This window comes from Lygodium microphyllum, chromosome 28, assembly GCF_053477565.2.
Source record: "Lygodium microphyllum isolate KBCC chromosome 28, Lygodium_microphyllum_v1.1.10, whole genome shotgun sequence".
In the NCBI taxonomy this organism is placed as follows: Eukaryota; Viridiplantae; Streptophyta; class Polypodiopsida; order Schizaeales; family Lygodiaceae; genus Lygodium; species Lygodium microphyllum.
This window is the reverse complement of record NC_141162.1, coordinates 88219627-88291715: the sequence shown is the minus strand read 5'-3', so window position 1 is coordinate 88291715 and position 72089 is coordinate 88219627. Positions and strand designations below refer to the sequence as shown.

Genomic DNA, 72089 nt, shown 5'->3' with positions numbered 1-72089 from the left:
TGCGAGCAGCCGGAGCAGAGGGATGGAGGCGGGTGGGGGAGCAGGCAGCGGCGACACGAGGGGAGGAGGGAGGGAAAGGAGGGGAGGAGGGGAGGGGAGAAGAAGATGGAGGAGGGGAAGAGGGAGGTGGAGGATAGGCCCACGCAGAGAAGGAGAGGGAAAGAGTGGGGAGGCAGTTGGGATGGGGAAGGGGTCGGGAGAGGGGAAGGGGGATAGGGAAAGGTGGGGGTGGGAAGGGGCAATGGGCGGGAGGGGTAGGGGTTGGGGGTGCTCGGGGAAGGGTAGGGGTAGGGTGGGTTAGGGGAGCCCATAGGGGGGGTGCCCAGAAAGGAGGCGTACCCTCGTCCCGTGCGCGTGCGCGGGGCGGGGTAAAAAAATTTACCGTGAGAGGATTGAAAGGGCACCTAGATGCTGGGACGAGGCATGCGGATGTGACCGGGGCGCGTTAAGACGCGTAAAATGGAAAACGGGCGCATTCACGCGCGGGACGGGCACGCGAAAACACACAAAAAGAAATAAAAATTAACATCTCCCAATCCGATCTGCAAAACGAAATGGTGTAAAAACAAAAAGTGGGAAGAACGACAGGGGGAAGACAGTGAAAATGTGCAACGGGGGTTCTGGGGGAAAGACAGGGCGTTCACGTGTAAAAACACAAAAAACAGATCAAAAAACGCAATTAAAAATTAATATCGGAAGATCCGTGCATCGGAACGAGGTGTAGGAAAAAGGAAAAATGTGCAAAAAGACGTGCCCCACAATCCTATCACATCAAAACATAGGTCGGACTAAGATAAGACACATTCACATGAGAAAAACCCAAAAAACTGACCCGAAAATGGGATCGGAAATTAATATTGGACGAATCGTTCACCGGAATGACATGCAGTAAGAAGGAAAAATGTTTGCAAGAAGGGATGGCACAGGGTGGTTGTCATGTTAAAATGCAGTTCCGGTGGAAGTAGGAGGGGTTCACATGCAAAAAACACCAAAAATACAGCCGAAAACTCATTGAAAAATTAATAATTAAAAATCCAGAAGTCAAAAGAGGATGGAGGAAAAAGGAAAAAGGTAAGGGAAGGTGCGATCGACACGGTTGTCAAATCAAATTGGAATTCCGATGCAAACAGGGCAGGTTCACATGGAAAAATGTCAAAAAGACGCACGAAAAAGTCTTAAAAAACCGAAAAAGTAATATTGGACAAATGGTGCATCAAAATGACACGGAGTAAAAAGGAAAAATGTCAGGGAGAAAGTGGTTGTCAGGGCTATGACGTCAGATCACGGTTCCAAAGCAAGAAAAGCGTGTTCACATGGAAAACCGGCTAATTTACGCAAAATGTTTCAAAAATTAATAACTCAAAAACCGTGCACCGGAACAGGGGTAGGTAAAAAGGAAAAATGGTTAGTTAAGAGGAAGGAACCTGGCTATAGGGTTGGATGTGGACTTCAGTGAACGTAGGGTGCATTCACATGGCAGGACCGCAAAATCAGGGAATTAAGGAGAACTGCAATGGAACAGCCCCAAGGGTGGGTGGAAAATGAAAGAGTGGGGGGGAAGGGACCCCATCAAGGTAAAAACAAGTCATGGCATAGAGGCATTAGCAAGTTGAGGCATATGATGAAGGGTATGCAATATAGACGCGCAGGGACGTGTCCCCACACTTAAAACATGTACGTCACTGAGAAACAGAAGTTGTAGGGTTAGAAAAACTTGGCCCATGTTGTAGAGAATCAAGGTTGATTGTCGATGGCACGTCCTGTATTGTTGTCGACTGCTGGAGGTACCAAGGCATCTTCTCGGCACACGTCCTTCATGGCAGGGACCACGCAGCAGCACCCACGGAGGTAGCTGGTTGAAGGAATCACAGGAAATTCGATATTGAGGGATATTGCAATCAACTCACAGTCACTCAAATGGAATGAAAGAACTGTCACTCGCCCCATGACTAATATCATTCGAGGAATAAGGATTGAAACCCATATCACATACCCGATTTAGGAATCGACAAGGGGGAATGGTGCAGAAGGAGTATGCCAGGGTGCACAGTTGATGGTGCATTAGTGCGTCGAACCCATCTGGCATAAGTGCAAAGAGAAAGGCAAGGGAGCCTTGCAGTGCAGTGTACAGAACAGGGTGGCATGTCCTATGATGACGGCAGAGACCCATCCCGTGGGTGTATAGGAAAACGGAAACATACCTGACTCCAAGTGTCGTAACGTCCCTCAATCTCACCTCTCGGTAATTGATTGAAGAAACTCCAGTCACACTCAGCCCACCCTCTGTCTCATGCTCTGCTGATAGATACAGGAGGGCAACCATGTCCTGAAACCCATTAATGTAATCCTCACGGTCACTTGTGCAAAGGTTGTATGCCTTGTGTGCATTTAATGGTGCAACTGTGCATCCTACCCTATGCCGGCATACGATGCGAGAAGGAAGGCCAAGGAGCCTTATGGTGCAGTGCACAGAAACAAATTGTGATTTGTGCATTGAGAGGCCCATCCCGTGCGTGCAACACTCCATTCACACTTCGCACCTCTCATTTGATTTGAAGGGAAAAGATTGGTCACTCGGCCCACCCTCTATCTCACACTTTGTTGATAATTACAGAGGGCAACCATACTCACTTCCCCATCTGGTTAGGATGAAAGCTCGCGTCACTCAATTGTTTGTTGATGAAGATCGCGTCGTCAGTTGCTTAAAGAGGCGTACCCAGGGAGATAGCCATCAAATCGAATGTTGTGTTGGATAGGAACATGGCGTCTGCTAGAGGACAGTTAGACGCTCTGCAGAGAGACCCAAGACACAGCGTACCAAGGGAGGTAGCTTCAGAACTGGATCCTAGAAATATCAATTGATGAATCCACTTTCTCGACTGCTGGGTGTTGCCACCTTTTCCACAGCCAGCTTCTCGCCCAAGGGTGTTGACCACCTTTTCTTGGAACGAGGCCTGCTATGACAGGGAATTGCTTCCTTTTCTCCCATAACAGATTTGTTTTTCTTATCTTGTTTTTTTTCTTCGTTTTCCCCTATTCCGGAGGGTGTTTCCACCTTTTCTCGAAGAATAGGTCGGCATGACAGGGACCTAAGTCCTTTTCTCCCATGACCGATATGTATATTTTGTTTCTTCTTCTTTTTTTCCGAATTAAGCAAGGGAATGGTAGAAATACCATTTGTCAGAACCCACCTCGCAACTGTCGCTGGTGGAAAATAGAGGATAAGAGATCAAGGCTGGAAGGTAGGGTTGAGGGGACAGAGGGTTGCGTCCACCTCATCAGGAATAGCTGAAGAATGGCTATCAGAAGTAGCATCATAAGAGTGAGAGTGCCACGCCAACAAGGGAAAGGATCAGGTGACCGTGATTGTCAAGATCCCCAAGGAGGGAAATACTTCTTCAGGTGATATCCATTGATCAGAAAGGGATCATTAGAGGCATCAATGGTCTGCACTTGGACAGAGCCATTAGGGTTGATGGCAAGTACCTTATATGGCCCCATCCACCGCTGTTGAAGCTTGCCAAGAAACTTGCCAAATCGTGAATCATAGGCGAGGACCAAATCTCCTTCCTTGAACTCCTCGTGCTTGATGAAGCTGTCATGGTAAGCCTTGCGTCGAGCCTGCGTGGCTTCCATGCACTGTAGAGCCATCCTACGAGTTTCGTCCAAACATTCTAGGTGCAGGAGACGGCGTTGTAGTGAATCATCATCCCCCAAACGCTCTTTGATAGCCACTCTCAAAGAGGGCAATTCCAGTTCAACAGGAAAAATAGCTTCTGTACCATACACCAACTGGAAGGGTGTCTGTCCTGTTGCTGCTTTATGGGAGGTTTTGTACGCCCAGAGGGCCTCTGTAAGTCGATCGTCCCAATCACGATGATGTGCGGCAATTGTTCTTGTCAGAATCGAGCAAAGGATGCGATTGGTGACTTCGACTTGGCCGTTGGCTCTGGGGTAATAAGGAGTGGACTTGCGATGGCGGATCTTATACAACACTGTCAACTCTTCCATGACATTATTAATGAAATGAGTGCCTCTGTCACTTACCAGCTCTAGGGGATTGCCAAAATGGGTGATGATATTCTCGTACATGAACAAGGTCATGCTAATACCATCGTCCCGCTTTAGGGCTTTAGCTTCACACCACTTTGTGACATAATCCGTACATACGAGGATGTATCGGTTCTACTTCCTTCTGGTGGGAGGATCAATTGGGCGTACGAAGTCGATGCCCCACTTCTCAAAAGGCTTCAAAGGAAGGATAGGTTACAGTGGCATGGCACTTTTTTTGGTGGGTTTTCCCATTCTCTGACAAGCATCACATTGCTTACAGTAATCATAGGCATCCTTGTGGTGGATGGTAGGCCACCAGTATCCGGCTAGCAAAGCCTTCCTGGCTGTGGCTTCTCCTGCAAAGTGGCCTCCACATGGCTCATCATGGCAAGCCTTCAGAACAATCCCAATCTCATCTCCTGCAACACATCTTCTGAGCACTTCATCTTTGCCTTTCTTGTACAGTGCGCCGGCTAGCAGGGTATAGGGGGCTGATTCCAACATAAGCTTCTTCCTTTCCCGACTAGAAATACCAGGAGGGTACTGTTGGGTTGCCAGTAGATTGGCAATGTCTGCATACCAAGGGGTTACAGTTTCTACCAGGAATAGGGAAGCATTAGGGAGGTCTGGATCATCCTGCTCCTCGTCTACAGTCTATGGGATAGGCGACAGATGATCAGCCAGAACATGGGAACGACTAGGCTTAGTAATCACCTCAAAGTCGAACTCCTGGAATAGAAGGAGCCATCTCATCATTCGTTCTTTCACATCTACTTTGTTCATCAGGAAGGGCAGGGCCTTGTGATCCACATAAAATTCAAAGTGGGTAGATAGGAGATAGTGGCGAAACTTCTCTAAGGAAAACACCATTGCCAAGCACTCAAGCTCTGTCACTGTATAGTTCTATTCTCTTTCAGTGACTTTTCGGCTTGCATAATAGATGGGTTGATCTAGCTTTGAGGAGCCCTTCTGGCAGAGAACTGCGCCTAAGCCTTCAATGGATGCATCAGTGTGTACACGGAACTCCTTCGTCTAATCAGGAGGTTGCAGAATGGGTGCCTCAATCAGACACTGCTTCAGAGTGGTGAATGCTTTGTCACATTCTTCTGTCCAAACAAACTCTGCATCTTTCCTCAGAAGCTTGTGCAAGGAGGTTGCCTTTGTTGCAAAATGGGCTATGAACCTTCTGTAGTAACCCACATGGCCTAGGAATCCCCTCAACTGTTTGAGGTTGGTGGGTGCTGTTAGAGATGTGATCTTTTCAATCTTTGCAGGGTCTGTTGATATCCCTTGTGCAGAGACAATGTGAGCCAACAAAACTCCAGAAGAGACCCCAAAGATGCATTTGTCGGGGTTAAGGAAAATCCCATACTCCCGGCATCAAAGCATTGTTCCAAATGTCCCCAGTGTTCACGAATCAAACTATAGACACAGAAGTCATCCAAATATACCTCAATAAAGTCGTGTAGATGATTTTGGAATGCGGCCATCATGACTCGTTGGAAAGTAGCAGGGGCATTGCAGAGCCCAAATGGCATCACTCGGTAAGCATAGGTCCCCCATTCTGTGGTGAAGGTTGTTTTTGACTGGTCCTCTTCTACTATCTGCACTTGGTTGTATCCACTGAATCCATCCAAAAGGGAATAAAGCTCATGTCCTGCCACTGTGTCCAACAGTTGGTCTGTGAAAGGAATTGGAAAGCGATCCTTCTTCATCTTGGAATTCAACTTGCGGAAATCCACACATATACAAAGCTTGCCATTCTTCTTGGGAACCACCACGATGGGTGAAACCCATTCACTATTTGCCACTGGATAGATGAACTCGGCTTCCAGAAGCTTCAGCAGCTCTGCTTTCACCAATGTGGAATAATTCGGGTTCATTCGCCTCTGTCGTTGCCGTACTGGCTTGGCATCAAGCTCCAAGTCAATATGATGTTGACATATTGTGGGATCAATCCCCTTTAGGTCTTTGTAGGACCACACAAACACGTCCAAATTTTCTTTCAACAAGTTATACAAGGTTGACAACTCCTCTTCTGGTAGGTTGCTACCCACCTTCAAGTGGCGTTCAATGCCTTCTACATCCACAAAGGTTAACTGCCTTTCACCTTCTACTTCATGGATGAAGGTCCCACGGACTGCTTCTGGGTACAGATCCGACTCCTTCCAGGGAGTGGTGTCCTCTTCTGATGTCCCACTAGACCCAACTTCTTCTTTTGGTGGAGACTTAGGTTGCTTCTTGAGATGTTGGAATGGGATTAGAGCCGTTTCGGTTTTGGTTTCAAGATTAGTTACCTCTTGGCTTGAAGACTCATCTTCTGATGACGCATCCAGGAACTTCACATAACAGGGAACCTTTGCTTTTTGTTGGGTTTGTGGGACTGATGCTTGTTGGAATGGTGCATCATCATCATCTTTCTTTGGCAAGGATGGGTGAGGATGGCAAGAGCCACTGCTGAAAGACGGCTTGGTCTTCTTAATCCATTTCTTATAAAGATTTTACATATGAGAAGATCCATTTACCAGACCAAATGGTACAATCACCATTCTGTCCCACAGCATGAGCTCATCTGCTTCTGATTCTTCTAGACCTTCTTCTTCAAATGTATCCTCTGCAGGTGGGATAAACTCTTCTGGCTCACTTTCATAACCTTCTTCGTCCATATCATCTCCATCCTCTTCTGTCTTTGTCTCTATCTCTGTAGGAGCTCTGTAAGAGAAGAACAGGTTCTCTATTTCATCTTCTGCCTTTGTCTCTGGCTTTGCTATGGCCATGTAACAGGGAGAGCAGTACATCCATGCTTCTATCTCACTATCAGAAGTGATTTCGGAAATCGTTCCTGGTTCAGGCAGGAAGTATTCACCCATTGATAATGGCTTTGCATCTTTTGGAAGTTGGCTTACAGTATCCACTGTTAAGGAATATGCAATTGTTTTCTTGGGAAGGATCTGTTTGACAGCATCTTCGTTTGCTGATGTTCCATCTGTAGCCTCATTAGGAGAGTCAGAAGATAATTCCAAGGAGGTGGATCCATGTCCTTTTTGAGCACCATATAGCTTCAGCACCACTTTGTTGGGTCCTCTACCCAAGGTCAAGGTTCCTTTGAACCAATCCGTCCTTGCTCTGGCTTCAAAAAGCCATGGTCTGCCCAGTAACAGAGGGTAGGATGTACCATAAGAGTTTGGTTTCACCACCAGATAGGTTAGCCAATAATCTTTTCCAGCCACTATAGTCTTCACATATGGGAGAATGCCCAAAGGCTTGATTCTGCTCTGATCTACTAGTCTGATGAGCCATTGGGTTGGTTGCACACCTTGTAGACCTAGATCCTTCATTGTCACATCCGTCATAATGTTCACTAATGAACCACCATCAATCAGTGCATTTGCAATGAAGCAGCCTTCTATCCACATGCTAGTCTCTGGAGTAACCGAATCTAGGAAGGCGTTAGCTACGTCCACTTCTTTTACAGGATCTAAAGCTTTGTTGGACTTTGTTGCTATTGAGGGAGCAATCCTTAAGCCACATCTTCTTGTTAGTATACTTTTGAATCTTTTTCGGCAACTGGGAGACAACATCAATAATTGTCGAAATGTGAGGTTTTGTTTAAAGGTATCTAGATCTCTGACCAGATCATATTCCTTAATAGGATCCACTGGCTTTTCTAACCGGTTAGGGAATGGGACAACAACCATTTTCATTTTCCTTGTTTCTTCCAACAGAGGAATCATGGGAACTTCTTCTGCTCCTTGTGGCACTTCCTCTTCTTCTATCTCCTGGACCTTTGGTCCTGTCTCTGTAACTCTCTGTGGCATTGTAGTGCTCTGTACAGCACTGTCAGGCTCTGTTCTGTTCTGTTATTCTGATGGAATATTGAACTTCACTGTTCTGGTAGGATGATTATTTTCTTTCTTGATAGGTGGTTCCTTCTTCTTTGCACGCATGATGGCAGCAACTTCCAATTCCACTAAATTGGAGGTAGGCTGCCGGACTATCAATAGCACTGTTTTTTACTGGGGCTGGGCTTGGATAGTCCTTTGCAGTGTGGCCTTCTCCTTTGCATTGACTGCATAAGGGCTTGTAATCCACTGACCTTCTGGGATTTGGACAATTTGGGTGAAATGTGTCCTTTTTCTCCGCATCTGTAACACTCCACTTCTAATCTCTGACCATCGCCAGACTGTCTTCCTTTGTAACTTTGAGAAGGAAATCTTCTGGGTCTGAAATTAGGACCAAACTCCCTAGGCTTGGGTCCAATATCGTGTGTTGTAATTTTGGATTCCAACAAGTTGAATCTTGCATCTTCTTCCTTCCTTCTCCTATCATGCATCTCCTTCAAAGAGCAAATATCCTCTGTATGGTTCTTCCACAAATAGTAGGAACAGAAAGCTCCAGGGATTGTTGGCTTTCATGTACATTTAGTGGCTAAATGGCCTACTTGATGACACTTACCACACCAAGTATTTGACCGCATCACATCTCTTCCTGCTCCTGCAATGTTGGATATGCTAGCGGTATTCACTTTCAGTGTCTGTACTGCTCTGTAATCACATCCATCAACTCCTTTTGATATTTGCAACTGAGTTGGATAAATAATCCTTCAAGATTTCCCCTCCCAAGGCACTGGCAGTAGGGTTTTGACGAGTCTCAGTAATCACTGCATAAACAGGTTGGGCTGGTGTAGAGGGATCTTTGTTCTGGTTCTGATTCAGAGCTCCTGTTTGAACTGTTGTGGATGTTGGCACTAGTTGGTAGGATTCCACTGTTGCTGATGATTTAGCATTGAGGAAATTGGTTGGGACCATTGTTGTTGTGGTTGAACCATCATGTGAGGCATTGATTGTGGCCACTGTGGATTTGGTGCATTGTACTGTGATATTGGGGGCATCTGTTGGTAGGGGTAGGGGACTGTCCTTGGGACTGCATTTGGTGGGTACATCATTCCTGGCATCGTGGGAGGTAGGACTCCTCTTCCTGGATTCATCGCCAATCTAGCTTCCACTTCATCGTACAGTCTTGCACCTTCTGTTGCAGCTTGCAGTGTGGCTGGTCTTTGCAGCTCCACAAACTTACGGACTTCTGGTTGTAATCCTCTGAGAAACACCCCCTTCTAAATACCATCATCTGAATTACGGTTAGTCCATCTCTTCAGGATGGATTCCATTCGTGAGACATAAGCTTATACTCTTTCTCTAGAGGACTGACTTAGATTCATAAATTCCTCTCACATCCGCTCTTCAAAACCTTCACACCTAAATTTAGTGAGGAAGGCCAACTTCAGGTCATCCCATGTGCCAAAAGTTCCTGCTACTTGTCTCTCATACCACTGAAACACCGCGCCCTTGAATGAATATTGCTAGCCAATGCTTAGGGGTTCTGGCATTGTTAGCCACACATGCTACCATAAACTCTGCTACATGAAGATCGGGGTCTTCATTGTACTCTCCCTTAAAAACTGGCAATGGAACTACATTCGCTGGCCTGTCATCAATATTTCTTGGACGGGGATCTTGCTTGGAAGTGGACCTCCAGCAGGAGGAGGAAGGGCTTGATGTGCCATTGGGACTTTTGTAAATAGTTTCCAAGGGTGTCAAAGGTGGCTTCTCTGCAAGCTCGTTCTCAGCTCTGATTTTTGCTTTCTCTCTTCTCACGTACCTCTGGACTCGTTCTAACGCTTGCCTCTTTATTGCGTCATTCATCAGGGGGTTGGATCCACTATGTTGTTAGTGCTCCACAGAGGGTTAACAGAAGGCTTCAGTCTCTGGAGGACTGTCTTGCCAACATTTCTTCTACTTCTTCCTTTTCAACGTCTCTGAATTCTGCTTTCATGCCACTGCACAGAGGAAGGTATTCGGTCCTGAAGGTGTCAAAATGCATACGTCTAAGCATTGTGGTGGTGCCATCATCATAGTAATGCCAGCTTCTGATGGTTTCAATAGTGTATGTTGTAAAGAACACTCTATCTACCAACTTCCAGTGGGTTGCTAATTGAACAAACAGAAGATTATCAGTACACCAAGCATCCCTTGTATCTTGCTGTTGAGCATCCACGAACAAATTCCAACTCTTTTCCTTCTTGTCTCTGTGAACCTCCACAAACCAAGACTCGTGAAGCTTCTTCACAATCTCCCACTTGATGATGTCTGGAAACTTCTCAATGAATGCCAAATCTTCCATGGATGATCATTCTCTCTATTTCTGCTCTTCAGTTTGTCCCCAAACGGTTTGCCACCAAGATGCAAGTTTCTGCTGCTTCAACAGGAAGAGGAAACTGTCCACTACATAGAGCATGCATCATGATGGTGATGTGTTTCCGCCATTGTGGGATGAAATTATTGTGGAAAGTGGCTTTGATTATGAGAAATTCCAACTCTTCATTGGAAGAAGGAACTTTACAAACATCCATTGAATTCTTCTCTTCTTGGCAATGCCATTTCCTTCATTTTTAGCCTCTTCTGGTGCTTGTTGATGGCAAGATTCCCCGGGTGCGCACCAAAAACATGGAGTCCAAAGGGGAACACCAAGGAAAAGGGAATTCTCTTGCAATAAAATATATCTTGTAACATCAAAAAGCTTGTTTATTATGTTTTATATGATCACAATGAAGAAAAGAATACCATGCACAACAAATCTTCATGCAGCATCATGTAGATCTCCCACGGATTTGATAGAATCAACCATATTCTTCAATATTTTCACAAAATCCATCAATATAATAAAGAAAGCAAAGGAATACACCATCTTTTAATGGAAATACATCACATAGTATTCATCTTCACTATCTTCATAGTTCTCTCTCTTAATATCTCACATACAATCACTCTATTTTAGTAGAATTGGCTATCTCTGACTCTCTCTCTCTCTCTCTCTCTCTCCATCAATAATACATCATATCCTCACTAAAATCTCTCACAATCACTCTCAATAATCCTTCTTAGGTCGTGGATACCCCTCCCAAGAGGTATGTCTGATATGAAGAGTCACCAGAGCCACTACAATGTCCTTTCATAGCTCACTACTGTCACTTCACTTCAGTCTTCACTTGAGTCTTCAACAGCTACTTCTTTCACTTCTTTTAGCTCTTTTGCACTTGTATTCACCTCTTTCCAAGGCTAGAAAACTTTCCCAAGCTACACTCTTATCCATCAGAACACATACAAAAGCATATAGAACAATCACAATACAGTACCAGAACAGCTACAGTACAGAGCAGAATAGAGGTAGAAGCTCTACAGAAGACCTACAGAAGGTTATAGAAGGTCATCAAAACCTCATAACTCATACTCAAACCATTCCAAACTCTCACAAACTATTCAATAATCTTTCAAAAGATCTCAATCTTCATCAATCATCAATCCATCCCTCCTTACAGAAGACAATCAGAACAAAACAGAACAAAATAGAAGCTATACATAACCAATCAAAACCTATCAAAATATCACAGAACCTCATATCTCTACTGAAAATCATCATGAAATTCCAAAACTATTCCAACCTATCCAAAACACTCTCAAACCAATCAATCATCTCATAAAATCAACCATTTAGCTCTTAAAAACAACAAAAATCAGCCAAAAAAAAGTCATTTCAACACTCAACAGCATTCGACTCTCATTGGTTAGCCCCAACTCCAACCCACTAATGCTAAGCTCAAGCTATTTGTGAATCACACTCACTAATCAAAAGAGATGCACTTTTGATGCGCTTATTGATGGGGGAGCTAACTTCAATATCCTTACCCATGAGCATTGGACAGTAGAACGTACTTATTTATGAATCACACTCACTACTCAAAAGAGATGCATGATGCGCTTATTGATGGGGGAGCTGACTTCAATATCCTTACCCATGAGCATTGGACTCTCATTGGTTAGCCCCAACTCCAACCCACTAATTCTAAGCTCAAGCTATTTGGGGGATAGTCCTACCCTCTATTAGGGAAATGCAAAGTAGCAACCTCTATTGAGACTAAAAGTCTACCCATGATTTTCTATGTGCTACCTACCACCAAGGCCGAAGGTTAGGAATCGCTACTAGGACACGCTTTCAAGAAGCATGCACATTGCAATGTGGACTATGACTTGTAGTGCATTCACCTCACCATTGGCAATGTGAGGATAGTAACGGCCATCAACAAGGGCAATGTGGCACTATCCAAGTCTATAACACCATCGATAGCAATACCTAACACAAAGTCTAAGGAGGGGGGTCATGACTTGGCATGCCTTGCCAAGACCATGACCAATCAAAACCCAAGGGAAACACCACCAACACCATCGAACAACAGCTAAAAGGGGTACCTAAATGACAATTCCCACCATCTAGGAGCTGACTCGCATGGACCCATAACTCTCAAACATGACGTCATGAGCGTAAGAGATTGTTGGCATTCTAGAACCTGACGAACAGTCAAACCATGATGGGTGCCTTAGCCCTATTGGTCATAAAAGGTTACTACGAGGGCAACAACTAGATCTAGGTGCCTAAAACCAAGAGTAACACATGTGCCCCCCTCAGCCATATACTACCAGCCTATCTCAAAATATTGGTGAGCCACCTAAACCTACTAAACTGCTTGAGTCAAAAACCAAACATGTCGAACCTCAACAGGTCTATCAACCCAAACTACAATCGGTTGCCCCTCAACTAACTCAACTTGAAACTGCTAGTGCCCCAACCCCTTCACAACCTACAAGTAGTACAATATATGAGCCTCAAACCATGCCCCTTACACAATGGCTAATTGGCATCCTAAGGATCAGCCAAAGTAGTAGACACCACTTTGAGCTATCCAACCCCCCGTCAAACCCCAACCTCTTATGCAAGGCTTAAACCCTCTTGGCCTCTAATCTAGCTGAGAACATGGGATGACTTGATAATATGCATTAGATGCTTGGATGCTACCTTCACAATGCTTGCTTAAAGTTATGAAGAATGGTTGGCCTAGGACACCTAGACGAGCAATTAGCAACTGATGTATGCATGATGCCATATATGTGGGAAGAATCCAAGTTCATGTTCTCATTAAGGTCCCCATGGTAGCCAAGGAGTTGATTACCAATGAAATGTCTTGTGAGAAAGCTCATAAACAAAGGCTAATCACCTCCTATAGGAAGAGCAACCAAAAGCCAAGTGCTAGAAGAACTTAATAAGCTAGCCATCATTGACTCCTCCTTTCTATGTAAATGGTACACTCTCCATCTTCAATGGGAACAAGAGGGTTACCCAATCATGACCAATGCTGAGTAGAGATGTGCCATCAAAACCTCTAAGTACGACCCTACTTATGTAGCTCCTACCCCCTTTAGAATATTGGTCATCAGTTGTGCAATCGACCCTTAGAAGATCATAACATGGCCCACCCCTATTTAGATCAAGTTCTTACTAAGAGAAAGAGCTACATATTGCCAGTAGGATAAACTCTGGTGACTTCCTAATTGATGTCCTGTAGGATCAACTCTGGTGACTTCCTAATTGACTTCCTAATTGCCAATAGGATCAACTCTGGTGACTTCCTAATTGATGTCTTGACCTACATTATGCACGTAGTTATTAGACCTCACGATATGGACCATCATGCTCAGTTGGAGTATAACCCATACTTCTACAGCTAGCTAATGCAAAAGTGACACACTACAACATGCGCTTAATGCCCCTAGCCCTTCATTATCCAATCCTAGGAAGGATTCAAATCATTCCTGAGGGGGAGGGAATAAGGTGGAAAAGGAAACATGACTCAAACCTCAACCAACGTTTAAAGGACGGGTACAAATCAACTTATGTGAATGAGGAAAATTTGTCATAATTTCTTTTGGATTGTGTGGATTTCTTGAAGCAAAAGTTTTTACATTCATTATCTCTGCTGATTGTTTCACAAGAGTAATATCAAGAAACCTAACGGTAAGCTGTGGCATTCTAATAGGAATCTACCATGATAGGCCAAGAAAAAGGCAAGCTTTCATTCTTCATGGAAGAAGAATAGGCAAAGTACAGCCTAATGGCGGAAATAAGACCCTTCACCCGATTCAAGTTTAGGAACATCAGTCATGGAAGAATCGACCATGAAGCGGATTGTCAACCAATGCAATTTGGGAAAGTACCTAGATAAGGTTGGAGTTGTTGACTACAGCAAGTGCACAGAGTTCCTATGGACCTTCGATGCTAAGAGAAATTGTGGTATTGTAACACCTCAATGAGTAGAATTGGAGTGCCCTTGCTAGATGAAGTGAATTGGAATGGCTACATGTGAAAAACCATTGAAGCTTTGGTAAAGGCACTACTCATAGGTACAAGACCAATAGTAGGTGGGGAGTCTCCAGCTTCCACAATGGGGGTTGGCAAGGAAGAAATCATCATCAAAAGCATCCATTATAGGGTTTGGCGGGGTGAAAGGTGAAGAGGAACTGGGGGAGACACCTAAACAATCACCACCCTAGGAGCAAGATGTTAGATATGCTTAATGCCCCCCCCATTATAAGGTGTGACCAATGATCCATGGTGCTCAAAGTTGTAAGGCCCCCATTATGAGGAGAAGCCAAATGTGATTTCGGATATTGGTTGATTCCTGACTTTTATATCCAATGAGGTCTATGTGACCGGATGGCAAAAAGGTGACCATTGTGGGTCTAATATTTGGGTTGGACTGAGTAGTTAAGCTGGTAGCAACTCGAGGCAAATTGCATTGAGTTGCGGGGTAAGGGAGTTAAAAGGGGACCCTATTTTGGGGTCCACAGGCTGCGAAAGTGGCCCTTGGCTAGGGGGTCCTTGGAATATTTAGTGGCCCCCTAGTGGGGGTTCAGGGGCAGTACCCTTGGCTCGACGGTAAAGGAAATATTCCCTAGAATATTCCCTGGCCAACTAGTGGAGGCTCATATGATAGGTCGGTCATGCCGACCTAACCGCCTTCACGGCCTATAAAAGCTAAACCCCTTCACAGCCATGGATCATCTATCTTTCACCCAGTCAGATTTTTTCCAACTAGCCTTAAGCTCTTCACCTATCTTCTGTCTATATCGCCATCTAAGCTTCACTGTGAAAGCGCATGGGTGGACACAGCCATCTCTGTATCAGTTGTTTAGAGCTAAAGAAAATTTCTAATTCTCCATAGTGGATTAGGTGCATTATACTATGGCATTGTTTGCATCTGGGGATAGGGGTAGGGAACTGTCCCTAGAATTGCATTTAATGGGTATACCATTCCTGGCACGGGAGGAGGTAAGACTCCTCTTCCTTGAGTCATTGACAGCCTTGCTTCAACTTTATCATACAATCTTGCACCTTCCACTGCAGCTTGCAGATTGACTGGTCTTCTCAATTCAATGAACTTGCAAACTTCTAGTTGTAGGCCTCTGAGAAACACTCCTTTCTGAATGCTTTCATCCAAATGATGGTTAGTCCATCTCTTTAGGATGGATTCCATTCGCGAGACATAAGCTTCTACTCTTTCTCCAGAGGACTGACTTAGGTTCATGAACTCCTCTCGCATCCGCTCTTCAAAACCTTCACGCTTGAATTTAGTGAGGAATGCCAACTTCAAGTCGTCCCATGTGCCAAAGTTCCTGTTGCTTGTCTCTCATACCACTGAAATGCCGTGCCTTTGAAAGTGGTGGGGAATATTTCTAACCAAGGCTCAGGGGTTCTAGCATTGTTAGCCACACATGCTACCATAAATTTTGCTACATGAAGATCAAGGTTATCATTGTACTCTCCCTTAAAAACTGGAAATGGGACTACATTTTCTATGTTAGAAGATGGGCATAGAAACCCACTGTAAGCAAGGGAGTATAAGGTCAGATGAGTGTGAATAGCCTTAGGGGCAGGGGAAACCCTAACCCTAGCTAGCAAAGGGCTATATAAACAACCTATGGGTCACTATCAAAGTGTGCGAGAGTGTACCCAAGTTGTACTCTAAGCAACTTAGTAAGAAAGATTTCATTCTTGTACTTTGAGCTCTCTTCTCCCTCTTGTGCACACATTTTACTGCTGCAAACTATGATTCTCAACATGGTATCAGAACCATCTCTGATATTCTCAGCTTCCCTCAGCATCAGTCATCACTAAGTGCACATGAGCTGTCATTTTCTTCATCCTATCCTTCCTTCCTCCATAGCTGCTTGCAACCTACCTCCATTGGAGGACTTGGGGAGGACAAAGGAGGCCATATCTCCCTGTGATTTCTTCTAGGGATTTCTTGCCTAACTTAGGGAAAATCAGCCTGGCATGATAGACATCAAGGTTGGTTGATGGCGTGGGTAGCATTGTGCAAATCTCAAAAACGGTACAGTTTTCTGTCAGCGCAGAAGTCGGGCTGCTGTACACAAAGTAGGCGGTGCAAACCGTACTGTTATCTTGGGGCTTTGATAGCCCCCCAAGTGGGCTATCCTTAGCTAAAAGGGTTCCTGGAAATTCCTCTCATAGAGAGAGATCTCTGCCAAACCCTAACTATGGTTTTTTGGGCAGCCATAGCCAACAAGCTCCAAGCTTGACATTTTGGCATTTTTACACTCTGAGCTTCATTAACAGTGATTCTAATCACTGAAGCAGAGTCTCTGAATCCTATTCCAGAGTCTAAAGCTCTTGGGTATGCTCAACAGACATCACCAAGAATCGGGAAGCCGACTTCCAACTGAGTTCCATTCAAGCACTTCACTAAGCTTGACAATAGTGTTATTTTAACACTAATCATAAATCATCAGGTTAATAACTTGCTGGGAATTCACTAAAACCCAGTGAGTTTTTTTATTCCTCTTCATATATTGTTGTAAGGTTATGTGTAAAATGAACACATAAACCATTATGCACAAGAAGTGTATTGCATACTGTAAGTGACATTGTCTTAAGTACATTGGTGAGTGAAATCAATAGCATGAGTGTCATCATACTCTCCTCGGAATCTTCAGCAACAAGCATTGAGATCATAGACAAACCGTGTCCAACGCAAGCTTCATCCACTAAGCCGTACCAAGAAAGGACCACCAAAGTCATACTTTGAAATATTACACTTATATGATTTTCAGCCTTTCTCTTCATTGCAACTTTGACTTCACCTTGTCTAATTTGCTTCCGCATTCAATGAAAGGTTTGTAAGGGACTAGACATTGCCCTTTTCCTAACAAGTGGTAAGACCTTCCCAATGACCACAACATATGCTGATGTCCATCCTCAAATTCGAAAGTTTGATGGTAAGGATTTCCATCCATGGCAAGTACTTATAAGATACAAAATGATGGAGAGAGGGTATTGGCCTCTTATTCAAGGCAGTAGAGTTGTAAACTCTGCAAATATGATTGATATAGAGGATGAGCAACGTGCTCAAGCAATCATAATGCTACAATTAGATGAATCCCTGATTCATCATGTTGATTAACTAAACACTGCTAAAGAAAAATGGGATGAGCTTGAAAAGCTCTATGGAGCCACTGGCAAGAATACTAAAATCTTCCTTAAAATTGAATTCTTTAGCTTGGAATATCATTCAGGAGAAGATTTGGGAAAATTCATTTCTCATATGAAGGGACTTATGGCACATCTTGCTTTTGTACAAGCTCCAATACTTGAAGAAGATGCTATTGCTATTCTCCTAAAAGCTGTAAAACAGGTGTTTCCTACTCTTGTAACCACTCTCACCAACATTCCAGATCCTACTTTGGCACGTACCATTCAATCCTGTTCAGATGAAGAAAAGAGGAACCACAAAGAAAGCAACAACAGTCAGGCAACTTCAAATTCCCGTGAACAAGTATTGGTTCATACAGTTCTCACTAAATGTTCTTTCTGTAAGAGAAAAGGACATCTTGTAAACAACTGCTGGAAGAAGTATCCTGAAAATATAAAATGTAACAAATGCAAGAAGATAGGGCATATCACTAGTAAATGCCCCAACACTCCAAAAATACCCAAAGAATTGGTGGCTAACTATGTCTCCAATTCATCTGAAGATCGATTGTTTTGACTACTTAAATCATCTACCTAAAACAACCTTGTAAGCCTGATTTATAAAGGCATCCCAAAAAGGGGGGGGAATCTTTTACATGCCTTGTAATCCAATGCCACCTTGGCATTGAGGGGAGGTGTTAGAAGAGGGGCATAGAAACCCACTGTAAGCAAGGGAGTATAAGGGTAGATAAGTGTGAATAGCCTTAGGGGTAGGGGAAACCCTAACCCTAGCTGGCAAAGGGCTATATAAACAGCTTATGGGTCACTATCAAAGTGTGAGAGAGTGTACCCAAGTTGTACTCTAAGCAACTTAGTAAGAAAGATTTCATTCTTGTACTTTGAGCTCTCTTCTCCCTCTTGTGCACACATTCTATTGCTGCAAACTCTGATTCTCAACATGCTAGCTTGTCATCAATATTTCCAAGACAAATCTGACTAGGAAGGGGACCTTGAGTTGCCATGGGGACTTCTGTAAAGAGTGCTTTTAGGGCGTCAAAGGAGGCTTTTGTTGCAAACTTGTTCTCAGCCTTAATTTTTTCCTTCTCTCTTCTTACGTACCTCTGGACTCGTTCTAACGCTTGCCTCTTGATTGCGTCATTCATTAGGGGGTTGGCTCCAACCAGTTGTTCAGTACTCAAAAAAATAGTATCAGAGAGGGCTTCAGTCTCTCGGGGATTCTCTGGCCAACATCTCTTCTACTTCCTTCTTTTCAACATCTCTGAATTCAGCTTTCAAACCACTATAGAGAGGGAGATATTCCGTTCTGAAAGTATCAAAACTCATTCTTCTTAGGATCATTGTTGTGCCATTATAATAATGCTAGCTTCTGATGGTTTCAACAATGTATGTTGTGAAAAACACTCTGTCTACCAACTTCCAGTGGGCTGCTAATTGGACAAACAGAAGATTGTCAGTGCACCAAGCATCCCACGTATCTTGATGTTGAGCATCCACGAACAAATTCCAACTCTTTTCCTTCTTGTTTTCATGAACCTCCATAGACCACGACTCCTGAAGCTTCTTCACAATCTCCCACTTGATGATGTCTAGAAACTCCTCAATGAATACCAAATATTCCATGGATAGTCATTCTCTTAGCTTCTCTATTCTTCAGTTTGTTCCCAAACAATTTTCCACCAAGATGCAAGTTTCTGCTGCCTCAACAGAAAGAGGAAATAGTCCACCACATAGAGCATGCATCATGATGGTAATATGTTTCTACCATTGTGGGATGAACTTCTTGTGGAAAGTGGCTTTGGCAATAAGAATCTCCAATTCTTCAGTGGAATAAGGAACTTTGCAAGCATCCATTGAATTCTTCTCTTTTGGCAATGCCATTTCCTTCATTTTCAGCCTCTTCTGATGCTTGTTGATGGCAAGTTTCCTCAGCTGTGCACAAAAAACATGGAGCCCCAAGAGGAACACCAAGGAAAAGGGGATTCTACTACAAGAAAATCTATCTTGTAACATTAACAAGCTTTTATTTCATTCTTTTGATGACCAAAACAAAGAAAATAGCAAATCTTCACGCAGCATCATAGTAGATATCTCCCACAGATTTGATAGAATCAATCATAATCTTCAACATCTTCATAGAATCCTTCAATAGAACAATGAACATAAAAGAATACACCATTTTTGAATGGAAATCAATCACATATTATTCATCTTCAATGTCTTCATAGTTTTCTCTCTCAATCTCTCATACAGAGTCACATTGTTTTTATAGAATTGACTATCTCTGGTTCTCTCTCTCTCTCACTCTCATAATAGTACATCATCTCCTCACTAAAATACTTAATAATAACTCTCAATAATACTTATTAGGTCATGGATGCACCTCTCAAGAGGTATGTTTGATGTGAAGAGGTACCAGAGCCACTGTAGTGTCTCTTCATAGCTCACTACTATCACTATCACTCAGTCTTCTCTTCAGTCTTCAACATCTGCTTCTTCCATTTGTTTTAGCTCTTTTGAACTTAGATTCATCCTTTCCAAAAGTTAGAAAACTTTCCCAAAGTCACACATACATTCTATAGAACACTTACAGAAGATCTACATAATAGTATAGTATAGGAACACAGCAGATACATAACAGTTATAGAGCAGAGACAGAGGCTCTATAGAAGGTTTACAGAGGGTTACAAAAGGTCATCAGAGAACATCAAATCCTCATAATTCATACTAAAACCATTCCAAACTATCAAAAACTATTCAATAAGATTTTAAAATATTTCAATCTTCATCAATCATCAATCCATGCTTCATACAGAAGAAAAGAAAAACAAAATAAAAGCTATACATAAGGTATACATAACCAATCAAAACCTCAACAGAACCTATCAGAACATCACAGAGCTTCATATATCCAATAAAAATCATCATGAGATTCCAAAACATGATCAATATCATCCATAAAATTTTCAAACACTTCCATTAACAACCATACATCACTCTAAATCCATTAAAAATCAATCATTCAGACCTCAAAAACAACAAAAATCAATCAAAAATTCAGTATTTTTCCACTCTCAACAGTTTGCTAGTCGTTCCACTAACACAATTGAGCATGAGCTGCTTCAAGAAATCCTGATGAAGTTGCTTGACTATACAGCCTGACAGGCCAGATTATTTTCGTACAATCTAGTAGTACACTTGTATGCTATTGTGGCATGAGTTCACCCATTAGCTACAACACTTCTGCATCTCATGACTGCAATACGCAGCAAAGGTCGAAACCACAGAGCATGTTACATCACCAAGAACCTGATGAACAAACAATATATGGCCAAATAGTTGCAACACAGTGTTCAAAGTGCTGGTTCAAGTGGTATCCCAGAACTAGACATACAATAGTACTTCGATGTAATGTAACAAGTAATGCAAAATCCTTAGTTTTATTCTGGAGAAATTAAAATAGGAAAATCTATAAACATGATGAGATATTGGAATGATCGAGAAGTGTTGAGAAAATTTTATGATGCTATGGGCTTTGTAGTCCCAAGAGGAATGACATTTTCTGATGGTCACGAAAGAATTCAAGATGATGTATCAACAGAATCATCATTCAATAAGACCTCCATAACATTAGGCTTTGCCATATCCTGTAAGGAAAAACCTCCTGAGAGCAATCTTTTGGTTGTTTACTTAGTACAGGGCAGCTTTGCAGAGCATCCTCCTAAGAAGGGGCAGGCGATGGCACCCCCATTCCTCCTTCCCCAAGACCCAAGTGCAAGCACACCACTCTAGACTTGCCTTGGAGACAATTAATTCTGCCTTGCGAGTCCTGCAGTAAGTGTTAATGCTGCCTTGCTAGTCCTACAATATCAAACCCCAAGTGCAGGCGCACCACTCTAGCCTTGCCTTGGAGATATTTAATGTTGCCTTGCTAGTCCGAGCTCAAAACAAACAACACAAAGGTCATCTTAAATGCTTTCATTTATGGCCACAAGCATTCCAATCAAGATGTGAAGCGAAGCAATTTCTTGCACCTCCATCTGCAATACATTCATCCTCTCCAATACTTGCTCAACCATCCTCTACAGCACTTGACATCTTCTCTTGCCAAAACACTTCCCTTGTAAGGAAGACGCAGACTTAGGCTAGCAAAGATGCAAGTCGGAATGCATCTTCAATCTAGATTTCTCCACGTCTGGGTGGCAGAGATGCGACACAATCAAAGGATGCATCGTCAATCCAGATTTCTCTATATGATTGCAAAGGAAAAGGAGAAGGATTACTGAGAAAAGGAACAAGTAGCTGAAGCCAAACGTGAATCATCTGGAGAATGGCCGCCCGAATGTGACGTTGAACATGAAGATCTTATGATCTATCCAGTTATTCAATCTTCTCATCATATTTTCCATTGCATGCAATTCTCGAACAACTAATCATGAACTCATGATCTCATCACTGTCTATCTCTCCTGTGTGTAGTCTGGAACGAAAGCTGATAGTAGGAAACATCCTACCGATGATCAAGTGAATCTTGATCTGATGAGATTGAACACAGTTAATGGTTTGTTTGCCCCTAAACTCATTCATGTTTTTCTCTCCTTTGTGCAGTTCGGGGACGAAAGCTTAGTGTCTAAGATACTTTCTACATGTCCTTCATCAACATTTGAAGCTACCTCATTGTGAACACTAGCTCTTGTGCGCTGACGCCTTTGAAAGCTCTACAGCAAGCAACACAGTTGAAGAAAAACCTCCATAAATGGCGCTTCTAGGCTTTAAAATCTCCACAACTAAAGAAAAACCACCATAAATGGTGCTTTTTGGCAAGCTTAGTTGATGAAGAAGCTTGTTATGGAATGCTTTTGCAAGGTAGAAGTCATAGAATCAAGGTAGGTGTAGAAAATTTCCATGAAATCCATGAAAGAAATCTTGAAGAAAGAGAAGAAACCTTGTCGTTCAAAAAAGTAACTCAAGTTTGGTCTCCATTAAAGACTATAGCCTTCATTTTGTCCATCTTACCCTAGATTTTGGTCAAAATTTTGGTCACGACCTGCCAAAATAGCTGGAGCCCGCCATTATCCACTGGTTCATGCCAAGAACCTCCATCTTAGTCATAGTGTATGGCAAATCTCCATGTCTAACCACGATTATGGAAGAACTAACTCCTGTGACTAATTTTTAACTCTGGTTTTCACTCCCTAGTTACTGCAACCAGATCTAATGCATCAAAATGACTTCTCACAGGATCTAAACTAATGCTTTGATACCAATGTAATGAAGCTAACCTATTTTAGCCTAAACTTGTCTAAATCCATGAACAACCATGGATGATCAACAAGAAACCAACAAGACAAATTGAAAGGAAAGGAACTAATCTGCATTAATCATGGCTGGCAGCCATAGCTAAACTAGGAAAGAAGTATCAAAAAGTTATCAAAACATGGATTCTCCAAATGATCCAATGATCATGCTACATTTGGCTGGCCTCACCTTTTATAGCTAACCTTAGCCAAAATTAGTTAACCCTAATCCTCTAACTATAGTGTAATGAAGCTAACCTAACTAGCCTAAACTGGCCTAGCTCCATGTCCAACAATGGATAAAGAAAAAGGAAATCAACAAGACAAACTAAAAATGGAAAGGGACTAAAACTCCTTAACATGGCAAGCTACCATAGCTAAAAAAATGGAATACAAGAAAGAAAGTTCCCTAGAACAACATGTATTCTAATGATCAAGTGATAATGGTACATTTGGCTGGTTGTCCTTTTATAGGTCAACCTTAGCAATCCCTAGCTAACCCTAATAAGGATTTCTTTACACATGTGTACTCTAATTCATAAAGGTATTTACAAAGGAAAAATAGGGGGACAAAATTTCCTACATGACAAACCATCCCCTCTTGAAGAAGCTTTGTCCTCAAAGCTGAAATTACATTGATTACAAGGATGGAAACATGTAACAAGGTAGAGTAGAGGCTACATAATCCATGATAAACTCCAAAAGCAGATCTTCAATAAATGGTCTTCATAGGATAGGAGTAACTATCATGAAACAGAGAGCAGGGCTGAATAAGGTAGCTGAAGTAAAATGCCCATAACTTCTGATTGAAGCGTCCAAATTCAGTGTTTGAGGTGTAGATATGAAATACGTAAACCAAGGCATCAAGATTTACCCTCAAACCCATATTTTTATTGCATCAAGGTAATTTAATTCATCACAGAATTTCTATACAGCAAGCTGTCTCCTATTCCAAGACACATGAAATCATCCCAAAATCAACCTAGATCATAAGGAACCCCCAGAAAATGGTTGTCATCCATCAAAGCAATGATAACCTCACCTGAATAAAGTGAAAAACCATCATCAAAGATTTCATAAGTGAGGTATTCTTCATAAAAGTTATTATCACCTCCAAGATCAAAAGGATGTGATAAATCCCGTCCATAATCCATAGATGCATTCATGTAAATCCCTGTAAGAATTAGGGTTTGAATTGGCATAATCATCATGCTCATAACCATAAAAGGAATGTTTCTTATAAGATCTATGCCCATACATTCCATCTTGTACTACATATTCATGTCTAATCATGCCACCATAATCGAATCCATAACCATTCATTGGAGTACCAGCTGATCCCAACATATGCTGTCCATAGACATTGCTTCTACTTGCATTAAAGTCTCCACATGCATGAGTTTGATGTGCCCAACATTTCCACATAAGGTAAAAGCACCATGTTTTCCATAAGACCCAAGACATGAAAGATTTTCCATGCAACCATCAAAATTTTCATGTTTGTCACCCCTGTGGTACATGCTGTCCATAGTGACCCGCTGGTACAAAATCAACTCTATCTTGAAAAATATTAGTTCAAATAAGGTGTATGATAGCTTGACCTGGAGCTTAGGATGTCTAACATCAAGTAGAAACCCTGATTTTAATTTAGGAGTAGCAATACCTCTCTTTGTTTAAGAATTTCCAGAACTAGACATGAAAGATTTTCCATGCAACCATCAAAATTTTCATGTTTGTCACCCCTGTGGTACATGCTGTCCATAGTGACCCGCTGGTACAAAATCAACTCTATCTTGAAAAATATTAGTTCAAATAAGGTGTATGATAGCTTGACCTGGAGCTTAGGATTTCTAACATCAAGTAGAAACCCTGATTTTAATTTAGGAGTAGCAATACCTCTCTTTGTTTAAGAATTTCCAGAACTATCCTTAGTAGACAACACCCTGTCCCAAGTACCTAGTTGCATTGTTTTGACCATAACTTGAGAAATTCTGATCAGAATGAGATGTTTCATAGCTTCACTTGAAGCCCACAATTTTTACCTTCAATAAGGAATCATGGTTTTCATTATTTTGTACCTACACCCCATTCTGGAAATGATTCTCTAGGTCTGTCCACAGTAAATTGCTAGTGAACTATTGGAACAAAATATGCTCTAACTTGAGAAATATGTATCCAAATGAAGCATTTGTTAGCTCCAATCCAAGATTATGATGTCTAGTATCAAGTCCAATTGTCTATTTGTAATTATAATGATGCTACTAATTTCTGTAGAAAATTTTCCAGATCTGTGCCTATTTGGACTGCACCCTGTTTATGCCCTGTTGCAAATGTTTTTGGTACTTCTTATCCAATTTGAACTAATAGCCAGTACCAAGTCACTTCAGTGAGTAGGAGGGAGCTATAAAATGTTGAAGCAGGTGGAAACAACCCTTGCAATATCCAAGATTGAAGCAATTCTTGCTTATGCGAAAACCAAAGAGATAGGCAATATGAAACCAAGTCAAGATTCACTGCTAATGATACCCATTGTCCATAAGAGTACCAATGAACATTTATATCCTATCAACCCCACTGCATTACAACTTTTCCCATTCATTCATGTTCCAAGATACATACATTTTCACTAATATCCAAAGTCATATACTTGGCTCAGCATTCTTGCTTTGACCAATATGTTGTAGCCAAGATGATACATTGTCTTCCAACTTTCACATAGACTTGTGGAATGTGTCTTCAACTTGCAAAGGTCCAAGAATCTTCAAATTTAGCTCTCTAATGATAATATCCAACTTCTTAATTAAGATTCTTCATGAAGAGTGCTACCATGAAATCTGCTAATTCTGAAGGTTGCACTTCTGGCTTGTTTGCTAATGTTTCATCTCTGAATGTTGTCTCCACTCTTTCAGAGTCAACTTCTGGAAATATTTGTTCTAGTTCTATTTTTCCCTTTTACTGGAACATCTTCTCCTGCTTCAATCACAGACTTTGCTTCCTTTAGCAATTTTGGTATGATTCTGCTTCTGGTACAAATTTAGGGTTTGCCCTTTGCCTTCACAGCAGCAGCAGTGGCTTTTCGAGCTCCTCAACAGCTTTGTTGAACACCAGTGGCTCTTCTTTACTCTCTAATACAACTTTTGATAACTCAACTAGAGCTGTAATGACATTTCAATCCACCACAACTCTTCCATTCTAGCAAATTCTTTTCCAGTCAGGAGAAAAGCATGAAAAGGCAGTTTATGCATCAAATTAATTAAAGCTGAATACTTTTTAAGATAATAGTGACAGACCAAGGCTTTTGATGTGGGCAGCAATGAATTACAAACTCCTTTAGAATTCAAGGCTTTTCCCTGATATGAAGTTGACTAGCATGCATGCCATATTCTCAAGCAGTACCCTAGAGCAAAACACATTTTTCCATGAAATGTACTGCATAAACCACAGTTCTCTTGTTGGTTATAGATATGAGGAGCCTTTAGGAAGCATCAAAGGCCAAAAGCACCATGATCAAGATGAGGAAATCTGAGAATATCTACTGTAAATGATTATCATGAAATAAGTTTTTCAAGATGCCTCCACTCCCGTACATGAGTTGAGGGAATCTGAGAATATCATCCCACCTCTTCCTCACGACTTTGTTGGCCTTGAAACACAGAATTCCAAGTTGCAGCTTACTCAAGAAGATGTCCTCAGCAAAGACAAGATTCTTGATCTTCTCCAAAATTCCATAAAGCTGGCCACAAATAGCATTGAACCTCTACATTGGCCCTCTCCATAGTAGCCTGCTCAGCCCAGCTCTGGCCTCACTTGCAGCTATGACAACTTTCTTCTAATGCTCCAAGCATGAATAAGTGTACCAATAATTATCCTCAGGGTTATGAGATTCATGCATGAATCTAGCAATGTTGCCCATGCCAAGGCCTTCATTGATCACATGGTATCGAACGAGGTCCCTTTAGTGGCATCCTGGTAGGACCTCCAAATTTCACCCAAGATCTCGTGAAAATGGAGCCCGAGTCTCACAAATGTGTAGCTCAGCATGCTTTGACACAAATTCAACCTCATGTTGTTTCTTTTTCTCATCAAAATGAAGCAAAAGAGTGAAGTTTATGCCATCCCACCACTTGAAGCAGTTCTAATAATCTACAGTAAAGCTAATCCAATAACCACAAAGATGAAGAAGCCGAGCATAATGGGACTGACAAGGTACTAGCCACCTTTCTTGGTAGCGATGGATTCCGGAACGGCTCCTCTCTTGAGGACGTTCTTCTGAAACACGGAGCTCTTACATTCGGAGAGGTGCTTGGAGGTCGTCATTGTGTCTTGGCGTAGGACAAATCACAGATTAATGTGTCCTTCTTCTTCTTCCTCCTGCTGCTAAATGGAGCAAGAGGGATTGCCTATCGACAAAAGCATCTGTGGGAGCTTTTGCTCAACCGCCAAGACCCATGGACCACTTATAGTTTCAAGCGTTCCAAGTGAGCTCTAATGGCTATCTCTCACTAGCCGATGTGCCATCAATCCTACGAATGTAGTGAGCTTACCTTGATGCTGATATGAGTTTCCTTCACTCTCACACACACCGGTAGCTCCACGATCCTAGATGCTAGTTCAAGCATCCTCAAGCCTCCTCCATCTCCAAGCTCCATCCACCATAGCCGCGCATGCAAGAGAAGAGAAGAAGATAAGAGCTCTTGTTAGCCACACACCAAAGAATGAGCTTCCATTCATTTTTTGAACTTTATATACAAAACCCTAAATTCCCATGGGCACCCGTCCCTTTCTTTTACATGACCGGCCATTGTGGCAAGGTCCTTTGTCTATTTCCCCCTTCTAGCCTTGTGCGTCTAGCCTACACCCATTTAATACTTTCCAATTGGCACAAGAGGGAGCCTGGCGCTCTTTTACAAAAAAATTTGGAGTTTTTTGAGGCGCCTTTCATTTAAAATTACACTTTTGGGCTGCACCCCTATACTCAGCCTCTGTGCTCGACAAGGCAACTGTAGGCTATTTCTTGCTGCTCCAAGTGACTGTAGCACTCCCAAAAGAGAACACATATCCACTGGTAGATCGTCTATTTGAAATACTACCAGACCAATCAGCATTAGTGTATCCATGCAACAACATAGCTCAAATCTGGCCTAGTAATAGTCATATAAATCAAACTTCCTACTATGCGTCTATACATAGTAGGGTTTACCAGAAGCTCATGTGCATCTGCACTCAGCTTCACATTCTGCTCCAAAGGAACTGAAATAGGCTTACAACTTGTCATCCCATATTTGGACAGCATGTCCAATCCATACTTCCTCTGCAAGAGCCGTATCCCACTTGGTGATCTAATCACCTCAATGCCCAAGAAATAACGCAGCTCTTCCAAATCCTTCATCTCAAACTTTTGCTTCAATAGCATTTTCACATGAAGGATATCTTCATCACTGTCACCTGTCATAATCAAATCATCAACATAAATGAAAAGTAGCATAATACCTTTCTCTGTTTTTCTCATATAAAGTGAGAAATCTGCCTTGGAAATCTGAAAGCCAATAGTGACAAGATATTGTCCTATCTTGTCAGACCATGCTCTAGGTGCTTGCTTCAAGCCATACAAGGCTTTCTTCAACCTACAAACAAACTCAGGATGAACAGCATGCACATAACCTAGTGGCTGCTCCATATAGACCTCTTCTTGCAAATCACCATGTAAGAATGCATTCTTTACATCCATTTGATATAAAGACCATTCCTTTGATGCAGCCATAGCAATGACTGCTCTTATGGTTGCCATCCATGCAACCGGACGGAATGTTTCTTCATAATCAATGCCATATGTTTGTGCATACCCCTTGACTACTAATCTTGCCTTGTATCTGTTCACAGAACCATCTGCATTGTGCTTCACCTTATAAACCCACTTACAGCCAATTGCATTCTTACCTTTAGGCAAAGGTACCAATTCCCATGTAGCATTTCCTTCCAAGGCATCCATTTCTTCATCCATGGCTTTCTCCCATTTTTCTTTTCCCATGGCTTGCTCAAAAGAAGTGGGTTCTAGTTCCTGTATCACTTTGACCATATATGCATAGTGAATGGCTGTAAATCCATCATATTTCAGTCTATCCACAGGATACCTAGCTTTGGTAGACATGCGCAAAGTAGGTTCACTCCCAGGTGCTCTCAAAATATCCCTGGTCTTCTTTACTCTAGGTGTAACAATAGATGGAATACCCAACTCATCATCAATGCTCTGTTCTGAGCCACTGGATTCACCATCCACATAAGAGTGACCTGCATTCACATCAAACATGGGCTGATCTACCTTCTCTTTTCCTTTTTGTGATACCTGCATACCACTATCTGCATTGCTTTGAGAAGATTCTCCTGATCTCAATCTGCCTATCCATGGCAAAGAATGTGAACCACTGCTAGAGGATGCTCCAGGTCCACTAATATCTTGTGACTGCTGTTGTGAATTCTGTGCAGCATTACCATTTTGTGTATCTACATTATCAATCACATTTACTGGTTTATACCAGCTAATCATCTCATAAAAAACAATATCTCTGCTCACTGTAAACTTACGAGTAGAAGGGTTATAGCATCTATATCCTTTCTGCTGCAGAGAGTAACCAATAAAGATGCACTTCTCAGCTTTTGGATCCAACTTGGATCTCAGCTCATTTGGCACATGAACATAGGCAATGCAACAAAAAATTTTCAAATGAGAAATATCTGGTTTCCTACCAGTATACCTCTTCTCTAGAGTCATCCCATGTATTGCTGTAGTGGGAGTCCTGTTCATTATGTAGACTGTTGTAGCAACTGCCTCAGCCCAATAAAAATCTGGTAGGTCTTTTTCATTGAGCATGGCATGAGATACCTCTCCAATATGCCTGTTTTTTCTTTCTGCAATTCCATTTTGTTGTGGGGTATGACTACATGAATATTGCTGCTTTATGCCATGCTCTTGCAAGAACCTTGCAAACTCATTTGAGAGGTACTCTCCCCCTCCATTTGACCTTGGGCATTTTATTTGCAGGCCTGTTTCTTTTTCAACCATAGCTTTAAGAGTTTTGAAATGCCCAAAACTTCACTTTTCTTTTTCATAAAATACACCCAAACTTTTATGCTATAGTCATCAATAAAAGTGGCAAAATAATGACAGCCTCCAAGAGATGCAGCTTTAATAGTCCACACATCAGAGTGGATTAATTCCAATGGCTTCTTACTCTCTTGAACATGTCTAGGAAATGGTTTCCTTGCCTGTTTTCCAAATTGGCAGGCTTCACATACCTTATGCATTTTTGCAACCTTGAATTTAGGCAATCGTGCAACAATATTTTGGGCCTGCATTGATTTAAGTCACTGTACATTAACATGACCAATGCGTTTATGCCAGATATCAATATCTGTAACTACACTGGTCCCATGTGCAAACATTGCTGCACTCAATTCAGACATGTCTGCATCCAACGTAAACATTCTGCCCTTCTTCTTTCCTTTTGCTATCAAGTGACCTTTATTTTTCATATCCTCAACAAAGCATCCATGAGAGTTAAATCTAACCTGCAAGCCCTGCTCAACCATTTGACCAATAGAACTAGGTTCTTGGTGATATTCGGGACATGAAATACATCCGATAGGTATTTCTTTTTTCCATCCTGCATAGACAAAGGAATTTTTCCAATCTGCACAATAGGATGTGCAGTATCATCGCCAGTCTCCACAAATCCTGGTTTTTCCATTTTCCTTGCATCCATTGTGCATGACCTGTCATGTGGTTTTATGCACCTGAGTCAAATACCATACATCATTGCTTTCTTCTGCACTTGTCACAGAATTTTTCATGTGTTGTACCATAAATAAATGCTCATTTCTGTCATCACCCTGTCTACTAGAAGATGCATAATTCCCTTGTTGCAATTTTCCATTCATGATGTCATTCTGCTTTTTATAGCAGTCTTTAGCTATATGACCCATTTTACCACAGTAGTAGCATTCAACATTACTGTTTGCATTTTGGCCTCTTTGCTCTTCACCACGACCTCTTTGGCTCCCCCTGCCTCTAGAGTTACCACGTCCTCCTCCATAGGATTGGTTTTCTTGAGTTTGCTGCATATTCTGATTTCTACACGGCCTCCTCTACCTCTGCCTCTACCTCTTCCAGCATTTGAGTAGAAGACAGCTTCTTTTGAAGTTCCTCGTGAAGAAGATGCACCACCATTTCTATGCTCCTCAGAAATTAGAAGAGCAATCAACTCCTCAAAATCAGGAAATCTTTCACGAACTGAAATGGATGTTTGAAACTGTGCATAATCCTTTCCTAGACCATTCAAGGTCACAGAAACTAAATCATCATCTTCCACTGGCGACCCAATGGAAGCAAGTGCATCTACAATCTTCTTGACCTTCATGTGGTAGTCATTGATGCTCATATTTTCTCTTTGCACATTGTGCAACTCTTGCTTGAGCTGCATTTTCCTGGCTTGTGTATTTGTGCTATATATTTTTGACAAAGTATCCCATGCCTCCTTTGGCGTACTTGCATCTTGAATATGCACAATCATAGAGTCTGAAATGCTGATAGACAACCAGTACATAACTTTCCTGGCTCTCTCATGCCATGCTTTAAATGCCTGCATTTTCTCTTCATTGGGAACATCAGGAAGAACTGTTTCTTCTTCATTTCCTGAAACAAATTCCCAATATCCTTTTCCCATAAGAAAAATCGTCATTCTAAACTTCCATGCTTCACTGCGAAGGGCGTCTCAACCTGAGACAATGCACTCTTGCACTTTCCAGCTGTGCTACCTGGAGAGACTTGCTCCCAGAATAGAAGAATGAAATCAACACCGGTCCTCTTACCAGAACACTACTAACTTGGATTGATTTCTTGAGCTCCTTACCATCAACAAGGCTCCGATACCATGTCAAGATTGTGGGAGAGAAGGAAGGAGTCTCACTTGTAGCTTTCTTGCTTGCACAATGGGGGAATACACACACAGGTGGAGGCTGAAAACAGTTTTCCTCTTCTTAGTTGTGTAAGCCAAAAAAGAACTCTCATACAAAGAAATAGAAGAACCCTATATATGGGTCTCAAAACAAACTCAACTAACTAAGGTGGCATACTAGCTAAGCCACGAACTAGAGTAGATAAGGATAGTTCTCATCTAGCTATTATTCATGGGCGGTGTACCAACCACATCTGCAACTGACAAGTCGGTGACATAAATGCACAACGGTCACCCTGGCATATCACGAGTGGAGCTCGATATCTCAACATAGACTCAATCTCCTTTTGTTGTTGTTCCCTCTCTTGCTTTCTCTCCTCTTCTTTGGCATTCAATTCCTCCATCATTTGCTTGATGTTGGCAGTTTTTGCCTCTAATTTCCCATATTACATCAGAAGGATCTTATACTCTCTCTACATCTGCACCAATTCTTGATTCTCATCCTCGAGCCACTGCTTGTAGCTCTCCTCCATGTCCTCCTTGGCCTCTAATTCATGTTTGAGGTCAAAGTTCATGTCGTTGCTACATGGCTATTGTGTGGGTTTTTTCAAGCTAGAAAGCGGCTTACCGACTCCTTTTCTGCCACCAACTCAACCACATCCATCTTCTTTTCCTCCTTAGCCTTCTCCAATTGGGAGAGATACTCAGCGACGTACTCATCGTAATTGGCTAGTGGCGTCACTGTTGTGTGGATTGGGGTGATCGAGGCTTCCACTCTCAGATGGTTCTGGTCCTGTCTCGACTCAACATCTGTGGTGGCTGGTCTCTTTTGCCCCATGGCCTTGGTCTCTGTGCTCTTTCCCTGGGCCATTTCTTTATTAAAAAAATATTGTATCCATGCCACAAAGTTGGAGACATCCATGCTCGTGAGGATGCTAGGGGTGAGGGTGGTTGGTTCGGTGGGGGAGCACCATGAGGGTGGGCATAGGATGGAGAAGGGACTTGCCTTTGCCTTCAAGGACAGCAGGCAGCGTGACTTCTAGTACCTGCATACTAGAAGTGGGCCCTTCTTCCCTCAGCGGGCTCCAGGCTCCCAGATTATCGGCCCTGCTTTTCTGCTCAATGGACCATCGTGTGGCTTCAGCCAAGTCCTCCTCCTCCTCCTCCTTCCTTCTTAGTTCCTCTTCTTCCTCAATAGCTCTTCTTTGCCTTTCTTCTTCAGTTTTCTTGTACTCTTCCTCCAGTTTCTCTTTTTCTTCCTATTCTTTCCTTTTCCTCTTTTTGGCCTCCTATTTTGACACCTTTTTAGCCATGTTGACTTCTTCCTTTGCTTTTTCTTCTTCCTATTTCTTCTTCTTCTCCCTCTCCTCGACCTCCTTGAGGGATTCTCTTTTTGCCTTTTCCAAATCCTCTTTCTCCTTCTTGCGGCCTTCATCCGGCTTCTTTTTATTTTGTGGGTTTCTTGGCCTACTTTTTACCCGATTGTACTTCTTGCTCCTACCCTTCCTTATCACTCTCAGTCCTATCGCTAGACCTCTCTTGGTCCTAGTGACGGGGTGACCTATCAAGCGTTTCTCATTCCCCTTCTTCTGCATCTTGTGTCTCCTTCACTACCTCCTAGATGAGCATAGTCAAAATGCTTCCATAGGCAATAAATGAGGCCTTCTTTCTTTTCGTGGCCTTGGAAGCTGGGGACTCCCCTCCTGCTGGGGTGCTTCCTAAAGCTAGTGCTTTAGCCACCTGGTCAATGGTTTTGCGTACATAACCGTTCTAGTCAACTTCATGCAAGTTGTGAGACGCTATGTTCTCTAGCACAGGCATGCTGATTTGATGCATTAAGGCATTGTAGCACTGGCTGGAGAAGAGGGCATGTACTAGCTTTGCTTGTAGTCTGGCTTCTGCATCAAGAATGTCATGGATGTTGATGCCATAATTAGTTAGCACATCCTCCTTTTGTCATTTTCAGCAAGGCATACACATCCCTCGTCTGCTTCTTCTCTATCTTTGGCTCCAGTCCCAATGCCTTCTCCACCAAGGCTGGGTTTAAGTGACCCTGTACCTGTTTAGTATTTTCTCCCTTTCCTACCGTGACAGTGTCGCACTCATTATTAGGGTCGTAAGTCTTGAGAAACTCCACACACTTTGTGTGGTCACGTTCTTGCGCAAATTTGTCGAGGTACTTGGTGAGGCTACATTGATCGATGACTCTCTTGGCCTCATCCTCCTTGGCCACCACACCCTCTACGTTGTGAATGGTCTAGAACTTGAGCTAGTTGTAGGCACGGTTTTCAAGAGTGATGCGGTATTGCGCTCTTTCCTCTTCCAACGGAAGTCGGTGGGTGCGGTCTTACTGCGACATCTTTTGTTCTTGTCATAATCCCAAGTTTCCATTAGTGCTTCCAAATTAACAATTCGTAAGAAAAGTCATAGTTAAAAAGAAAGACTCTATATGTTTGTTGAATGAAAGCATTAAAATCCCATCCAATATAGAATCTTCCCTTCCGACTTTAACTTTTTTCCCTTTATTTCAAAGTTCTCTTGCCATTTTCCGATCTCTCTTGTTGTTTACGTGTTTATGCATTTTTTAAATTTTCATTGGTTTTAATTTGATTCACCTCACCCCTCTCCCCTCCCAGCTCGATAAAAATCCTTCCTAGGATTGAAGGTTTTGGAGGTCGATGACAGCCTACAATGGATCTAGGAGTTACCGCGTAGGAACCAAGTGTAGAAATTGGGGTTGTACTCTAATTTAGCTTCGCCGTCTAGATCAAAAGGTCAAGTGCCCATGTGTTTGGTGTAAGTGAGAACATCTGTGTTGAGATGACAAGCTCAACACATGCGGACATTGATGATGGACCGCCTGGTTAGATGGGTCCACACGTCTACACTTAGCACGTTGGTGGTCATTATGATTCTCACATGACCACTGACTCATTACTTATTATATTCAGGTTGTTACACCTATTTACAAGCATAGTTATAGCACCAGTCGACTAGTGTAGTCAGTTATGCATTGTTTGACTTAGTAGGCCACTTTCCTTTATGTTGTATCTTATCTATACTTTGTGTACATTGAAAAGTGTGTGGAAGAAGAAGAGGAAACTAGCAAGAAAACTTTTTGGCCTCCATCTCTCTTCTTGTCTCTTGAGTGATCTTCTCCTTGTGCATTCTGTGTGTGTTCGGCGCAGCATCTTGAGCAAGTCCCCCCACCACGCGATTCTTGACAATCTATTAGAAAGTCATCAAAGGTGACATGGCTAGCAATATGTAGCTCTTCCTCACTCAATAGGCGATTGAGGTAAGGGTGTCCCTTGATGTGCTCTTCTAGTGGTTAGCCATGAAGACTGGTTAGCACTCTATATGAGGTTGGCACGACATAAGTGGGGTCGTACTCCGTTGTTTTGATTGCATGGTGCTGCTCAGCGTTTGTCATGGCTTGGTACCCTTCTACTTCCCATTGCAACCTAAGAGTGTACCAGTGCCTCAAACAGGTATTCAATCTCATCAAGTTTTGATAATTCTACAATTTCTTGGTCGGTGATGGCAAAAGTGGTTCATTGATCATATGACGTGATGAGGCATTGTTTGAGGGCTTGCTCTTTAGAAATCTTATTGTTGAGAAATTCAGTAGTGGATTTAGCTACTTTTGCGAAGGTAAGTTTAAACATCTCCCAAGAACAAGGCATCGTACGAACTTCGGTTGCAAGAGGCTTGGGCAACAAGCCTAAGTCTAAGTGGTTGTAGCTCAGAGCTAGATCTAAGGCCAGTGTTAAGAATGATTTCCACTCGTAGGAGGGTTTAAGACGTACTGGTGGTTGGGGTTTGATAGCACCAAAGGCTTTGATAATGAATAGTTGTGGTTGCGGATGTTCTTGAGGTTGCGGTTGGACTTCCTAGCTTAGGGTTGGAAAAGTAGCAACTACTTCCGATGGACTGCTACCTTTAGAATGGATCATTGTAGTTGGATGGGCTCTAGCGAGTCATGGTTCATGTGACAATCTCTATCGTTTGGGGCGATAGGCTTGTTCGACTCTCTTGGGCATGTGCATGGATGAGCTTGGTGGATGTGGGCCTGGGGAGCATTGTGATTTATGGATTTGAGGTTCTATGGTGCTTGGGGTGATCAAGCTTGGGGGTGGCATACAAGTGGTGCACTTGGCCGTGTGGGCTTTAGGGATCCATATCCAGGCATTCCCCTCATAGTAGCCTTGTGCATGCAAGAGGGATTTAAGAACCCACGTTTACTTGATCATGCATTGATTTCTGTCTGCGCTTTGGTTTCCTATGTTTAGAGCTTCGGGTCTGATGAGGTTATGTGCGTCGATTCCTAGGTAGTGGTTGCAGCTGTCTATGCCTCCATTGAAACCTAGGCTGTTGGGCCTTAGATTTTGTTGCCATGAGCAAGGGTTCTTGAGAGGTGGTGGGTGGTGGCGGAGCACTACCCTTCTCCTTAGATTTGGCTGCTAATAGTTCTATCGGTAGCCGACGGACTGGGGTGAGGTCGCACAACCCTTGCTAAAAGCCGTAACAATGCGGATGTTGCCTATGGCGAGGTGAATACGCTACAACTCATAATCAACGTTGCAACCAGTTTGATTTTTTAAGGTTTTCCCTTGCAACGTCTTTGTGCCTGTGTCCTTGGCATCTGGCAACACGTAAAAGATCATTGGTACAGTCTTAGACTCGATAGAAATGGTGGCCCTTCACTTGTCGAGAAGTATGTATAAGCAGCCCCCATATGGGCTTAATTTGGCGTTAGTGGGTTGTAGTGGTGGTTTGCCAAGTTGCGTCCAATGATCATGAGTCAAGACATTGAATTCCGCTCCCTTGTCGATCAATGTATTGAAGACGCATGTTTGTTTGGTAGTGACTATGATGTGCAGGTACTCAGGCTCTATAGTTACCTCATTCTTATCATCGATTTCGGTGATGATGGTTACTCATGCTTTGATAGGCGGTTCCAACATTGGTGGCTCATGCAAAGGATGCGTGGGAGGATAGTACTTCTTGACACGACTGCCATTGAAGAAGCCTAGTCCCTCACCGTGTAGAGTCTCGAGCTCGACGTTGCCCGCTCGGTTGGTTGCACAGACTTTGAAAGGTCCAAAACCCCTAAACTTCATTTTTTTCTTATGCCCCTTAACTAAGTATAGGAGCACTAAGTCACCCTATTCAAAGTTGCGTTGCTTGACGTGCTTGTCAAACCAACTCTTGCGTCGTGCCTTCTCACATATGAGTGCATGAGTGGCTAGAAGGCGAGTCTCTAAGGGGCGTCCGAGTTCAACTAGGCATTGCATCCATATCTCCTTTCCTTCCCATCTCTCTTGAAGTGCAATTTGTAGGTAGGCACAAAGAATTCTACAGGGAGAATTGTTTTGGTTCTGTAGGTCAACCTAAAGGGGGTGTGGCCGACAGTTGTTTTATAAGATGTGCGATAAGCCCACAAGGCTGCCATTAGCTTGTTATCCCAGTCGCTGCGTGAGACAGAGACCACCTTGGTTAGGACATTGACAAGAATCTTATTCGTGGATTTTGCTTGGCTATTTGCTTGAGGATAGTATGGAGAGGATTTCTGATGGATAATTAGGATGGTGGATAGGAGATATGCTATCACTTCATTGATGAAGTGTGTCCCCTAGTCACTGACTAGTTCGATGGTGTAGCCGAATCGTGAGATCACCTGCTCCCATAATAACTTGCTAATCATTCTAGAATCGTCCTTTTGTGTTGCTCTCGCCTCTGCCCACTTCCTTAGGTAGTCTATGGCCACAATGATGTATTTGACCTACAAATACTGTGCAGCGGGGCTGATGGGTCCTATGAAGTCGATTTTCCATTTTTCGAAGGGTTGTCGCACAATGATTGGGGTCAAATTCATTTTATCCTTGCGAATTGGGACCTTCGTCCCCCTGACACTCATCACAATGTTTAGCAAATCATGTGGCATCATGGAACAACGTTGGTCACCATAGCTGAGACTGCAGCACGTTGCGGACTATCGTGTCTCTACTAAAGTGTCTCCTAGCAATTCCATTGTGTGCCTCTGAGAGCATGTCATGCATCTCATGCTCGCACATCCATCTGCACAACAATCCATCTTTCCCTAAGTGATACAATTGGCTTGCTATCAACTGGTAGGGTTGAATTTTGAGAATGACTTGCCTCAGCCTTGCCTTCTCTATCGGTCGTTTAGGTAGTCTCTGCTCAAGCATTTGGACTATGTCATCTGCCCAATATGGCATTAGATTGGTCTTGAATAAATCTCTCTCGCTGGAGAGGTTAAAGAGGTGGACTTCTAGCAATTCATCGATAATGCCTTCTCCAGCGGCTTCTCCTATGGGGATGTGTGACATATGATCAGCCATGTAGTGCTATTTTCCCTTCCGTACAACAATGGAGAAGTCAAACTCCAAAAGCAGAAGGAGCCACCAAGCTATGCATCCTGTAGCGCAAGGTTTATTCACTAGGTATAGCAAGGCTTGATTGTCCAGAAAAAAGGTAAAGGGTGTAGCCAATAGATAATGCCTAAACTTCTTTACAGCAAACATCATGGCCAAGCCCTCTCTTTCTATCGTCGAGTAGTTCATTTTCATCTCAGTGAGTTTTTTGCTAGCAAAGCTCACTGGATAGTCTAGGTTGTGCTCACTAGGTTGGCACAACACTGCCCCCATAGCAGATTTAGAAGCATCGATTTGCACGTGAAAGTTAATGATTCAATCTGGGGCTCGTAGAATTGGTGCTATGGTTAGAGCCTTCTTCAACTCTTCATATGCTTGTTGGCATGCTTCAGTCCATTCAAAGACAATTAGCAGCTTGTATAAAGGTGTGGCTATCAATGCATAATTTAACACAAATCGTCGATAGTATCCTGTATGGCCTGAGAAGCATTGGACTCCCTTGTAGTTGGTTGGGGGTGGAAGGTTGACAATAACCCTGACTTTCGATAATCTGTGGCAATGCCATTCATTGACACCACGTGGCTGAGGTTTAATCCATGCTTTGCCCAAAATTGGCATTTCAAGGGGTTCAAGGAGAGATGATATAGGCAACACTGCTCAAAGACTGCTTGGAGATTATCTAAGTGTTTCATCTAGGTCGAGTGAATACATAGGTCATCGACAAAGACTTCCAACTTCTTGCAAAGCATGTCTTTTAATATGGTGCACAAGAGGCATTGGAAAGTGGTAGGGGCATTAGTCAATCCGAAAGGCATGACTATGTAAGTAAAGATGCCCCACTCGGTGGTGAAGGCAGTCGTATGCCTATCAGCAGGATGCACTTGCACCTGATTGTATCCTGAGAAGCAATCTGAAAATTTGCAGGCCTCCTTTCCCACCACTCTTTCAAGCATGTGCTCAATGTATGGCAATGGATAATTGTCCCTTTTAGTACCAGTCTTCACCTTCTTGTAATTGACACACACTCTAATTTTTTTGTTTTTCTTCATCATGATGACTATGGGTGATACCCAGTCCGTGTGCTCAATTTCGTAAATCAATCCGACTCTCATTAGCTTATCAATCTCTTCCTTGACAGCATGAGGGTGCTTTGGATTCATTGGGTACGGTTGTTGCTTCACCGGCATTGCATCTAGTGTCATGGGTATATTATGAGTCACTACACTCGAGTCTACCCCTTTAAGCTCTTCCAAGGACCAAGCAAATACGTCTACGTACTCTCGCAAGAGAGCGACAAGACTCATTTCTTCTTCCTCAGTCAAGTCATTGGCAATGAAGGCTGGTTAGGGTGTCTCCCCTTCCTCGGCTAGGTTCACCTCCTTGACCCTAGCTAGTCTATTGGTTCGCTCATTTGCCCTTGCTGTTTGGCACCCAATAGGATCACTACCCTATCTCCTTTCTTGAAGTTCATAAATATTTTAGGGAGGTCCCGCGGTTTTCACTATTTGTCTATTCGTGTATCCCTGGGTTGGTTCACATTTTCCTACTTCAATCATCTGTGCCTTAGGTATACGGGTAGGCCCTATTGGTGCGTCGCGGGTCTTGGGCGGCCTAGGTATTTTTGGGTCACTATCTAAGCTTACCTCTGACTTAGAGTCAAACTCGCCATCTTCGCTAGAAGAGGGGGTCTCCCATGGTGGTCACAATTCAGATGGTGATTCTGTCCTATGCACTTGTGTCGCTCGTGGTTGGGCTAGGCGTGCTTGCTCAAGGTCTACAGCTCCTACGTGTTCTAACCAAGAACAAACACAATCCATGCACATGATCCCTTGCTCTATCCTGTAGACACTCCTTTTCTGTGGCTTGGAGTCTGCCCATATTTGTTCTATTTCATGTCCCTCAGTGTTGTATTCTACTGTGTCTATCTCACCCTAACTTTTGTCACTGAAGGATTGGCAGTCTTCATTCTTATTATCAGAGGCCTCTACATTAGACTGCTCATTATCGCCTAGGGCTTGGTATATCTCTTGTCATTGATCAGGGACTAGGGCCCAGTTGTACCTAAGGTTCAAGTCATGCACCTTGGTGAACAGCCCAAGGACAGCACCTGATCTACCAAGAGAGCAGGCCTCATGGTGGCATCTACAATGCCCGTGCCCTTAAAAACTTGCAAGAAACACCCTTCCTCTCAACAAGAAACCATGCTCACACACGTAAAAATCTGGCACACGAGAAATATGGCCATCATCTTCATCCTCACTCTCTCCTTCTTCCATGGAAGAAATAAAGCAATAAAGCACAAGAAAGGAAAGAGAGCAAGAGTTGTGCAATGCAAGAGAGAAAAGAAGATACGTGCAAGAAGCTAGATAAAGGAGAGGAAGAGAAGTTGTAACTCCCCAAACCACCTTTTTCCACAAATTGCATGGCTCTTCATTTCCACCTTTTCATATTCCACCTTTTCATATTCCTTTAAGGGTTTGTTTTACATGAGAACTCTTAGACCTTAGAAAGGAGGTCTATGAACATTGAAACATTAAAACCTTTCAACTTTTGCAAACACACACACTACTTCTCATGCTCATGGCTTTACAATGTGGACCCACTAAAATTCTATGGAAAATTACAAAGAATATTATCAATGATAGCTGCTTGAGTTTTCTTTTTGCCGATGTAGACCACATTTTGTACCTTTTTCTTGCATAAATTTTGGGTTATCACTTGGTCCATTGCCACTTGGATTCGCCCAAGAGATCCTGGAGTGGTTTGAAGTTTGTTGTTGAATTGTTAGCTAGCTTTTCTGTTAAGTTCTCCAGAGCCTCCTTGAGTTCTCTTTTGTTGCTACGCACTTAGAAGGCGACGGGCTTAGGTCTCCCAAGAAGGGTTCCTTCCATCATGCAAATTGGTACGCAGGGCATGCCATCAGATGTGCCCATTATCTTGATGGCTTGCTCATATGCCTCTTGACCTGAGAACTGCAAATCGACTGTAGCAAGGACATGCATCCAATCTTGCTCATCCTCTGGGCATGGGATATACTTAGTCAAGGGCCCATAAGACTTTTTGACTTGAGCATCACCCTTGAGCATCACGAAGATGGCATCCAAGTTGATTGGTGAGGTCTTCCAAGTGTCCATCTCTACCCTCACAGCTTCCGTTTTATTGCCTAGGAAGATCAAGCAGTTACCCCAATCTTCAATAGTTCTAGCATTGTGCATCCATAGGGTCGACCTAACAGGATATCGTAGTCCACCCCCTTCATGACTATAAAATCGACAGAGGACTAGACACCTGCGATTTTCACCGGCTAGTTTTTAAGTACCCCGAATGGCTTCACTCCCATGTCATTTGCTAACGTGACATTAAACTGAGCAGTCTTGATAGGTGGGTTTTCCCAGGTCTGTAGTACTGCGTGGCTCAGCACACTAACCCCAGCTCCCGTATCTACGATCCCCTTTCTTGTTGTGTCGCCTAAGGCTAGGACTGGTAACACTGCATGCATCTTGGTGCCTTCCCAGAAAGAATTAACATGCAAGGATTTCGGCACAGAGTGCAGCGTTAGACTCGATATTTGTGTTTCTGCATCATGATCGTGCAGATCTGCAGCTTGTTCTCGTGACCCCTCAACCCACTTATTGAGGACTTTCCATAGGGTGGGATGTTTTTTAAGCAGGTCTCCCAGGCTTAATATCACAGGGGTGGTCACTAGCATTGTAAGGAGGTTGTCGGCTGCTTGTCTCTCTCCTAAATTACATTGTCCTGGCCAACAACCGTGGTGATTGATTTGTGGGCCTACAACATCAAGGCTTGGCCTAAGCGGTGCTGCCTATGGTGCGGTTGCATCTCTTGACTTTGGTCGAGGGGGTGAGACCACCGTGCTTATGCTGTGGAGATCATCAATCTCATCCTCTAGGATGGGCTCAGCATCCCTTAAGTGCTCTTGGGCCTCTTTCACCCAGTCCTTCACTTTCTCTATGGCCTCGAGTTGGCGCTTCGGATGCAGGTATTCCCCTACCTTGGCATTTCCCTTTTCAGTAGTATTGGGGGTTGAAGATTCTGTCTCTACGTCCACCAACATGCAGAGTTGTAGCACTCTCAGTTTTCAGTGCGATCTTAGCTTCTGACCTCTTCTTCCTTCACCTACGGCTCTTCTTCCCTATCACAGTTGCATTAAGGTTGTTGGGTCCTGGTAGTGATATGCCGGCCTACTTCATCTGGGCATGGGTCATGACCCACAATGGGATAGGTGTGGCCTCCCCATTGAGGTTTTCGACACCAAACAGTCCCAATGGAATACATGGCATGCTGACTGAACTTGAAGAAGGTTTTTTCTTTGGGCAATCGAAGAAGAGATGAGTGATTCAACACTCAACGCACCTTAGGTTAGCTTTGTCTCTGTTCTGCTGCTCCCTCTTGGGGCAACATGATGAGACATGACTTGGGTGACCACAAGTCCAATAGATGATTGGATCCTATGTTTGCCCTCCTAGGCCTCTACCTCGTCCTCTCCCCACCAACACCATCACTAGTACTGGTCAATAATCCATAAGAACTGCATTGCCCTCATCGTCGTGAGAGAAATAAGGGTATAAGTAAGTCTCTTCCTCATTTGGCTCTTCTACGTAGTGGATTGGAGCGTTACTCGGTGGATGGGTCACATTGAGACCAGGCGGTCTAGGTATGCCTATAGGATTTATGTCCACCCTAGGGACAGTCAACTTAATGTTGTTAGGTGCAAGAAGGGCCAATGGGGCTCCCCTTCTAAAGAGTGGCTGCGGCCTGTTTGCTAGGTAAGGCTGGCCATATGGTTGGGAGTACGGAATTCTTTTGGGCAATCTACAATGCACGATGTCGTGATCGAACCTGCCGTAGTTAGCGCAAGGTCTCAACTAAGGGTCTTGACACTCCGTTAGTAAATGGTTTCCACCACAATAGTGTCATGAAGGGAAAATACAACATTAATATTTGCACCTTGGATTAATTCCAGTCTTTGTAAATTTAGCCCTAGCCTATGTGTACATGTGTGAATAGCCCTTAAGTTTGGAAGAGGGTTAGAATAAAAAGGGACTAGAGGCCAAAGGCAAGACATCTTTTGATCATTCAATAATCTTGGCTTTACCATTTTCTTGGAGTTAGCTTCTTCTTAGCTTTGAAGCACTCAGCCATGGCCGTCATGTATTCTTGAATCCCCAACCATTAATACATGATGAGGATGTCTTGGTGCAATAGATTTGTTAATTCTTTGTTGTAGCTTAGTTAATTCTCAATTTCAGTTAGATTTCATTCCATTGTTGATTGCTTTCATTACATTGGTATCAGAGCCTAGTTTTCAGATCCTTCCTTTCTCTCTCCTTCTTTACATTTAGTTTCTTATCAGTTTTAGGAAACCTTACTGTGCACAGATACAACATTGAAGAACCACAGCAGTCAAGAAGTACTAGTCATGGCAGCTTTATTGGACTCTACACAAGCTATGGCAGGAAGCATAGTTAAATCTGGAGGCAAGGAGACAAAAATGACAACTCATTTTCAACTTTGAGGTACAGCAAGGACAGGAGTTGTATGAAGTAGTGATGGAGTACCATGTGGTGCTGGCAGCAAAGCTACACTGTTCATAGTAGGTTGTTTTGCTTCTTTCCTATGAACTGCTTCTTTTCAGCATGATGTGGGAGTGTCGGGTTTTGGAGTTCCAGCACATGAACTCCCAGAACTTGGCATCAATCTAGTTGCCTTGTCCTTCATCCATTTCCATTATATGATTCCAGCACCACACACAGACCTGATAACCACAGCGACATGGTTTCAGCTGTTTGTCAGTTGAATCCATCTCCTCCATGCATAATGGGCAGCAATTATCCCAGTCTTCAGCAACCCCATCCATGATTCCAGGCTGTGGCAAACCTAACCTGATAAGGCACTGCTCTCGCCTACCGCTCCTAGTGGAAGGGATGGTTTAACTGATGTGCTCCTCCTCTCTGTCACGTGTAAGCTCTCCTTCAAACACCATGGTATCCCTGTACCTCTACTCGGTCTGTTAGACGGAACCCTAGCGTGACAATACACAAGGTTGCGGACTTGTCGAGCAGTTTAAGGGAAGCAGATCGAAAAAGAATGGAATCAGGCGGAAGGCTCAGAAACCTAAGGATAAGGAATGGAGGAAAGAAAGATGGCACGAGAAATGTGAACAAGGGAGGATACAAAGCAACCAGACAACAACACAGAGAAGAATGGGAAGAGAAGGTGTATAAGAGAGGATAAGAGAAGAGAGCGAAACACGGGGGGGGGGGGGGGGGGGGGGGGGGGAAAGAAGCTCGCAACTATGGCAAAAATCTGCAAAACAAAAGGCATCACTAGATTGGTGGTGGAGGCAAGGTACCCATAACAGCTCACCAACAATGCAAACCGCCTCGACCGTATTCCCAACCCTCTTTCTGTGAGGTCCAGTTCCAATTCCAACGCGTGCGCGCACTTGGCTGAACCGTCAGCTAACGGCAACACAGACTCATTCTCTGGATAAGTCTTGCCCCAAGCTTTCACCGCAAAAGGATCATTCACTGTGATACAGATCAGTTCATCCACACCCTTGCTCTTGAATTCAGAAGCCTTTTCAATGAAACCGGGGACTTGTTTTAAACTGCAAGTAGGAGTGAAAGCCCCAAGCATGCCAGAGATGACAACCTTCTTGCCGGCTACGAGGGAGTGAATGGAGATGTGCTGGAGCTTGTCTTCCGCATCGAAATAGGAAGAGATTCATCAGGAAGACTGTCACTTATGGCGATGGGAGCCACGACCTTAATCGATGCCTTAAATCAAGAGAGGTGAGAGTGAAGGCTCTTGAGGCAACTGAGGCAGCCACAAGGCAAGAAGAGAAACGAGAAGCAGATTCCGCCTGCTTCTGCGCCTGCATTGTCATCCCAGAAGTCGTCATCGTTGTCGCTGCCATACTTGGAATCCATAGGCTCATCATCAGCATCATCGTCATCGTCCTAGTTAGAATTTAACGGACCCGCCGAGATCTCAATCTTGTGCACACCTACAGGTGCTTCTTTTCCTCGTTCTCATCCTGCTGGCGCAGCGACGGCTGCTGCTTCTTTTTCTTGTTTTGTAGCTGCGGCTTCTTCTTCGACAGGTTGCAGGACATTTGATCCTTCTTGGTGGAAGGCTGTATCTCCTGTCCAGTAATATCCTGCGGCTGAGATGTTCCTCCCCTTGGTCTTGAAGGCTTAGACTCTTTACTGCCCCCCTCTTCCTCATCTGAAAAAGCATTTTCATACACCCAAGCTGCTCTATCTTTTAGATCTGCCATGGCAGCTTCCATTTCAACAGCCATGTCCTGTGTTTTCCCCACCTGGCTCACATTAGTGACCATTGTGGTGCTGCCCGAGATTAGAGTGTCATTGGGTGGGCTAGAGGCATGCATTGTCCTCTCTCTTGTCTGAGCCATGATCCTCTGCCTCACAGGTGGACTGCTAGAGAGAAATTATGAGACACGATGTTCTCCCCAAGTGACTTTCCTTTCCTGAAGCTGGTCAATTGCTGCAAAGACAAATGGGAGGTGCCAATGACAGGATTGTTCTTTTCAAAAGGGATTATGGAGCCTTTTGCTCGATTCAAGAGTGTAAATTCAACAAAATCACCCACCTGATAGATGTGTACATCATTAATCTAAACCGTTCGCAGTGCCCAGCTGGAGATCATTGCAAAACAGAGAGGGCACTTCAGGTGATGGTCTTTCCTGTTAGAGTCTTCACGAAGATCTGCATGCCACTGCGTAGCCTCAAGATGAGGTGGAGAGTGTTCTCCTTCTGGATGTTGTAATCTTCCAGGCCTCCCTTCTCCTCGCAAGTCCTTCAAGCTCAATTTTATCAGCAAGCATGTGCAGCTCAGAATTCCAAAGATATCTGCCTGCTATACCATATGTTGCATTTCCAGGAAGTGGAGTCCAAGGGTGTTGACTCTGGAACATTCCAAACTCCTTGCCAGCTTCCCAAGCATTTAGAGGAGTCACAGATGCACTATTTGGAGCTTTGTAACTGCTTTCAAACACATTTGAAGCTAATGAAAAGCCAACAGAGAGAGAGTTGTCTCTTGATCTAGACTCCATATACATGCCATCTCCATCCACCAAAGAATTTCTACATTCCCCTTCAGTGATTGAACCAGTGGCTGACACATTTGAAACTACTAGTTCAAGGGGCAAAGCATTTATTCGAGTAACATGAGGAGCCAATATAGCCAATGGAGAAGGAACAGAAGAAGGTAAGGGCCCATGTAATATGTGCAGCTGGATGAGAAGGCATATGCATCAAGGGCACTGATGCTACCATTTCATGAACCGAGCTTTTCTGATTCTGGATATTGTAAGACTTGAAAGCTGAGGTTGAGCTTCACTACATCCTGACTGGAGAAATCTTGGCTCATTCCCTTCTTTACCAAACCATTGAGCAAATTTTGATATTGCTGGCTACAAAAAGGCCTCATCATCTTTAGTGTTGGTTGCGGGTTGATCTTCATCTTCTGTGCCATCATGTTGATGCTTCTCAGTTCTGATGGCTTGACATGTGTTTGACTCAAAGTTCCCATCAACATCAGATGAAATCTTGCTTCCTCGATCATTCTCTTTTTGTGAGCCTGATCTTTGAAAAGCAATTTTAGAAAACCCAGGAGGAACAAGAGGACGTGGTGTTGTTGGAGAATTAATGGTATGAACTGGTACTAAACCTCCATGATGAATTGGTCCACAGAACCAGCTTCTTCACTGCCACTTCTTGGCCATTTCTGAGGACACCTTTGTACATGACGCCGAAGCTCCCTTTCCCTAACCTACGGGAGTCGCTGAAGCTATCGGTTGCCTTCTTCAGTTCCTTGGCTAAAACAGGGTGCAGTCCAAACAGGGACAGCTTTGGAAAAGTTGCTACAGAAATTAGTAGCATCATTCTAATGATAAATAGACAATTGGGATTGATACTAGACATCACAAGCTTAGATTGGAGCTAACAAATGTTTCATTTGGATACATATTTCTCAAGTTAGAGCCTATTTTGTTCCAATAGTTCACTAGCAGTTTACTATGGACAGACCTAGAGAATCATTTCCAGAATGGGGTGTAGGTACAAAATAATGCAAACCAGGATTCCTAATTGAAGGTAGACATCGTGGGCTTCAAGTGAAGCTATCAAACACCTCATTCCGATCAGAATTTCTCAAGTTATGGTTAAAACAATGCAACTAGGTACTTGAGACAGGGTGCTGTCTATTGTGGACATACATAACAAATCATTTCCAGAATGGGGCATTGGAATATTTTAATGTGAACCAAGATTTTTAACTAGTACTAGACATCGTGGGTTTCGAGCAGAGCCATCAAGAACCTCATTTGGATCAGTATTCTTCAAGATATGGCCAAAACAGTGCATAGGGATAATCACAACAGCATGGTTACAGTGAACAGTTTGGTCAGAGATGTAAGGGAAATGAAGTTGAAAGTTAAAGAGCTTGTATCCATCATTGATAGGAGCATTGCAGAAGTGTCAAATGTTCAACATGATGCTTATACATATGGTATATCTCATGAAAGAGAGAATGGCACTAATGCCTATGGATGTGTTTCCCATGATGCTCCAGTTCATGGATATAGTGACTATGGATCTTATGTTTTTTTTTCTTCAAATGGGCAAAGTCTTAGAAGTTCTTTTGGGCAATATGGATGCCATACCTCATGCCAAGATGATCAAGGTGATCCTTATCCAAATGGTTTTGGCCAACAACAAGGTGGTTTTGTCTATGGCAGATTTGATCATGAGAGTAATCATACAAATGCTCATGGCCAGCAGCTTGATGCATTTGGGCAGCAGCAAGGATATTTTGGAGGGACGTATGCATATGAAGATCATGCTTCATCTTTGGAACCTACTCCAAAATACTATGGACAGCATGCTGATGATCATTCCTATGGGGATGCCTATGTTTATGGGCAGCATTGCAGTGTCAAATGTAGTTGTCCTGAATGCTTCCAAGAGCAATCTTATAGGAATGAATATCATGTATCTTGTTTCCAACAACATCTAGTTGACGATGGGCAGCACGAATCATGTAATGCAGGAATTCATTATGGTCAGCCTATGGATACTAATGCAAGAATGTATACAATGCAAACCGAAGAGATTAACATCATAGAGAAAAATGAAGAAGCTGATGAAGAAGACAACACTCAAGATGATGATGACAATGAAGAAGATATACAAGAGAATGATCAAATAGAAGACCAAGAGCAAGAATTTCAGAATGAAGATAGTGAAGAAGATGAAGATCAAAATGAAGAAGAGAGTTTAATCGATAATGAAGAACATGAGGATGCAAAGATATGTGATGATGGTTCACAAGGAGAGTTAGTTGCAGAAATGGATGAGAATGCATATCCATATGATGATGAGCTACTTTGGGATAATCATGTTGATGAGATACATAAACCCATCCTTGGTCATGATTCTTATGATTCCATGGTTGATCTACATCATCCCATAGTTGATCAAGGACTGCAACTACCTAATGGCGTTTCTTCGGATTCTCATGTATATGATTTTGGATATGGTGCTGATATGTTATATGATTTGAATGCATCATTTCCCTATGATCCAGGCATTCATGATGGCAATCATGAGTTCTTGGGTGGTTTCCCATTTGACCCGGGAGGTATAGATGATATGCATGATTCTTGTTCAGCTACCATCTTCCACTAGAATACATGATGTATTCCATATTTCACAGCTGAAGAAGTATGTTGGGCCCGATGTACAAGTATTGGAAGAGTTACCACCATTGGATGAGGCAGGACTGATCATATATGAACCTGAAAGCATTATTGGAAAGAGAGAGAAAGTTCTCAGAAATCGTATTCTCATTGAGTATCTCATTAAGTGGAAGAATTTGCCCATTGAAGAGTCTTCTTGGCAACCATTCACTTATGTCAATAACTTTCCTTGGTTATTACAGGATGATATATGATGCAGTATGTAGTGACTATGCAGAGACAGCTTGCTGTATGAAATTTTTGCAGACAATAAAACTGCCCTGACTTCATCAAAATTTGATTCTGATGTTATGGGGTGATGCTTGGGAGTGTATACTTCGTTTCTACACCTCATACGCCTCATTTGGACCAATATATCAAAAGTTATGGCCGTTTTAGTGAATCAGCCCTGTTTGGACAGCAGCCAGTTTTCTCACAGTTTGGCATGCAAAAAGGTCTTCTTTTCATGGACAGTGCTTTCTTATCATTTGGAAGATGAATGGGCATGATTACTATCATCCTTGACTTGGATTTAGTCCATTACTTCTTGGTTTTGAGGACAAAACCATCTTCAGGACGGGATGGTTTGTCATGAAGGGAAAATACAACATTAATATTTGCACCTTGGATTAATTCCAGCCTTTGTAAATTTAGCCCTAGCCTATGTGTACATGTGTGAACAGCCCTTAAGTTTGGAAGAGGGTTAGAATAAAAAGGGACTAGAGGCCAAAGGCAAGACATCTTTTGATCATTCAATAATCTTGGCTTTACCATTTTCTTGGAGTTAGCTTCTTCTTAGCTTTGAAGCACTCAGCCATGGCCGTCATGTATTCTTGAATCCCCAACCATATACATGATGAGGATGTCTTGGTGCAATAGATTTGTTAATTCTTTGTTGTAGCTTAGTTAATTCTCAATTTCAGTTAGATTTCATTCCATGGTTGATTGCTTTCATTACAAATAGACACATTGGACATGTGGGCGTGTTGGTTGTCTCCACATGTCTTGCATCTTGGATATCTCCATCTTGACATTAGCCATTCATCTTGGTGGCTTTTCCCTTATCTTGGGATGATGGGGCTGGTCATTCACTAGAGGCTGACACAAGTGGATTTCTTTCTAGTTGGAGCTCTTGGAGCTCCGCTCTTTCACCTAATCATCAACTTTGATGGCTTCCTCAAATACCCTAGCTAGCATGTCTCGCTGCAAGCTCAAGTTGGCTGTCAAAGCCTTATACAGTTCCTCGTTTCGAATTCCGCTGATGAACACAGTTGAAACTGCTCTTTCACTCGGTTGTTCGCCCATAGGGATTCTCTTGAAGAGACTCCTCACGTGGGTTGCGTAATCGGGAATGTCCTCATTCTCTTTCTGCTTGACATTCATCAGTCGTAGTAGCAGATTGTTGGAGTATCCAGGCTTGGAAAATCTCTTGATGAAGAGATTCTTGAGACTATTGAAATTTGCTCGCTCTACGGCATCTAAGCTTGTATACCAAGTCCTGCCCTTGTCACCTAAGTAGCGCCAAATGCTTGAGAGCGCTGAGTCAAGTCATTGAGGCCATTGGCTTTGCAGACTTGCTTGAACTGCTCTACAAAGCTGTATGGATCGAACTGCTCGAACTACTCTACAAAGCTGTATGGATCGTCGTGGGGTTGGTACTTGTCAAGTTGCTTTGCGACTATTGGGATTTTAGACTCACTCTTAGAGCCTTGGGTTGCTCCTAATCCTGCCAGCAGTGAGGTCGCCAATGTTGCAACACTTTGTTCTACTACGGTGTTGTTTAGCAATTGCTTCATAAGAAGCTTGCTCATCGTTAAGTCTCCTTCTAGGGCTCTCTCGTGATTCGTTCAATTTTTGCAGGCTAAGTTCAGCACTCACTGCACCTCACGCAACTCCATGCTTTGCCTTTGACTCTTGGCCTACTGGTCTCTATTGTATGTGACTATGCTTTGTGGGCTAGCTTTCTCTCTTCTTCTAAGTCTGTGATGATAGCATCTGCTGTCCGGTTGCGATGCTCATACCGGGCGTGCACATCATAGTTGCTAACCAGCTGTGCTGAATAGCCTCTGGGAAGACGCCTAAGTCGAGTTCCTCGTTAGACCTACGGTATGAATTTTCTTCTTCCATAGTCGATTTCTCGTGCTCCACCGAGCTATCGATCAGGTTGAGTAGGTTTATCAAATCCACTTTATTTGCGTCGCTTGCTTATTCCTACTTCGCATGTTCATGGTTTGTCTCTATCTGTGGGTTCTGTCCTATTCATGGATTCCTTGAGTGGTTTATCAAAGTGAGTTCCTTGACTTATTAAATAAAGCCCTCAATTTATCTCCACTCAGTGTGTGTGTTCTTTCTAGTGCACCTGTACTCAATCAGGCTTTTCGTTTTCCTTAAGTGCACTTCAAGTGCGGAAATTCAAGGTGAGTGCACCAAAGAGCCTCTAAGCGTCTTACAGACCCTCACTTTGTTTTGGGCATGATAAGCTTTATCGTGATCAATTCTGTGGCCCTCTTGACGGGATTTAGGGCTTTTTGGTTACGTTGCCTTGCCCGTTTTTGGGTCTAATCAGGGTTTTATGGCTTAGTGGGTTACCTCTAGGTCTCTAGGTTTCTAGGTCTCGCGACAGCTCACTCAAACTGCTAAGCAGCTGTGCCTTACGATTTTGTCTATTCTGCACACCAAAATCAAGTTCTGAGCATCAGGAGGGCTTCCAATAGTTTGTGTGTTGAGCTCTAGTTGGGTTAGGTCAAATTTCTAAAAAGTTAAGGCAAATACACACTCGGCCCAACTAGTCTAAATTGCAGGGGCTGAGTGGGTGACTCGAACGGGCCAAATCACATTGGTCCAAGGACAGCAACTTTTTGTGAGCCGAGATCCGAGTGCCGTCACTTGGACGGCACTTGAGTTGAGTCACATGTTGGGGCCGAGGGCTGAGTTGGGTCTTGGGCCGAGGGTTGAACTGGTAAATGGGGCCAAGTGGGCTACGGGCCAAGTGTCAAGTTGATCAAAGGGGCCGAGTGACGTCACTCGGATGGGCCGAGTGGGCTATGGGCTGAGGGCCAATTAGGGTTTTTGGGTCGAGCTGCAGGGTCCAAGGGCAGAGTCTGGGACTCAGCCTAACAATGGCCGCTCAAACAGGCCAAACGTGGCGTGATGAATGCTGCAGAATGACGATTTTGATCAAATCTCATGATTTAGGCAATCGCTCCAAGCACAAACTTCCAGATCCCAACTAAGGCACTAAGGGAAATGATTGGTATACCTGAGGTGAGCGGCAGGCTCTCTGATGATGAGATCAAATTGAATCTTTGTGGGGGATCTCTCTCTCTCACTGCAGTGGTTGCAAATGAGATCTCCCTTGGCCTCTTGGCTCTTAAACTCCCTCTGAAGTAAGGTTTTGATGCTCCCAATCACTCATTTTCCAACATTAAGCATTCCAAGCAAGATTTTTGCCATTTTTTGCATGATTCATACCCTATTTTGCCTATTTTGCAACAGTAAACCCTACCCTTTCCTGATTTGATTTCCTAATCCTATGCTACACTAAATGCAACAAGAATCGAAAGCAAAAAACTGAAATGATTTCTCCATGTCTTCCAATCATCAAACAAACTAACGAACCCAAAATACTTACTTGTTTTGAAGATCAAAGCACCCAACCTTCCTACCTATCTCAAGCTCTGTTTCGGGGATGAATCCCTCACTTTGATGCTCGATATGAGGTGTGCAAGTGCTCAAGCTTGAATCCATTGGTCCTAGCAAGGGAACCAAAATGTGGGAGCTTTTGCTCAACCGCCAAGACCCACGGACCACTTATTGTTTCAAGCATTCCAAGTGAGCTCTAATGGCTATCTCTCACCTAGCCGACGCGCCATCAATCCTACGAGTGTAGTGAGCTTACCTTGATGCCGATATGAGTTTCCTTCTCTCTTGCACACACCGGTAGCTCCATGATCCTAGATACTAGCTCAAGCATCCTCAAGCCTTCTCCATCTCCAAGCTCCATCCACCATAGCCGCGCACGCAAGAGAAGAGAAGAGAAGAGAAGAAGAGAAGAGCTCTTGTTAGCCACACACCAAAGAATGAGCTTCCATTCACTTTTTGAGCTTTATATACAAAACCCTAAATTCCCATGGGCACCCATCCCTTTCTTTTACTTTGTCTATTTCCCCCTTCTAGCCTTGTGCCTCTAGCCTACACCTGTTTAGTACTTTACAATTGGCAGAAAAGGGAGCCTGGCGCTCTTTTACACAATTTTTTGGAGTTTTTTGAGGCGCCTTTCATTTAAAATTACGCTTTTGGCCCCAGCTTAGCTTTAGAGGCCTCCTGCACGTCTTTGCTCTTTTTCCATCTTCTTTCCGATTTTTCATTCATTCTTCCGACTTCTTGACTTGGGGTTAACACCATCACTTGAAGCCTTCAGCAACAAAGCTTCCATTGTATAAGAAAAACGGCCATTGAGAAGAGGAGAGAGAATGGCAAGAAGCCGTTTACCGTGCTTCACAAACCAGCACCACGAAACAGAAAGAGCGGAGGAAATCTGTGCTCATTTCATGCCTATAGCCAAAGCTTATATTGACTGCATATTTTTGTGGAGAAGGAGAAGATCAGATCAATATAAACAACACAAGCTCAGCCTCATGTACCTCTAAATGAAAGTTTCCTTAATCAAGGCATATGTCTACTCTTTGGGAAGCTTAATACATGAAGAATCAAGCTTTGGTGTCTCATTAGGAAGTAGAAACCATTGAGAGAAGATAGAAGCAGTAGAAGCCATGGATTCTTCGAGAAAAGCTTGAGAAGAGGGGAGAGAAAGATTGAGTCTAGAAGCAAACCCTTCCTTCTCAAAAGTAACCATGGTTTAAGTGTCCTCTAGCCATGTCTAACCCTCTTTTGGTCCATATGCCTTCAAAATGGAGTAAAATTTGATGACGACTTGTCAAAGTAGTTATGAACCTCCAACTTGCTCCCATACCTCTGTCAAGAAGCACTAAAATAACCACAGTTTGAAGTAGTACAACTGAATCCCCAAGAGGAACACCAAGGAAAAGGGGATTCTACTGCAATAAAATCTGTCTTGTAACATCAAAAAGCTTTTGTTTCATTCTTTTGATGACAAAAAAAAGGAAAATAGCAAATCTTCACGCAGCATCATAGTAGATATCTCCCACGGATTTGATAGAATCAACCATAATCTTCAACATCTTCATAAAATCCAATAATAGAACAAGGAACATAAAAGAATACACCATTTTTTAATGGGAATCAATCACATAGTATTCATCTTCAATGTCTTCATAGTTTTCTCTCTCAATCTCTCATAGAAAGATACATTGTTTTGATAGAATTGACTATCTCTAACTCTCTCTCTCTCTCTCTCTCTCTCTCTCTCTATCAATAGTACATCATCTCCTAACTACAATACTCAAGAATGGCACTTAATAATCCTTCTTAGGTCGTGGATGCACCTCCCAAGAGGTATGGGAGGTATGAAAGGGCACCAGAGTCACTACAATATCTCTTCATAGCTCACTACTGTCACTGTCACATTAGTCTTTTCTTCAGTCTTCAGCAGCAGCTGCTTCTTGTTAGAAATCAAGCTCACCGTCAGTGTCTTTATCTATGACCGATATCTATGACAGCTAGTGTGTACAGATGTATACATGTGACTACATTAAATAAGTTGGATTAGTAGTCAGTTAGTGACCTGACTAGAGTTAGTCTGTCTAGTCTACATTTACACTAGGTCACTTTATCTTTGTATTGTGTGTGCTTTTCAGTTTAGTGTGTGGAACATGAAGGAATGAGCTTGAGAGCCTGAAGGCTCATGGATATGGTGTTTTCCATGTCTCTCTCTCGTCTTTGAACATAGTATCACAGCATTGCCAGGTTGAGGTCTCTGGAGCAGGAGGGAGTCAAGAAGACTTGAAGAAGCTGAAGAACAAGGTTTTTTGAAAACAAGAACAGGCTACCATTACTCTGTCAAGGTATGCATTTGCTCATTTTGGACTCCATGCTTTATCACAGTGGTTGAGGCCTTTCTAGGAGCCTTGGTGGGCATCCTTGAGCATATGTAAGTGGCCATTGAGCCTCATGATGAGGAGGACGTCAACAAGGTCTAGAATTCTGCGTGAACTGGGCTTCTTGATCTGGGTGGACTGCAACCTGTCAATCTTCAGTGGGGCACTTGGACAGGACTCATAGGGCATGTATGCTCACTCTTGATGATATCTGAAGTGTACAAGAGGTAAATGCTTGTGTGGAAGCTCTGTTATGAGTTGGAGTAACAGACACAGACCTGTAATCAGTTCTGAAATACTATAAATATGAATGGACAGCATGCATTCAGTCATTATTGACATACAGGAGCCTTGTACTACACTCAGAAGGCATCCTTGGAGCACAAGAATGTGTCAAAGCATGTATACATTGGATCAAATGTCTTGGAGCTGAGATTTCTTGCTCAAAATACTCAAATTTGAAAATCATTGACAGGCTAAAAACTGTCATACATAGTCCATGACAAGCATTGTGTATTACTGAAGCAATACAAGTCATCTTGGGGGTTCCATCATCTATATGAACTGACTTACACATGCTGAATGTATGGAGGATTGAAGCAAGCAATAAGCATAATTGAAAACTGAATTCTGAAGCTAAAGTAAATGTAGTCACACTATCTTGGTTAATTACAAATAGCTCATGAAATTTATGCCATTGGTCAATGAAGACAGGTTGTCTATTCCAACTCAGATGCTCATGTATTGAACTTGCCACTATAAAGTAAATGTATGACATGGTCGGAAGACATTTTGGAGCTGCTTGGAGCTTGGTATGCTGAATTTTGGCTGACTGCAACTTGCAACTAAATTTGTTGGCACTTGTATGTGCTGGTTATGCACTATTCTGTCCCTCTATGCTCATGTCTTGATTTCCAAATGTACTAGCAGCTACCTGGAAGATTTTGGAACATGTATGATATGATTACCACTCAATTTTAAACTTGAAATTGCTGCTGGTTACTCACAGTTTACAGTTTTCAGACTGCATGTATGTACCCTGGTAGTGAGGTTATAGAAGCTTAAGCTAAAGCAAACACATAGCTTATGTATTGACAGTTATATCTACAGTTGAGACCACTTATTTGTGGGTTGTTTTGGGGTGTCAGTGGGCTGAAATACCTTGTTTTTTTCTACAATTTAGTGCAGAAAACTGTCATAAACTGTTATGGGCTGAACTTGGTCAGTCATACTTATTGGTCTGCAGGGAGTCAGGCACTTGATAGACAGTCTATTGCATCATGGCTAATGAACATGGGACTGAAAATATCACTCAGATAGCTGGAGAGAAGTTGGATAACACGAACTTTGCATTATGGAAATTCAGAATGAAAAACTTTCTGGTTGGTAGAGGTTATTGGGATCTATGTACAGGAGATGAAGTTGCTCCTGAGTTGCCTGCACACAATCCAACAAATGAACAGAAAAGAGCCTACAGGATATGGAATGAAAGAGCATGCAAGGTGCTGCATTGGTTTTCTTTATGTATATCTGATGCTATGGTAATTCAAATCACTGGATGTGAGACTCCGAAGGATGCTTGGGACATACTGATGAAAAATTATGGAACCATGACACATGCAAGGAAGATCCAGTTGAAATAGCAGTTCAACAACATGTCTAGGAATGGCAAGAGCATCCAGGCGTATACCACAGAGATTAAGACCATAGCTGATCAACTTGCTACTATTGGCTCAAGTGTATCAAAATATGATATGATTGATGTTTCTTTGAATGGCTTAGGCAAAGAGTACAAAGCTTTTGACACTTCCATTTTTGTCAGAGAAGAGCCCCCTAGCTGGGAAGAGCTAGTTGCCTTGTTGCTGCATGAGGAAGTCAAAGTTGGTTTGAATACAAGTTCCAGTGCATCTCAGAGTAGCGACAGTGTGTTATACTCTAGCCAGCGTGGCATAGGATCTAGAGGTCGTGGTTCATTTCGAGGTCGTGATGACAATCGTAATGCTTATAGATAGCAGCAGCAGCAGAGTAATTGTCACGATGCAAATACACAAGGCCAACGTGGATCTGGTGGGTTTAGAGGCAGGGGGAGATCACCCTGAGGTAGAAGTGGTGGATCTCGTTCATGGTAGTCATCTGATCAGTCCAATAGGGACAAGGACTGCCATTATTGTGGCCGATATGGGCATATTGCAAAGGATTGTTACAAAAAGCAGGGAGATATGAAGGCAAAGGGCAGACAACATGGGCACTATGCATCTTCCAGTGGTGTTCATGATGAGCCAGTTGATAGACTCTTTGCCATGCAGCATGTATCTAAAAATGCATCGAGACATGATAGAGATGACAGATGGTACATTGAATTTGGAGCGTCAAATCATATGACACCACATGGAGAGTGGTTTGATGAGATGGTTGTAGGTACACATGGTCATTTATGTACTGGGGATGACACCCAACATGACATAAAGCATAAAGGGATTGTTCCTCTTATGATGCCTGATGGCAAGAAGAAAGGGATGCATGATATATTACATGTACCGACCATAACAAAGAATCTGTTGTCTGTGGGTCAAATGGCAGAACAGAATTTGCAAGTGAGGTTCAACAAAGATGGGTGTTTCATTGAGGAGTATGGAAATGGCTATAAGTTAATTGCCAAGGGCAAAAGGTATGGCAGGATGTTTACATTGGATGCGACCATTGTGGGACTGAAGGCAACCATGTTTGCTCATGATGAGAGTGCCATTCGGGATGTAGAGATTTGGCACAAATGGATTGGACATGCCAATGTACAAAAGCTGAAATCTATGCAGCAGAAAGAAGTAGTACTTGGATTACCTAAATTCAAGTATAATGATTTTGGTCATGTATGCCCTACATGTCAAATTTGGGAAGTAGGCATGGTTTCCTTTCATGAGACATGTAAAAAATAGCACTAGGCCTTTACAATTGGTGCACTCTGATGTCTGGGGTCCTTCACATAATGCTTCTTTTGGTGGTGCACAATATTATGTCTCATTTATTGATGATTTCAGCAGGTACACTTGGCTTTATATTTTGAAGCATAAGGATGATGTGTTTGATGCATTCAAAGACTTCAAGAAACATGCTGAAAATGAATTGGGCTATTACATATCATGCTTGAGATCAGATGGAGGAGGTGAATATGTCTCAAACTACTTTGACAGGTATCTAGCTAAACATGGGATCGGAAGACAACTCACATGCAGTTATACACCGTAGCAAAACGGTGTTGCAGAGAGGAAAAACAGGGTTTTGATGGAGTCAGCTAGAGCTATGATGAATGAAAAATGTCTACCAAATGGTTATTGGGCTGAAGCAGTGGTGACTACTGTCTATGTGCTGAATCGAACCCCTACAGCAGGGATTCATGATGTCACTCCATATGAACGGCTGTATGGTCATAAACGTGATATTTCACACTTGAAGGTATTTTGCAGCATTGCATATGTGCATATAACAGATGAGAAGAGGAAGAACTTGGATCCTAAGGTAGTAAAAAGTGTGTTTATAGGATATGAACAGGAACGGAAAGCTTATAAGTGTTATGTACCTTCTACGCATGAGACACTCATAAGCAGAGATGTGGTATTTGATGAGTTAGCATCCTGGTATGGGAATCCTATTGCAATGCCTATTGATGGCTCACCCAGTATGAGTCATGCTGAAAATACTCTGGTAGAGAGTACTTCCATGAGTGGTGAGACAGGTGATGTATCATCTACAGTGAGTCCTTGGACAGGATGATTATGGAGTCGCACTACTGCATCCACTGACACGGATATGTCAGTGAGGGGGAGAACAGATAAGGGAAAAGAAAAGGTTTTTGAAGATGTAACAGGTCCACTCACTATAGGTTATGATTCATCTAGTAGTGACAGATTAGACCATGAATTGGGGATTCCGTCTGTTATGACGCCAGGTGCTAGGTAGAGCCGTTATGTGCCGCCTCATGAGAGGCAAGCTCACAACAAGCCACAGCTCAGGAGATCAGAGAGGGTCAGACGACCTATTGACACCTATTGACAGGTATACTTACATTGGATATTCAGCTTGTCATTATGCTTATATGACGAAAGTAACAGGTTTTAGAGAACCAAGTAAGTTTGATGAGGCAGTTGTGCAGATGAGAATTGGCGTGCTGCTATGGATGAGGAATATTCAGCTTTGGCTGAAAATGGTACATGGGATTTGGTACAGTTGCCTGAGGGCAAAACACCTTTTGGATGCAAGTGGGTGTATAAGGTAAAATGTAAATCAGATGGATCATTGGAAAGATATAAGGCCAGGCTGGTTGCAAAAGGGTATGCGCAACAGTATGGTCTTGATTATGAGGAGACTTTCGACCCTGTAGCAAAGATGGCTATAGTTAGAACTATGATTGCTTTGGCAGTAGCTAGAGGCTGGAAACTATGGCAAATGGATGTAAAAAATGCATTTCTCAATGGAGAATTACATGAAGAGGTTTACATGGAACAGCCTGAAGGCTATGTACATCTAGAATTTCCAGCACATGTATGCCGGCTGAAAAAGGCACTATATGGGCTGAAACAGGCACCCAGAGCATGGAATGCTCGCATTGGCAGTTATTTACAGCAACATGGTTTCCGATTGGGAGATGCTGATCATAGTCTGTTTGTGAAGAAGACAGATAGTGGCTATGTTTTCCTAGTTGTCTATGTTGATGACTTAATCATTACAAGAGATGATGAAAATGGGATTGCAGAAATAAAGACATGTTTACAGGCTGAGTTTAAGGTCAAGGATCTTGGAGAGCTGAAATATTTTTTGGGGATTGAGGTTGTCTCTACACCTCAAGGAATATGGCTGCTACAAAAGCAGTATGCTCATGACATGTTACAGAAATATGGTATGGCTGATTGCAAGCCTATGGATATGCCTTTGGAGCAGAATGTCAAGGTGCAGATTGATGTTGGGACAGAGATTGAGAATGTTACTATGTATAGACAGATGGTAGGTAGCTTGATCTATCTCATGATCACTAGACCTAACTTGAGTTATGCTGTGGGGCTGATCAGTCAGTGCATGTGCAGAAGCCTCAGAAACCACACTTGGACGCAATCAGAAGAATTCTGAGATATGTAAAGAGTACCACAGATCATGGGCTATTTTATGCATATGGGAAATCCCTTGACTTGATGGGGTACACTAATGCTGACTGGGCTGGTTGCACATATGACAGGAGGTCAACCAGCGGCTATGCATTTGGATTGGGTAGTAGCATGATCAATTGGCAGAGTAAGAAACAGCCTACAGTTGCATTGTCTAGTATGGAAGGAGAGTATCATGGTGCGGCCTTAGTGGCCTGTAAAGCTAAGTGGGAGTACACTTGGGAGTACACTTGGAAGTTGCTGAATGACTTGGGAGTACACTTGGACAGCAAAGTCAAGATGTACTGTGGCAATTTGAGCAATGTTATGTTAGCAAGCAATCATGTTTATCATGCAAGCTCAAAACACATTGAGGTTCACAACCATTTCATCAGGGAAATGGTTTTAGCATATCAGATTGACTTGGAGAATGTGCAGACTGAAGACTAGGTAGCAGACATCTTTACCAAATCACTTGGTAAAGATAAGTTCATTCACTTTAGAAAGATACTTGGAGTGATGCAGATGATTTGAGTTTTTTTTTAAATCTTGAGGGGGAGTGTTAGAAATCAATCTCACCGTCAGTGTATCTTTATCTATGACCGACATCTATGACAGCTAGTGTGTACAGCTGTATACATGTGACTACATCAAATAAGTCAGGTTAGTAGTCAGTTAGTGACCTGACTAGAGTTAGTCTGTCTAGTCTACATTTACATTAGATCACTTTATCTTTGTATTGTGTGTGCTTTTCAGTTTAGTGTGTGGAACATGAAGGAATGAGCTTGAGAGCCTGAAGGCTCATGGATATGGTGTTTCCCCTGTCTCTCTCTCCTCTTTGAACACTTCTTCCATTTGTTTTAGCTCTTTTGAACTTAGATTCATACTTTCCAAAAGTTATAACACTTTCCCAAATTCAAACAAACATTCTACAGAACACTTACAGAAGATCTACAGAACAAAATAGAATAGGAACAGAGCAAAGACAGAACAGAGACAGAGGCTCTATAGAAGGTCTACAGAAAGTTACAGAAGGTCATCAGAGAATAATAGATCCTTATAGCTCATACCAAATCCATTCAAAACTATAAAAAACTATTCAATAAGCTTTCAAAAGATCTCAACATTCATCAATCATCAATCCATGCTCCATACAAAAGAAAATCAGAACAAAACAAAAGCTAAACAGAAGGTATCAAAACCAATCAGAACCTCAACAGAACCTATCAGAACATCACATAGCTTCATATTTCCACTAAGAATCATCATAAGCTTCCAAAAAATAATCAATATCATCCAAAAAAACTCTCAAACACTTCCAAAAACAACCAATCATCACTCAAAATCCATAAAAAATCAACCATTCAGGACTCACAAACAACAAAAATCAATCAAAAATTTAGTCTTTTCCCACTTTCAACATATCCCCACACTTAGAAAGGAAGCATCCTCGCGACCTAAGGAAAATAAGAATGTAAGTTCAGTAAAGAGCTCAATTTGATCTTCTTTAGTATCTTCAATAATCACCCCAAACCACGACTCCAACTTATCACATGTATCTAGGAAAGAATACTACTAAAGAAAAACATCATTATTCATTAACACATCTTATAAACAATAGAAAATCATAACAAATTTGTAAAGGATATAAGAGGTTCTTTAGTTTTGCATCCTAGGCTTTCCATCCACCATCACCATCAATGTCAATAGTCAAAAAGAGAGTTCCCGAACAACTTATTCAACTAGCATTTGTTGGTCATCAAGTACATGGTTAGGGTTGGGTACATATTTTTTCAATTGGCTGATATGGAATACATTGTGAACCTTTAAGTTCTCAAGGAGTTGCAATCTATAAGCATTGGGTCCTAGGCATTTTAGGATTTTGTACGGCCCACAATACCTTGGACGTAGCTTCTTGCAATCTCCTAAGGATAGAGAACTCTTTTTAGGGCGTACGCAAATGAAGACCATGTCTCCTTCTTTGAAGGCTCTTTCTTGACGCTTAAAATTCGCGTATGCCTTTTGTCTATCCTTGGCCACTTGTATGTCTTGTCTTATTGACTTTATTTGATCATCCATGTCTTCCAACATTTGTCTTGAAGCTTCAACCCTTAAGGTTGGATCTGAGAAGTTTAGGGGACTTCTGCAATCATGACCATACAATGCTTGAAAAGGGGTCATCTGAATGCTCTGCTGGTAAGAAGCATTGTAGGAAAATTCAACTAATGGCAAGTATTGAATCCACCTCTTCGGCTCTTGACAGCAGTATGCCCTAAGCATATCTTCGATGACTTGATTAACTCGCTCTGTTTGGCCATCCGTTTGAGGATGGTAGGCGGTGCTAAAGCGGAGTTGAGTCCCAATAGCTTCAAAGATAGCTCTCCAGGAGTGTGATGTGAAGAGAGAATCTCGATCGCTAATGATTCTTCTGGGTAACCCATGTAGCTTGAATATCTCCTTGATAAAAAATCTTGCAATGTCCGAGGCTTTATAGTTTGTCTTTACTGGAATCAGGTGTGCAACCTTGGTAAGCATGTCAACCACAACCATGATGGAATTGTATCCTCCTTGGACTTGGGGTAAGCCTACAACAAAATCCATACTAATGAATTCCCATTTCATTTGGGGGATGTCAAGCGGTTGCAGTTTCCCTGGCATCAAGACATGTTCGGCTTTGATACGTTGGCAAGACAAACACTCACTGACATATTTGAGAATGTCACCTTTAAGCCTCTCCCAATGGTAGCTCTTCCTAACTGCATTAATAGTCTTAGCATAGCCAGGATGTCTTGCGAAAGGGGAATCATGAGCTTCCCATATTATCTTCTGCTTAAGAGACTGACTTGCTGGTATACATAGCCTTGTTCTGTAGTAGACAAGCCCATTATCAATGGAAAATTCCTGATATTTAGCTTGCAACTTTTGATTCTGCTCCTTGGTAGATATTTCATTTAGCATTGCTTGGTAGGCCAAATCATGGAATGCTTTCTCTCTAGCTAATTCAAGTATAGGGTTTTTTGGCATAGATACTTTTGTAGCCAGAGATCTGGCCGTTGATGGATTCTGCAAGATTAGGGAATTTAGGAATGCCTTGCGACTAAGTGCATCGGCAACTACATTCTCTTTCCCTGGTCGGTACTTGATTTCAAAATCATATTCCTCCAATACTTCAATCCACCGACGTTGCCTCATGTTGAGCTCGTTCTGGGTAAAAATCCATTTGAGACTCTTATGGTCAGTTACTAGAGTAAACTTGTTACCCAACAGGTAGTGTCTCCAAAGCTTTAGAGCATGGATGATAGCTAGTAATTCTAGATCATGCGTGGTATAATTCTTTTCATGACTCTTCAATTTCCTTGAAGAGTATGCTACTGGATGGCCTTCCTGCATAAGTACACACCCCAAGGAAAGAATGCTAGCATCAGTTACTACCTCGAACTCCTTATTGAGGTCATTTAGAATAGGTGCTGATACCAAACTTTGCTTCAATCTGTCGTAGCTATTTTTTTCAAAAGTTGACCATGTAATGGAAGTCTGCTTCTTTAGTAAATCCGTTAGAGGTGCTGCAATCAAATCATAGTTTTTTATGAAGACCCTATACCATCCTGTCAATCCAAGAAAGCTGTGTATTTCTTTGACAGATACTGGTGTTGGCCATTCAAGCACATCTATGACCTTGGCTGGGTCTACTGATATTCCTTTTGATGATACTATGAATCCCAGATATTCAATCTGACACTTGAAGAATGCACACTTCTTCATTTTTTCATACAGCTTATGTGACCTCATTGTCTCAAGGACAATCCGAAGTTGAGGTTCATGATCTTCTTCCTATTTAGAATAGACTAAAGTGTCATCAAAGAAGACAAGCACAAAATCATCGAGATATGGTCTAAAGATATCCTGCATTAATCTATTGAAGGTAGCCGGTGCATTCGTAAGCCCGAATGACATAACCAGGAACTCAAAGTGCCCATATCTTGTATTGAAAGCTGTCTTTGGGATATCTTCTTCCTTGATCCTTATCTGATAGTAACCTGACCTGAGATCAATCTTGGAGAAGATCTTTGCACCCTGAAGACGATCAAGAAGCTCATCTATTCTAGGAATAGGATACTTGTTTTTTACTGTTGATTGATTCAACCCTCGGTAATCAATACATAGTCGAAGTGTCCCATCTTTCTTTTTTTGGAATAGTACTAGAGCTCCCCACGATGAATTGCTAGGCTTGATCTAAGAGTTGCTTGAGTTGTTCCTTCAACTCTATTGCTTCTAGTATGGACATTCTATAAGGTCTCTTTGCGATTGGCGCAGCTCTAGGCACTAACCTAATCTCATGATCCACTTCTCTTTGAGGCAGAAGTTCGGTCAATTCTTCAGGCAATACATCAGCGCATTCCTTTAGCCAAAAAGGTCCTTCATGAGACTCTTGCTGTTGATCTAACTTGTTGAGTTTGATCAAGTAAACGGGTAATCCTTTTCTGACTCATTTTATGATCGGAGATACTTTGGCTAATTGGATTCTTGGCACTCCTGCCTCACCTTGAGTTGTGACGAATTCCCTTTCAGAGTTTTGAAAAGAAACTTGACCCTTTCCACAGTGAATGTGGGCATCGTTGGGCTTAAGCCAAGGCTTAAGCCAATCCATTCAGAGTAGACACTCATGGATACCTAAATTCATGACTCTGAATTTTACTAAAGTCTTCTTCCCTCCTAGAAAGAATTCCATCTTAGCAGTTTGCCTGGTACAAGTTACCTCATGACCATTTGCCAATTCCACAAGAAGGGTAGGTGCTTCTAATGTGGTTATTCCTAATCTTTTGCACATGATGGTGAGATAAAGGAATGTGTACTGCCACAATCAATCAAGGTTTTGGTTTTGAATCACCGAGAACTGGCAATTTGGCCCTTTTTTGTGTAGAGTAGCGTGGATTGTCGCTCTTTCAAACTCTGCTTCCATGGTCGGATCTTCTTCTTCCCCTCCTTCGCACATTAGCCTATTGGCAATGCAGACGATTCTTCCTCTTCCTCGAGTAGCGGCTCCTTGACCACGGCCTGCTCCTTGGAAAGGCACTTGGCGATGTCCTCCACTGAGCTTGGGACATTGCCTCTTGAAGTGACCGGGTTCGTTGCAGTGGAAACAACAGAGGTTTCGGCCATTACTTTGAGTAGGAACAAAGTTGTTGACGTTATTTGTCCTTGCTTTCTTTCTTTGTCCCTGATTATGACCTTGAACTCTCTTTGTTTGAGGTCTGAATGCACCTCTGTTTGGATCATTATAAGACCAAGTTTTATTACCCCTTGGTTTAGCTTGCACCTCCTGAATTATAGGCACCGCTCGAATGAGTGCATCTTGAAGGTCTGATGGACACATAGATTCGAGACGGGTATTTACTGGTGGATTTAAGCCCGTACAAAATTTGGACACCTGCTGCGTCATGTCCATCTATGGTGCATATTTTAAAAGTGAGACGAATTGAGAGTAGTATGCGTCAAGAGTGAGTCCTAGCTGTTTTAGCTCGTAGAACTCGTTCATTTTCTGCGTGCGATATGCAGGTGGTAAGTATCTTCCCTGCATGGCTTTCTTTAGCTTCTCCCAGGTAACGGATCCCTCTAAAATCCCTTGATCCCTGCACCATTGCTTCCACCAATGTCTGGCTTCGCCGGTGAGCTTTAACTTGGCGAGCATAGCCTGATTGGAGGGTGCAGTACCGGCTACTTCGAAGTAATCCGAATTTTAGCATTAGCCTGAACAAACCTGCCCCTCCCGTCAAACTGGGTGGCTTTATCTGCTTGAGAAGGAACTTCTTCTCCTAGATCACAGCAGTAGTTGATGTAGGAGGCAAATTTAAAACCTGTACCTAGGGTTGTGCCTGAATAAAGGTTTTCTTAATGTTATTATATGATAATCGACATTAGCTTATCTTTCATTTTTAGTTCAGCTATCTTGTAAACAATGTAGCTACTTAAATTTTTATCAATTCTTATACATAGCCAGACATTGATAGAAAGAAGTCTTTATTTGTATTTACATGGGCATAGCTCTTTCGAATACAACGTTTCATATGATGATAAGCCAATCGTTACATTCAGTTTGGGGAGAACAACATTGTATTGCATTTATCTACAGGAATTGAGTAGTAGTAGGGTTTTGGGTCATGGATCTTTAGGAATTGATAAGTCATTGGAAGTTCAGGATATCCTTTCCGTTGGAATCCATACTTCTCATGATGGCCCAATACTTTAATCCTGTCGGCGGGGATTACACAGGTTACTTCCTCATATACATATGAGTTCATCTCAACCCTCTGACCTTGGATATGTAAAGTTGAATTTACGTGTGAGCTTCCACAAAAACGAATAGCTTCACGACTTTAGGGTCTTCCAACCACTTGATCCTCTTTAGGTTGGTCTGTAGATAAGCAAACCGGTGGGCGGCTATATAGTAGATTCCATAAGTCCCCGTCCATCTTCGTTCTATGTATAGAGGTGATGGATTATAAATCTGCTCCAGGATGTTCATCATCCCAATTCTTTGTCTATAAATCGGAGAATGCATTGGAGTCATAAACATGACCCGAAATACCAAAAACGTGTTCCACGCTTCGTAACTCTGTAAGACAGTATTGAAGGTAAGAAAATGTTTTGGACAGCAACAATTTCTTTACTTCTTTTAATTGAGATTTTATAAAAGCAATTCCGTTATTGGTCGGCTCTGATACCAACTATAATGTATCCTCTTCGTATCATCCAGGACACGTCTTAGCAATCCATCAGAAGGGATGTCTAGAAAGCTCCGCCTGGCACTCCCATGGAATGTTACGGGATTTGCGATTTAGGTCTTTCCGCGTTTGCCACGTAGCAGAAGTATCCTGGCCATTCCCACTTAGGACCGACCGGAATTAGGGTTTTCCTGACTGGTCATTAACTAACAGCAACTAGCGTTGGACCCAAGCAAACTACTTTACGCAGAAACGGCAGGTCCGAAGCAGATTCACACTACACTTGGTTCAAGGAGAATGGGAAAGCAGAGGGATGCAGAGCTCAACCTCTCTGCCATAAGGCATAGTCCCATTCCGTTCCCCTAAAATAGTGTAAATCGGTTAAGACATAACTCTAGGTCATCACTTTTGTTATTCATTTTCTTTGACGATCATCCTACTGTTCTTTGAGAAAAGTTCCCGGCTAACGGGGACCACCCAACCGTAGGACGGCGGACCTATGGTCCATCCTCCGCACTTTCCTTGGTTTGTTTTAGTTATGTAATTATCTAACACATTAGTTTGACATGTAACAACGAGCTTCTTTAATTAATCCGTTAAACACTGGTTCCTTCACGTAATCTTATCACGTGACATAGAAAAACAATATTAAACAAGTTCTTTATTAACATATCATCATTTTTATCTTTGAAATACAAGGAGTTCCACCCGTAGGCTTGTCCATAATCTGCCCGAAGGCTATCCAGTAATCCACAGTGATCACTATTTCAAGCTTCTACCCGTAGACCAGTATGCGGGCCTCGAGATCCAATCCCAAGTCACGTTAGCCTCTTGTGTAGGACCCGAAAGGCGAGGGATTTACGGCCAGAGCCCCCCTGGCACCCAAGCGTCCTCCTGCTCCAAGTAGAGCTCAACGGAGAGACCTCTCATGGTGGATTCGGTCCATGTTCCCAGCGCGGTCAACAACCCCCTTGGTTAGGGTTAGGCAGGCAGTCGGGGGTAACTGAAACTGCCTCTCCCTTCAGGCCTTTAACCTGAAGTATAGGTATTCATTTAATTTGTAATTCATAATTCAAACAGTGCTCTAAAATCTCTAGCAAGCACAAACATTTCCATTAATCGACCGTGTTGTTTGGCAAACTACTAAGGAAGTGTTCTTTCCTTTTGAGTGTATCAGCACTCGTTCCCAAGGTGTCTTGTAAATTGGTGAGATCCTTTATATTCCGGGTTAGGGCCTACCTTATTAACCCAACTTGGTCAACCCTAAAGTTCCTTAGATACTTCAGTTTTCGGTTTATAACTTTCCTTATTTAGAAGGATATCCGAAAATACATCCTTTTGCAAGATAACTTGCGTAGGGATCTGCCATCCTTGTTGAGGGTATTTACCCTTTCTCCTTGTGAATCAATCACAAGACTAAATGACTTCGTACTTGCTGCGCAAGTCCTGCGATGGAATAATCCGTTTTTAGATCCTTTAAGCTGGACCTAAGGTCTCTTTTTAAGAACCTCAGGGACCCTAGTTCTTTATCTTTACGAATTTATTGACCCTACAATAAGGAAAGTAGTCAAGTGCTTAAGGTATAAATGTTTCTTTGGTCTTTAAATCATTTCCAAGGCATATTTTTGCACCATGGTATTTCTAAGTTTACATTGGTTTGGTTATATTTTGGAAGGTAATATTGATCACCTCATCACAGTTTTGTTATCCTTGTGACAATTGATTTTTCAGTCGGTACAATTCAATTTAATCTTCCTTTTTCTTTGCAGACAAACTCATGCCAAATAACAATCATTTCCCTTGATAAGATGTGCAATTAGCAATGATGACTTTCTAGTAATTTGAGCAACGAAAGAAACCTTTCATGAATTTAATCATTTACAATGATTCATTGCAAAAAGGAATAGGACTAATGGTGCAAGATACAATTTCTATACCCTCAGGATTTAGCTGAAATATACTACTATAGTAAGTAGATAATTTTGCTCGTAATTCGTTATAATGCATGATGCTATTCGAAGGAAACTATGTTTTATACATTATCATTTATTCAAATAAGCTAAACTCCTTCCTTATAAATAACTCGAAAAAATATATCCTATCCCTAACAATTACTCTTTGCATGATTGACTTAAAACCGATTTAAAACCAAGAAGAAAAACCTGGTTTTGGGGTGAGATATCCACATGGATACTGGGAGATGAACCTCCCGCAGCTACTCCTTGGACTTTCTTAGGCGGCATCGTATTTCGAACGTGAAGGTAGCTTTTACTCTTTCTTCTGGATTTCCACTATCTCTCTTTTGAGGAAAGGTGCCGCTTAAATGGTTGATCATGAGAAGGAATGATAGGACCTTTAGATTCTTAGATTCTTCGGAGAGGGAAATATTTACAAAGCCTAAGAAGGCCCTATAGGGTCTATACTTGGCAAAAAGTTTATGGGTGAGTGTGGTTTTGCAACCACATGAACCCTTGGAGAGCTTTGGGCTTGGGGTAAAAGGTATAGAAGGAAATTTCTATCTTTCCTTGCACTTCCTCTACTTTTTCTTCTCCTTCCCTACTCCTCCTCCTTCACTCCTCTTTTTTCCTCCCTTTGTACCCTTCTACCTCCCTCTATTCCTTCTTTCTTACCTCTTTTATCTTCTTCTACCCTATTTCACTCTACTCTTCTTTCTCTTCTTTATCTTCTTCCACCCTATTCCTCTCTACTCTTCCTCCTTCACACCTCTTCTTTTCTTTATCTTCTCCCACCTTATTCCTCTCTACTCCTCCTCCTTTACTTCACTCCTTCTCTTCTTTATCTTCTCCCACCGTATTCCTCTCTACTCCTCACGGAACAACATCCGGGGCCCATGATGATGGTTTGAATTGGGGTCTAGGGGGGGTCCGTGACGCCGTGATAGGGAAAAAGTGGACTGGTCTGAGCCTACGTGGCCTATGTCGAGACGATTGGGGAAAAGAAGATATTCACGGGGCTGGGTGGGCTAAGCGGCTGCAGATCTGCCGCCGCAGACTGGTCCAAGGAAGAAGGCACGTGGGCTAGGTGGCGCAGGCTGCCGCCAATGCAAATAGCCATAGGGGAATATAAAGAAGACCCGTACGTTTGCAGGGAGGTGGTGACGCTGGAGACCTGGCGAGAGAACAGAATGGAGGCCCAGGATTATTGACGGCTGCCTACTACATGCAAAAGGCAGAGGAAATGGAGGTCCGCACACCCCTGGAACGGGGGGAAAAAGCTTATTATATAGTTGGGGGGAGTGAAGGGGTTGCTATCCTCATGCTCCCGATGGGTGGCAGGAGTATACACGTTTGGAGTCGTGTCCTCTCGCATGGACGGCCAGCTCGAGATGATGACGAGGGTGAGAATGACGTTGGTACTGACGACTATGATGATGATGTCAGCTCTAGTCATTGTGGAGGTGGTGGGAGATGATGGTTTCACCCGTCTTAGAAGCTTTATATACTATACTATAGTATATTACTAATGTATAGTATATTACTAATGTTAACCTATACTAACATATTCCATATTTCTAACGTTTTTAATTTACCCTTACTAACTGACTAAACTTACTTAATCGACTAACTCCTTCGACCTCACCCTACTAACACACCTACTAATTTTTTACTACCACTACTAGATCCGATCCTCAGAGGTGAGTGCCAATGTCAAGAAAAAAATGTGTTTTCTTGGAATGTGTGAGGGCGGGATGAGGGCGAGACATTACACTAGCGAGGAGGTGTCTTCCAATTTGTCCACAAAAGTTTGATGGACTAGTAACTGCTCTTAATACTCAAGTGAGACCTCAAGATTTGAGTTTTGAGATGTTTTGTGCATTATTGTTGGAGGAGGAGTTGAGGTTGAAAGCCCGAGAAGGAAGCAACAATGGACATGTTGCATTCTCTACCAATGCAAAAGGCAAAGGTGATTCCTTCACAAAAAATGATGGTGACAAAAAGAAGAAGGGTGGTAAAAAGAAGTTTCAAGGAGAGTGCTTCTACTGCAAGAAGAAAGGACATGCAATCGTAGATTGTGATGTCAAGAAGGCAGATGAAAAGAATGGTTCCCTTAAAAGTAAAGGGAAAGAGACATCCAATATGGTTGAAGCAGAGTTGGAGTTATTCATGGTGACCATTGAGGAGATGTGCTCCTCGATGCAAGAAGAACCTACCACTAACTAATGGGTGTTGGATAGTGGGGCCTCCCATCACATGACCAATAATAAGGGTCTATACAGCTCTATGCAGCCTCTACAAGAATCCATCACTATGACGGTTGGAAATGATGCAAAATGCCCTACTATGGGCACATGTACTATTTCATCTGTTGCTACAAATGGTGATGTCAAAAAGCTTTCAAATGTGTTGTATGTTCCCGAAATTAGGAGAAATCTGTTATCAGTTGCTGCCATAACTGATCTTGGTCATGAAGTGAGGTTCAAGAAGACAGGTTGTAGAAATTCTTAACAATGACAGCAAAGTTGTTGGCAAAGGAGAAAGAAGGAACAACCTATATGAGCTAAGTGCTCTTAGAGCCATCGTTGGGGTGGGCACAAGTAAGCTTTGGCATGAAAGGTTTGGACACATTGGATTTGCAGTGTTGAAGGAGATGCACAAGCAAGGTATGGTTGCTCACCTACCTGCAATGACTGAATTCAAGGAACCATGTGAAGCTTGTATGATGGGCAAGCAACATGGAAAGGCATTTCCACAAGAAAGCAAAAATAGAGCACATGCTTCTCTAGAGTTGGTGCATGCTGACTTGTGTGAAAAGATTCCTACACGGGCCTTGGGGGGATCTTCTTATTTTATGTTGATTGTCAATGACTACAGTAGGAAGATGTGGGTGTACTTCCTTCATGATAAGACTCAAGCTGTTGGTAAGTTTAAAGAATGGCTAGCACTTGTTGAGAATGAAACAGGGGAAACTATGAAAAATTTTAGAACAGGTGGTGGTGAGTTCAACTCAAAGGAGTTTGAAGACTTTTGCAAGAGCAAAGGGATCAAGCGTCAATTTATGATGTGTCACATACCTCAGCAGAACAGTGTTGTGGAATGCATGAATCACACCATTGTGGAGATGGCAAGATATATGCTAAAGGGCAAGGGATTGCCTAACCATTTTTGGGCTCAAGCTGTTAATACTACAGTCTACATTTTAAATCAGAGCTACACAAAGGCTCTCAAGGGAAAAATACCTCATGAGGCTTACACTGGTAAGAAACCATCTGTCTCACACTTCAGAATTTTTGGATGTGAATGTTATGCACATATTCTAGATGAGAAGAGAAACAAGTTATGACCAAAAAGTAGAAAATGTATCTTCTTGGGTTATAGTGA

The 72089-nt window shown here is 42.6% G+C and overlaps 2 pseudogenes; both read right to left on the bottom strand.

Annotated features, from left to right (window-relative positions):
• Positions 1–26851: 26851 nt before the first annotated feature.
• Positions 26852–27061, bottom strand: LOC148011726 (uncharacterized; annotated as a pseudogene).
• A 9196-nt stretch (positions 27062–36257) lies between these two features.
• On the bottom strand, positions 36258–45018 carry LOC148011725 (peroxiredoxin-2E-1, chloroplastic-like; annotated as a pseudogene).
• Positions 45019–72089: the final 27071 nt, after the last annotated feature.